Source organism: Pseudopodoces humilis, chromosome 9 (assembly GCF_049639895.1).
Source record: "Pseudopodoces humilis isolate 2021_Gansu_Grassland_sample_001 chromosome 9, ASM4963989v1, whole genome shotgun sequence".
Lineage (NCBI taxonomy): Eukaryota > Metazoa > Chordata > Aves > Passeriformes > Paridae > Pseudopodoces > Pseudopodoces humilis.
The window spans coordinates 20022126-20094214 of NC_142208.1; the positions used below are offsets into that span (position 1 = coordinate 20022126).

Sequence of the window (72089 nt, forward strand, 5' to 3'; positions counted from 1 at the left end):
AGTTTCACAGGGATCAAATTTCATGCAGACATTCACTTCATTTTTAGATTTGCTGGAAAGAATGAAGCTCTTCAATCCAAGTGCTGTAACATCTTTCATCCTGCAATGGAAGGGGAAGTAGTTATGGTCCTGAGTGTAGAAAGATTTGTGGCCTAAATAATATATTTGCAATAAATTGGTTTCTTTGGGTTATTCTTAGATGCTGCTTCCCAGAACACAGATGGTTTATTGTCAAAATGTGCTTGCTCCATATATGTAATAATGCTTACAGAAAGTTTTGCAAGATTTAAAATGGTTTTAATCAGTGAGAATAATCTTGCATGCTTCTCTGGAGAATTGCAGTCACAAAATAGTGGAGATTGCAAGAGGCCTTTAGAGGTCACATAATCCAGTCTCCTCCTTAAAGCAGGAATAGCTTTGAATAGCAAAACAGGAATAGCAAAGTTAGATCTGGCTGCTCAGGTTGCTTGTCCAGCTGAGTTTTTAACACCTTCAAGGACACAGCCTCTCTAGACAACCTCTGCCAGTGCAAACAACTCCATTAATTTTTTTCTATTTATCTCTCTGGAATTACTTTTCTGCAATATGTGACTGCTGCCTCTTTTCTTTTTGCCAGACTTCTCAAGGGAAAGTCTGGCTCAATCTTCTCTCAATTTCCTCTTAGTAGTGGGAAGCTGCACTCTGACCCACTCTAACTTAGCTTTTCCCTTGCAAGTTAAGCAAAGTCAGCTCCCTCAGTCTCACCTTCTGCAGCACATTCCAGGCCACTAACCATGCTGGTGACCTTCCACTGCTTTTAGTGCAAACCTAGTGCTCAAATGCAAACCTAACCCCCACACATCCTTCCCACCTAGCTGTTTTTAACCACTTTGTGTTAACCAGGCAACTGGATGGACTTAGTCCATTGAGTGAAACAAAGCTCATGCCCTAACTTCATCTACCCTTCACTCTGCTGCAAAGGCATGGATCTCACCTTGGTGATGCTGACACGCATTTCCTAGTCATAATGTACACTTTAAGGGTATGAGGAGTTGAGGGCTTTCATCTGAAGAGAAATCACTGAGTGTGTTGGGGGGGAGAAAGGAATTTTGGTTTTATTCCCAGACTAGGTGAAAGTAAAAAACTTCTCTTAACCCAGATGTAGTTAGAAATTTTTCTTTTTAACAAAGTTCTAATTTTAAAGGAATAAATGTCCAACAGTGTGCTTCTTGGAAACATAACATTAGAAAACAAAACTAAACAAAGCCAACCTTTCTCTTTGCCTTCAGCAAAGAGTTCTACCAAGGACTCCTTTGCAGAGAATGAGATGGGACACAAAATAACACATGGCATTGGTGGCATGGCATTCATGTCCTTCTCCTAGGTAAGGGAAAACCCATCATGAAGTACTTGATCATATTTTATATACCCATATATTTCTCTGCAGTATATTTATGTGTGCAAAGATGCATAGCTGTAACAGGAGACTCTCAGAGAGATGGAGTCCAGTCAAAATGGTTTTCAGCCTATTCATAGGACAGGAGCTGGTTGTCAGCAAGCCAGGGCTTGGCCATATCAACTGGCTATTATGGGAGAGGAAGTTGTGGTTCTGTCCTTTGGGAGCAAGTGAGGGAATGGAGGGAAGTAAAATATTTACACAATAAATCTTTTTTCATCCCATTTAAATTACTAACTTTTGATATTTCTCTGTACCCCAAGGGAAGAAAAAGTTGCTCCCTTGGTAGCTTTTTTTCTAAGGGCAGTAATAAAGACAGTAAGCATGAAAATAATAAACTCTATTTCTGTATAAAACAGCATAGAAATTATGCATTCATTTTATTACTGCTGTCATATATTACATATTTGGCTTCTCAAGATAATAGCCATATTCATAATTTATACAGTCTGTGTTTGAATATCCCATGAAGAAGGTATTCAAGAAGAAACTTCTCTGCTAGTCATAGCACAACAATGTTGAAAGCAGGATGGGGTGTTGGTCAATGGAATGTCTCTGTTTTAGAAATTACATCCTATTATCAGGGCTGCTAGTTTCAAAATCAGGATATGCATGCCCTGCAGGTATAATACCAGAAAATGGTATACCTGGCCCTTTTATGTAACACATAAAGTAAGTACAGATAGAGGAAGAGAAGTGATGATTCATTATCTGTTCATCCAAAAACCAAGAATGCTGATTCACATACTACATCCTAAAGCTTCACAAGTCTAAACATATCCTTGACTATTGTCAAATCATCTTTCTAGATGCTGTGCACAGGAGATGAGCTATGCTTTCTGTCACTGATCTTGTTCTAAAATCAAATGGTTTAGATCAGCCTTAGTGTCAGTAGCGTTTAATGTCTCTTCTAGCATACCCTACTTCTTCCATCCCTTTGCAAGTGATTTAGTACTTATTTTGTCCTTTGTGTTTTCAAACAGCGTATGGAACTTTAAAAATACATAATATAGTTGATAGCATACTATAGCTTTTTATTCCAGGCTTATGCTTGTGCCCTGTTTTTTTTTTATGATAGCCATATACAAAAAAGAAGGTAAATTAATCCTTCTTAATCTTTCAAGAAAAAGTCATTCTGTCCAAGACAGGGAGCTTCCTGGACTCAGACATTTATGGTTTTTACTTTTACATCAGTTTTCCAAAGTTAGCAAAATGTTCTTTCTACCATTTTTATCAAAATAAGACATTAATCTCTATTTTGTTTAAACTGTATAAACTATTATAGTTGGATGCAAAGTTGAAAAAAAACAGCTGTTCCTAATGAAACTGCATGAGACCTACTCCAGTGTAAGCACATCAGACTGGTGTGAAGTATGAATAACATCTACCACATAAATATAAAAAGTCTCTGCCATGATTCTCTGGCTGACATTTCTAATGATACCTTCTCAGCTAAGTCAATAGAGATATATATATAGTCTCTTGCTTTTGTGGGTCTTTGAGGTCCTCTGTTCTCAGGATCATTTCCTTTCTTTATCCATATGAATTTGAAAGACTAATGATACTGCTGAAGATCTTTCCCTGAACAATGTTACCACACTTGGCGTGTAACCCTTACAATGCAACTAATAACAAGGGTGAGAACTCCCACTTGAAACTCCTACCAGGCTCTTCTTGATGGGGCAAGATGATGCTTAGAAACACATTCAGTGGGATGTGTTCCGAGTTTAGGGACAATTATACTTTCACTGTGCATCATCCCCACAGCAACAATAGTTTGCAGAAATTTAACAGAGCATGGGGTTCCTTTGAATCCGTGGGTTTCTGTACTTCAGTATGAGTTTACTGTAGTCAGATCAGATGGCAAAAACCAACCCAAATCTGTTGTAATGCTGAAAAGAAAAGCCATAAAAGCTTACAGTTTCATGAAATGTTGCCTAACATTTATTTCATCTGTCTGTATTGTCTGTTTATGGAAGAAGGGCTGGTTAAGCAGACCAGCTGAGCAAACCTACTTTCCCTGCAGATTCATATCCGTGTGAGTTTAACAGTGGAACGAAAATGTTTCCATGCCTTATCAAAATAGTTAGATGGCTAAAGATCTGAATCAGAGCAAGACTTTATAGCCTGAAGGAAGCATGACTTACAGATAAACCAGACTATATACACTCCAGCAACTTGTAGCCAAAGTACCATAGAACTCTTTGAGCTGCTGCTATGTCACACAGTATTTTAACTACTACCAAAATGTATTGTGCCTCCATTGCTGAAATATAGTATCAAATCTAAACCCAGTTTTCTTATTTTCTAAGTCTTCCGAGTAGATGAGTCCAATTACACACTGAGACTTCACTCTTGCAGATAACTGATTCCTCAACCACCTTGAATTTGCCTTTGGTAGCAAGGCTCAGAGGGGTGATGATAGAATGGCTGATGCAAAAAGCATATGCATGGATTTGGAGTGGGTGAGAGAGATACAAGCACACATCTGGAGAAATTGTTTCATTTGCTTGCTCTTTTTTAATCTGAAAAACAGGGCACTGATTTCCTTCCAGGGGACAGTTTTGAATAGGAATGTCTGGAATTGCCTACTAAATTTGGTTTAACTTGTAGTAGGAAGCAGAGAGCAGGAGGAAATCATGGTGGAAAAAAATGGATGTCAGGCTAGGAAAAAAATGGGATAGAGGCTCTGTATCTAGAGGCTTTCTTCTGTATCTGAAGAGATGCTATGACAGAGCCCTATTTTTATGGGGTCATGCATTTTCTTCATAGAGGACCCAGAAGGGAGCACTGCCAGTTCATGTTGGTCCTTTTCTCCTACCACAAGTGTCATAATTTAAATGTAACATGTGCCAAGAAAGAACCAAGAGAAAATAATTTAGATACATTGTCTAAATATGAAGAGAAATTTTAAGTCTTCATAAATTCTGTATTTTCACTGCAGGTAAGTGTTTTATAGCCACATTTGAGTTTATCTAAACATCATTATCTGATGGAAATTCAGTCTTGGGTGTGATTTAAAAAACAAACAAAATCTTTTAGTGTCCTTGAGCAGTGCTAAGCACAGGGCCTCTAATTCAGAGGAGATGCTGGCCACTGCCCTTCCTTTGCTCTGTTTCCTTCGCCTTGTGCCTCAAGTGATGCAGCACAAAATTTCGGAAAAGGTGACAGCTAAAATGACACGTGACATTTTAAGAAGCACGCTTTCCTGACATCCCAGTTCTCCTCCCACCTCTTTTTTTGTCCCTGCAGTTAGAGAAGCTGTGCTAGTCACGGGTGTCTAACAGCTCTGTGAGCCAGTCTTAGGGCTGGGCTCACATGTCTGCAACGAACTCTCCACAGTGGAAAATTCATCCCTGGACTGAGGCAAGGCAGGTTACTGGAGGGACTATAACAGGGACTCCATGTGCCATTCTTGCCCAGAGGATACAAGGGGAAGGGATCAGATTCATCCTTGCCTCCTCTCACTTGTAGCTAACAGAAGACAGTCAAGAATTGATTCAGTGAGCCTTGCTAAAAGATTCAGGGTCAGGTCAGGGGTTTGCTGAAGACAGAGCATGAGCTGAGATGAACTCCCTTGTCTGAAAAATTACTAAGAACAGTCTTGTTCTCAGTTGCAGTTGAGAGGCAGCTTCCAAGGTGAGCAGCCTGTGAGCTCCAAAGTGGTGCCTCTCAGAATCAGTGAATTAGTCTTACCATATGCTAAAACACTAGGTGCAAAAACATGGTTAGCATGTCAGTGGATCTGCTGCAAACACGTGCTGATTTAGTAGCACAAATGCACAGCTATTAGCATATATTTTAAAGGAAAGGTTCTACACCATATTCAGAAGTAACTTAAAAATAGGAGAGTGTTAGTTTCACATAGATAAACTTGGAGGACTGGCATAAGATAATAAAAGGTACATAGCAAAGTAAAAGAACATTCAAATAAATCCCTGCAGGTCACTTTGGCCCTGCTTTGAATTCCTTCCAAATTTAGCCTGGACTGTCCATGCCCATGTCAAGCTGTTTTTATGCACAGCACAACAGAACTGGTCCAAACGAAGCTGCAAACAGAAAAACAAATTCCATTATCTTTTTCATATTTTTCCTTCTTAATCACTTGATAACTTAAAACCTTCCAATAGCTGACAGAAAACTTGCTAGTTAGGAAGTTGTTTAGAGATACCTGAATTGAAAGACAGAATGTAAAGTGAACATCAGTCAAGGTACTAAGAAACTATGGAAGATCTTTCTCTGTGACAAGTCCCCAGAAAGGTTGTTACTGTTTGGGGCTTTTTTTACTTTTTCCTAAAAGAGAAGGAATGTAATTTTTCCTATTAAGTAGCCACAAAGTGCAGGTAATTGTCAGTCACTGGTGAAAATATTTCCCTCCCCACCTCCCAAAATTCAAAAAATTCTTAGACTTTTTCATATGGAGTTTTTTTTATTGTTTGGGATTCTTGGTTAACACTTATGTAAATAGTTCCATTTGTTAATTTTAAGTGCTGTCCTGTTTTGCAAAAGAACAGGGTAAAAAATACCCTGTGTGCAGAATTACAATTTAATTTGTTAGCCATATTTCTAATGCAGTTTTTAGCATAGCAAAAGCACTGTTTTGGCCTAAAAAAATCAAGGTCTTTTACTGATTTTAAATTTCTGGTTTGAAACGTTTTGACACATAATTCACATTATGCTTATGGTGGTTTCTCTTCATTCAACTTCTTTTTCCCTAAACAATGGACAGAAGGCAGGGTTTCTAAATGGCACCATGTTCTAAGATTTATCATGGTGCTTGGCATCAGAATTAAAAAGAACATCAGACTTTGCCATTACTCTCAGTAACCACGTACCCAGCTGCTTTGCACAATTCCTCCCAATATAGACACAGAGGGGTTATATTAAGCCTTGTCACAGTATGAATTTGGAACCCCTGTCCAAATAGTGTAATGTCACCTATGCTTTCACATTTGTGCTGGGAACAGCTAGAGCAGAAGCCGGGGTTTAAAAGAGGACACTGGCAGTTTGCTTGAAAAAAAAAACCACAAAAAAACCTGCCAATAAATCTTCTGTCTGAAGTGTCTGGACAAAGTGTAACTTAGAAATTAAAAAGAATCAATAACCAGGCAATTTCAGAATACAAACACACAATCTTGGATTCTTTGTTTCTTTGTCAAGAAAAAGTGTATTTCCAAAGTAAGTCAGTAGCTAAAGGTTAAATCTGGTTCCTCAGGCTGCCTTCCTAAAGGAGGAGTTTCAGTGTTCAGCCAAGCTGACTTCTGTCCATACATACAGATCTCTGTCTTGAGTAATTCTGAGAGCTTGGCCTTTGTGGGAGCATAGCTTGGATTTTATGGTTTCTGATCAGACTAATAATAATAGCAAGGCTATGACTACTCCATTCTGCCAACAGAACTATTTAGGTGGTTCTAATATCACTTTGCAGAGCATCTGCTTTTACTTCTTTTTCATTCTTGAATTAGCTCTTACCACACATACAGAGAACTCTTCTACTATCCCAACTGGGTTATTACCTCAATAAAAAAACAAGATAGCTGTATAAATGCTGCTTTGCAAGCGTTCACACAGCAGTGTTGTACTCCCTGCTCATCCTCCATCCATCCTGCTGCCTCACAAGTTCCTTCCAGCCTGCAGCCTTAGTGGCCCTGTGCAGTGTAAGACACCAGTTCATACCATGTCTTAACCCAAGCTTCCAAGTCAGCATCTGCTGGACAAGGAAGTTGCTTTAGAGAGTGGTATCAGGGTGGCCATTAATGAATAATTTAGATTTAACCACTATGGTTTCCCATAGCTTTTTTGAACAATGTAAGCAGCATGAATACTTGTTTAATTTCTAACTATACTGAAGCATAATATCTTCTGATTTCTGCTTCTGCTCTTCAGAGACTTATTAAATATTCCTTTTAAGAATGTTAAGAGCTCAGCATCAAAGTACATCATAAATATGTCCAGAAATAAATAACACAGTACTGAGGAATGTTAGCTAAGGGAATCTATAGTAGATTTATTTCTTTCTCTCCCACTCTTCTGCCAGTGCAGAGGCAAAGCCTTCAGATTCTTCTCCTGTCCTAAAGGGACTGGCAGCTGACCAGCTTAATTAGCAAAGCATTAAGGCATGTTACTGAACTTCCCATGAGCAGGTCTCTGTATGTGAGTCAACATCTCTACTCCAAATATTCCAATACTTTTCTAGACAGAGCTAGGCCACGTGTGGAGAAAAGCATAACTACTTCAGCTCTTAGCCAAGGTGGACTACACCTACAGGACTCTGTGAGATCTCTGCTATAAGCAGACCAGTTCTTCCCCAGAAGATGGTGTTGCTGTGCCGTTAGATGAAAAAGACAGTTTCTACTTCATACTCTCTATAAGGTAAATGCAACTTCCCAGAACTCCTGTTACCTGAGTAGATGCCCAGTGAGATGCCCAGAAAAAGTACTATTTTATTTTATTCCAAGTTTGTTTTGCTAAAAGCTCTTTTGGCCAAATTGGAGGATTCCTAATACCTCCTGATTTTTCCTTACTGTGATTGCTCTGTCTTGGATAAAATGAACACAAGCATGTATCAGTTTTTCTGATCTGCACTGTGGCCTCTCAGATCTTTGCTACAGCAAAGACTGCTTTTGGATCACTTGATGTAGCTATAAAAAGGGAAACTGATATTCCTAATAGCATTATTAAATACTGTTACAGTGTAAAGTGCCTGAATGGAGAAGAAAACCCCTAAGCCATTTGTGCATATGCTGTCATCAGTTCTTCACTGCTCTGCCCCCTTCTGAATGCACGGCTGACTTTGTTGGTTGTGTCCAACTGACTCAAGTGATAATTTGTTTGCCTACAATTTAAGTTCCCTAGTAACTAGCATGCATTCCATTTATTTTTTTCCAGGAAAACAATTTATCTTGGATCAAATACAAATTAGGCCAACTTGTATCCAGTGTTTATCTGTTGCAGAGAACTTCTGTTTACAAGCTAAGAGGGCCACAAGAACATCTGGGCCTTGTCATCTAAATTGCAAAGGCTAATCTGGTCACCACTGAATAATTTCCATGCAAGGACAGTATTGAGGAAGACAGCAGTAGCTCTGCTCCGTGAGCTGTCCAGATAGCAAAGGAAGGATCATTAGTGAAAATATTTGTGAAGAAAACCAGTAAGTAACCTAATGTGGAAAAGCTATTTCAGTGTTAAATGCCTACGGTATCTTTACTTGTGTGTACATACACTGTGTGCAGTGATAGCATTTCAAATGTCTGTAAGGTTTTAAGATCTTCATCATGCCCACTTCTCCACACCAGTCTAACCCTCCATTCAGCTGTTCTGTTTCCAGTCTTGAAGTTGTTCAAGTCATGATGCAGATCTGGAAGCAAAACAGGCCACCACTGGGCATTTTCTGGGGAAGTGAGGTAGAAGACTCAGTTAAGTATTTCTCACCTTGAAGAACAAATGGCCTGGTCAGATGAGGCAAAGAATTGAAAAAGGAAGACAGAAGGATGACCATTCCTGCTCCTGGAATGATTCCAGGGAGATAGAACCTGGGATATATTTAGTTCTAACCCCAAGTAACCTTGCTGTTGAAATGACATCTTGTGTAACTTCACCTTAGCAGCAATAGCTAGCATTTATGTAATTATGTAAAGTAAAAATTACCTATTTCTTAATTATAAAGAAATGTATTCGGTAACCTCTTAAATACAAAAAGGAAAACTTTTTAATGTATTTCCCAGATAGCTAAAATCCTCATTACACAGCATTACCCTCTACCTAAACAGTATTGCCATTTAAAGAGGAATTTATCAGGTATTAGGCATCAGTTATACTGGCCAATTACACAGTGCCATGCTAAATAATCACATTCCCAGGTGAAATTTAGCACCATTTACTATTTTTAAGCAGTCAGATTACATCAGTGTTTACCCATGGTCTTGAGAGTGACCATAAGGCAACATTTCAACAATCAAGGTATGTTTGATAAAAGAGGAAAACGAGTATTTTTCTGGACTGAATGGAAAAATTATCTTCCATGGACAAATAAAGACATAAATTACTGCTACAAGGCTTCATATAAACTATATAGAAGAAATCTCAATTGGTTATGATAATTAGAGAATAAAAAAAGTAGATCACAGATATAATCCTAGAAAAAAACTAGAAGGGCTTAAAATTTTCCCTCTCTTGGTAAAAAAACCCAAAATCCAGAGAAAGGCTGTGCATACACATAAATGACTGGTATGTTGACATGAATTTATGTCCCTGACCTGTGATGGAAACCAATAATACTTAATTTGCTAATATTCTCCCATCCTTTAAATGTATAATATTGACAATAAAAAAAGCCAACAAATTTGCTATTCTATTTTAAAATTGCTTTACTAATGGGTTTTGTGTGTGTATGTGTGTGTGAGAGAGAGAGAGAGAGAGAGAGAGAGAATAACGCCAAAGACATTTTACTTTTAAAATGTTTTAATAAATTCCAGTGTAAAATTCAGTAAACCTTTTATAAAGCATCAGTGAAACTGGCGCAAGATTCTTTTTCTTGCAAATATTTAGTCAGGTAATACATACCAAAAAAAAAGACCTATGTAACAGAGTCTTAAAATATTGCCAGGTTAAGGGCATTTAATTTATTTTTGCAGTTTAATTTGCTTTCAACACTGTTAAAGTGCAGTTACTTTAGAACTTTCTGACTACTTGATGTTTTCTAACTTGTTAGACTCAAGTCTTCAATAAATTTAAGGTGTAACCAGAAGTTCTGTTCCTTTTTTTCATCTCAGAGGTCCAATAAAGGGACAAATTAATGAAATAGATATCCCTTAAGTGAGGATTAGCCACTTATTTGCAGTGTGTCTGTCTGCTCTGCATGTAGGGAGGAAGGCAAATATCTTTACCTGGTAAATATCTGAGTATTATGAGGTTCTTCTGTTAAAAATATTTTTGGAAGAAGATTTTAAACCTTGCTTGCAGGAGCATAAGAATTGTCTTAATGGAGCACTTTTTTCCTCAAAGAATATCCATCACAAAATGTGCTCTGCTTTTCTTGAGACATTACTGCTTACAATTAATTTTAAGGTGTGGGAAAAATCCTCCCAAAGGAGAAGTTTCTAGTTGTAATGTTGTTTTAGCACCATGATAACTTATGCTTAGTAGGACATATACATAACTGTGCTCACTTCTCACAATCTTCCTTTTAAAAAGAAAAATTGTATTTATTTTTGTAGGTTTTTACTGAGAATTTCTGACCATTAGAGTGTGACTCCTACAACCATTTAAACGTGGTTCCTACTTTCTGTCACTCAGTTAAATATATATTGCATAAATATATTCTTCACAGTAAGTCTTAGGATTTTAACGGTTTCATGTCTGATTTTAATACCACTGTAATGACATTCCTTCTTCTCATCACAATTCCTCTCTGGATCACTGCCATGGACTACTTTTCAGCAGAAGCCTTCCATTAGAAATACTGAAATTCACTGGATTTGACAATTATTACTTCATGGTGAAACTATAAAAACTTCTTAAACTAAGTAACTTTTTCTTAGGCTGAAGTCAATAATAGCCTGTTCATTTTCCAATTTTCCCCCTGGATTTTGGAACTAGCTGTTCAAAGAAGCCATCATTTGAATTGTTGAGAAATTGCCTCTCAAAGATCTGTCCTGAAATAACAACTTGACAGTCTACGTGCAACTATTTGGAGTGGTACACTACTACTTTCTTAAAAAACACTGTATTTAGTTTCTTCTTTGCTTTCCTTCACACTGCCTGCTCTATATGGTATTTACATACTATAGGCAACCAATTTAGGTATCCAAATTAAAAGTATTGGCTTCTTATGCTATCAGTGGAAAGAGGAACAGTGTTTCAGAGGGGAATTAAAAGTAAAACACTGAGAAACCTGAACACTTTTGTTAAATGCCCAGGACAGATTGTGAAGATGTCTGAACCTTCACAAAGCCTTTTTTAGTTTTTTGCTTTTAATTGGGACAGAAAACAAATACTGAAATTTGTTAATAAAATGTTGCTTGAACTGCAGTTTAAATGCATGGGGAGTTTCTTGCTACTTGTTGGTTGCTTCTCTGAAATATTCTCCCTCAAGATGATTTTTCGAGAGAATTGCTCTTTCCCTATTGCTATCTCACTCAGTTCTACACAGATTATAACCTAACTAGCCCATCATTTTTTTCTTTTGATCGGTTTCAGAAAAAATAATTTCATAGCTGGACAGATATTCTGGTTTGCCTTTAATTGCTTTTAGCATTTTCATATTATTTTACCTATTTGAGGTACAGAGGAATCTGTTTTGCTGGCATCCCCGGTGAATGCTGATCTTTGGCCCTACTGCTCCTCTGCTGCTTGTGGTTTCTTCCCAATAAAAAATAACAACTTCCCAGGCCTCTGCCATGTTCCCATACTGGCATCCTGTGTAATTCTGCTTTGCATGCAAGGAGCCTATGCTTTTAAAAAAGCTCTCTGTCATCCCAGAGTATTCCAGGCACTACAGAGAAGCAAACAAGAGCTCCCTTTAAGCCCTCTAGACATGATTCTGTCTAGCAGTTTTTGACAGAAACTGGAACAATTTTAAACAAATCACAGGCATCCTGGACCGAAAGCTTTTTTATTCTGTGTAGTTTCCATGAACTCTCATGCACTTATCTGTGCTGCTGGTATCTAGATCACAAGCTTCTTCCTGCCACTAAAAAGAATCTTCTCCAACTGCTGTCACTACAGCTGGTCAGGAAGATGCTGAACAATTATCTTGGTTGCTGCATACACAGATACAGTATTTTGATAACTAAATGGCTTACCATTACAGCTTGTTAACAACTCCCAGTGTACTCTCATCTCCTTGAGGGAGATTTTGGCTTTGTTTGCTTCTCTTTGAAAAGCTCAGTCTCTCAACATGCCACCATCTCCATGTCTCTTTTTTTTTTTTTTTTTTTATCCTTTTATTATTCCAGAACAACATTTTATAATTATTATACTTTACCCCCAACTGCTGGTAAAATAAAAGTGGTACATATAAAACACCACTAACTACACATGGGTAACTGGCAGAAAAAAAGAACTCGTTCCTGCTTGTTTAAGAGACATAGCCAAAATACTTGAAAGAAACTACAAAGAAATAAGAAGGAGAAGGGAGAAAGTTTCTTTAAAGATTCAATATTACACATACTCCCTGATGTACAGCCTGTACTGTTTTAATTTTGCAGTGAACCTGTATTCCTTAAATTGAACTTTTCATTTAGAATAAGAAGCTTGCACTGAGAAAGTTTCTATTTATAGTTATAAAAATTTAGTAATAAACAACAGATCACTTCTGTTTCTCTCCAAAATAAACCCTTTTCTTTCTAGGAATGTTTTATTATTTCCTGAGGTACACATTAATTATTCCTGGCTTGGGATCTTTTTCCCAAGTCTCATCTGGAAATGCTTCAAATTGTATAAATTTAAAATCATTCTCTTTTTGGAATAAGCTATGTTTCTGAACTCTTGAAATGTACTACTTATTCTATCATTTTACTTTTCTTCCAAGAACAAGGCAAAGTACTGCAGAGACCAAATAGTAAGAAGTGGAAAATCCTCATAACATGAAGGACTGACAGCTGAAAATCCTAAATCTGATGGACTGCCTTGTAGATTGGCATGAACAATGTCTCTCCCCATAAATAAGCCTTAATCTCCTAAGCAGAAAGGAAAATTATTTATTGTTAAGGCTGCTTTAGTTTTTCTATACCAAACAGTCTCTATTTTTCTTTTTCTATATCTTTCTCTATTTATTTCTATTTTTCGTCTTTTTCTTTTTTCCCCTCATTTTTTTTTATTTTTTTCCCTTTCCTTTTTATCTCCTTTCCTTTCCTGCCCTCTAGTGAACAACCAAGCATGTCTCTAAACAAACTGAGCACATTTCCAAAATACTTCAGGTTTCTGTTTTGTGAGGTTATGCCACCAGAATAAAAACAAATCAAAGGTAGAGGCCATTGGTATATCACAAATTACACTAAAAGGAATAAGAGTGAAATGTTTCTGAGCTGTTCATGGCTGAGCCTCTCAGATTGGGTTAATAACAGGCAGGTTACAAACCCCCTGCTGCCTCCAGAAAAGAGGAAAATATTGCATTTTATAGATTATTTTCTCATAAAATGAATAAACATAAATAACATTTTAAAAGGGGGTGTATGAATGGTGAATCTCAAAAGTCACTGTGAAGGCTATTAACATACCAGTCCTAAAAGGTGCTGAGAGCCTTTTCCTCCTTGAATTCAAGGCTAATTGAATCCTGCTTTTACAGTATAATATTTTTTTAATTGTTTCCATTCATATAGATCTGCTGTAGTTTCACATTCGAGCTATCACAAAGACATGATGACAAAGGAAACCAGGCTACTGGTAATTTAGAATAATAGTACCTTTTGTGTATAGTGATGTGGAGAGAATATTTAGTTTATTTCAGGCCATGCTCTTTACAATTGTGTTCCAGCATAACAGTGAAATATTTTTCTGGATTTAAAATTACTTAGAAGACCTGAGGAGCAGGATGTGTTTGTATTTACACAGATATTTGCACTTCCACAGATTTCTAGATACAAAGTCCCTTTAATTTTGAAATGAAGTTAGTCAAGGTAGTGCATTTGCTACTTCTGCTGCAGGCTCAGAGAAGGTTTATGAACTCAAAAGTTTGTATAGTTTTTCCAGCTATGCTAATGATGATAATAAAAGATACAAACAGCAGCATTGCAGGTCTTGTTTTGTCTGTGACACCTGCATGCAGAAAGGGAAGCTCTCATCATGCATGCTTTGGGGAAGTTGGGAAGGTCTGAGAGGGCTGCAGGCCTATGAGTCACATTTGATGACAGTTTATGTGGGAACATTATGGCCCCATGCAAAGCAGTGGATGAATTATGTAAGTTTGGGACTCTGGCCATAGCCCGGCTATTCCCTGCCTGCTGAGCACAGCTTGAATTTAAATGGAGACACAGAACGAAGCCAATGGGATTATAGAAAACACACATGACCGAGGCATCACGTTTGTCAAAGCATGTGGTTTCTGCCCCATGCTGGCTGCCTTCTTCTGTCATGCTGCTGCTGTGCCTGTGTGTAAATTACTAAGTTGAACAGGCCACAAGCATCAGACCTTGATCTGTCACTAGAGCCTGGTGACAGCCTGGTACAGCTTGTAGTCTCCCCCCACAAAAAAATCATGGTTGCGCTTTAGGCATTAGCATGGACCAGGGAGAGAAAATTTGGATGGAACTGCCTTGTTTCAGGGACAGGGAGTTTTACAGAATCAAAGTGACTAGACTGTACAAATGTGCTAGATCTTTTTCCTTCTGATTTAATTTCCTAATATAACAGTAGTCTGCAAGATGAATTGAGTTTGGAGGTACTCATCTCTGCATTCGCAACAGGAAGGTACTGACCCCATTCAACTACCTTTTCCAAAGCGTTTGAATATGGTATGAGTGAAAAAAACACATTTCAAAATTACCAACTGAATCCTCTTCTAGTTGGTCCCATCTGGGCCCAGGCTTCCCCATCAAGCTGATGAGGCTTACTAGAGGTGGGGGTGGGATAACACTTTTCCTTTTCTTCCAACATTTGATTTGGCAAAGTCAGCTAATGGGGTTTTTGGATATCTGTTCTTCGAGATTAATACAGAGAACTATGTCATTTATGTCATATAATTTCCATTTCATAGTTATTATGCAAGCACTCAGTTTCTACGGAGTCACAGTATTTTGCTATGTAAGGAACTGTGCAAGGATCACGAAGCCATTGGCACCAAAATGCAGTCTTACACATTTTGTATGGGAGAAAAAAAGTCCCCGAACAGAAAAATCCCAACATTTAACTACTGAAAGCAGAAAAAGCATATTTGTTCTTCCGGCACAAAGTGCTATTGCAGTATTTTTCCTGCTCCTCATCATTCCTTATAACGGAGCAGGGGCAGGTTACGGACAGGGTCCCTCATGTCCCGCGCTGAGGCGCTGAGGCGCTGTACCAGTCCCAGCGCCGGCTGGGCCAGCTCCCGCCATGGAGCCGCAGCACCGCGGCCCGGCGCCGGGAGGCTCCCGCCGCACGCGCCTGCGCACGAGGCCGGCGCTGCCCGGATCCCTCCGCTGGGCGCAGCGCCCGCCCCGCAGCGCGTGCGGAGCCCCGCGGGCCGTGAGGGGCGGCGGGGGCTGCGCGGGGCCCGGCCCGGCCCGGCCCCGCCATGGCGGGCCGAAGGTGTGCGGGCGGCGCGGCCGCTCTGGCCGAAGCGCCGGGCTGCGGCGCGGCGGCGGCCGAGCCGGCCCGGGAGCTGTTCGAGGCCTGCAGGAACGGAGACGTGGAGCGGGTCAAGCGGCTGGTGCGGCCCGAGGACGTGAACAGCCGGGACACGGCGGGCAGGAAGTCCAGCCCGCTGCACTTCGCCGCAGGTACCGGGGCAGGGGGAGCCGGGGGGCAGCGCCGCCTCCCCGGGCGCCGGGCAGGGCCGCGGGGTAGAGCCGGGCCGCCCGGGCCTCGCCGCTCGGGCCATGCGCAGCGCGGGGGTCCGAGCGCTCCGCGGGCCCCGAGCATCGCCCGCAGTCCGGCCCGGCCCGGCCCCGGGACCGAGTCGGTGTCACACATGCGGTGGGGGTCGCCAAGCGGTACAGCTGTGTCCTCTCGCTTATTCCCTTTTTCTCTTTTTTTTTGTTTTTTTTTTTTCTCCTTTTTTTTTTTTTAAGAAAAAAGGCATCTGCTTTTGAGGACACATCTGGAGTGGGGTTTATACTGTTCGTGTTGTTACACGTGAGCTCTGACGGAGACACATGTACCACGTACAGTTCTTATGGATTTCAGCAGGCCTGTGCGTTTTTAGAATTGAACTCGTGAAGGTGCTTGTCAGATAACAGCATTTCTAAGCTTTTTGCTTCTTATCTTTGACAAATGGACTTTGTTAATTCAGGACGTAAGTAAGCAAACAACTGACGTCACAGGACAACTGCTTTCACTGGCAACAGGCTAGAAGATTGTATGCCACCTTTTCAGACTGTGACTGTTGTTTTAATGTTGGTTGTTTTGGTTTAATTACAGCCTTAGATGTAGGACCCCAAGACTGACAGGCAGAAAAAAACAGCAGCTTTTTTTTCAGCTAAATAGTATGAATAGTAACAAAGATGCTTGTTACTTTATTAGATTGTCTTGGTAAAGGTTTCTGCTTCAGGTGTCCTTTCCTCATGTTAAGAGAGCTTGACTCAGACTTAAGAGGTCTGGGTTCTTGAAAGCCTCCTCAGGCCAGCAGTATTTCATAAATTCAAGAAGCTTGATCAGCAAGAGAGCTCAGGAGACAAAATATTCTGTCAGAGGAAAACAATTTTTGTAGCGTTTTTTTTATATGCAGCAATCCTGCCTGTCCCCTTATAAACTCCAAACTTCTAAACAGCTCTGTATGTTTCAGAGCATTTTGTAGAAGGGAGGGATTGTTTTTATTTATTTGGTTTTTTTTAGTTTGAGGGTTTTTTGCCTAAGATGTTTCTCATTCACTACATTGATCTAGTTTATCTCTCTGAACAGAGGTGCTCTGTCTTGACTTTAAATTACTCCTGATCTGTAGAAAGACTTCTCTTTAAAAAGTTCATGTAGCCCTTAGATTTCCAATGTTAAACAGGTTGGTGTGTAAATGGGAGACATTTGTCATGCCCAAGTCTTCTTCAGACTTGGTAAAGAGAAATTAATTGCTCCTCCCACCGGCCTGTAGAAGATGCTGAGAGTTTCTGGTTAACATGTGATAGAATACACTTGTGTGATTTCTCAGTGGAGCTCTCTTTACCACCTCAGATCGAACTCTGGTGTTTTCAGCCCACCTGCAATAGGCTCTGTGTGAAAGGTGAATGTAAGTAGCTCTTGGACTTGTGCCTGACTGGTTTTGCATTTCCCCTATTATTCACAGTTGGAGTAATACTCATTTCTTTTGTCTTTGCCTCTAAAGGAGTCACATTCCAGGAAGTAAAAGCAAAAAATCTGTTGTATTCCTGCTTTGTTTATCCTACTTGTCTGTGTGTTCTTAGAAAATACATTACAAAACTTCTCTGACTAGTTTCATTCAGTTTCAATACTTCTTTTATAGAAGAGTTGAAGCTGAAATATACCATGTTTTGTATTGCCCTTTTTTCCTTTTTCAATGACATTGTGTGTCTGAACCTGGGTTTTATTTTTTAAGTTTTTTCCCAGATCTTATCTAACATTATTTTTAAAAAATAAACCAAATTTCTCTTTTTCCATGAGTCAGTTTGTAAAGGTGGATTTTCAAATAAAAGATGTAAAAAGTAAAAAAGCTTCAAGCTCTCCCTAGAAATGTGTCATTATCAGAAGTAATATATATTGGAGTTTTGGTGGAGGTCACTCTTTGGATTTTGTAATACACAGCTGTGTGTGATAGTTAAAGTTATCCTGAAGGTTTAATCAAGAGCCCACCACCCTTCACAGTAAAAGAGGCTTCATCCTCTCCCATTATAAGCTGCATATACTTCCTCAAGTCAGTCTTTTTCATCACAGTGTGTGTCAAAGTTCAAAGTATCACAAGGTTTTAAGGACTTGGCAAGTGCCAAAATGCCCTTCCTACAATCTAAAATTCATAAAAAATAGAAACACTCAGGGTAGAGGAGAAGAATTTGAGCTAAGTTCTTTCTGTTAGTTTTTTATCCCATCAAAAGTAGCTGAATGTCAATTATGACACACAGTGACTGTAAAGAAATACATTTTTTTAATTGCACACAGTTGTACATTTCTACTATGATTAATAATTGGAAATTGTCAGCTTTTTTTTCAGGGGACAAGTGCAGTGAGCTGCCTGAGTGTCACCGGTGGTAGAAGAGTGTCAGCTCGAGGTCCAGAGTAGCCAGCCTTTCTTACTGGCAATAAAAAACAAAGAGTTCATGACGATTAAGATGATACCTTGCACAGTTGAAAGCTGTGATCCCATTTACGTGGTCTCTTGATAAAAGCTTAAGAGCTAAATAAAACCCCTACTTCTTAAAAATTACAATGTTTGAATTTTTTTAAGTGTTGAAATAGTTTTACTGCAGCCAGGTAATGGTAAAGAGCAACTGTAAAGAGCAGGCAGTGACTGCCTTCCAGTGATAGCAGAGACTGCCCCCTGCTTTCCACTCTCAGGGAAAAAGCAGAGGCAGAGACCATTGTGAAGTTTGGCCACTTCCTCTGTACTAGAAAGTTATGGGAAAATAATTCCCCTTCCATATATGGTGCCCTGTTGTACAGATGCTTCACCAAGGAACTAAAGAATCCCTGCTGTGCACTCAGTGCTGGAGAGAATTTACAAAAATTGGTGTGATACAAATGAGTTAATTTCATCGACTTTAGCTGCAGGTAGCTGAGGGGTGTTGCTGTATGTACCTCAGATACTTTCTGAATAGATGCAGGCTTTGCTGAGAGAGAAGCTATGGACTGCTCATGAATTGTATCTGATGGAAGGGAATTCTCTATGCCTATAATAAGGTTTACTACAGCTGATTTGCAATTATGATGTTGATTCCTGCTGAGGAATTTTACCTGTAAAAGCATGGCTTTGCATCAATACTTTGACGGGTAAGAATACCTTCTGTACAAGAATGAGTGGTTTATCTACCAGATAACTTCTGGACAAAGAATTTGATCACAGTCTTCTCTAACATAATTGCAGCAGTCCTGGAGAGCATTTTTTGGTACTCAGAAAAGAAAATACCAAGCAGTCTGTCATCAAATAACAGTTTTGATAATGTGTCTGCAGGAACTCTGGTACATGTGAAGGTCTCTTTTGAGTAGTTTCTCAAAATAATTTATTATGATTTGAGTATATATTCAAACTATAAACAGACATTTTTGAAAGCTTGAAGAAGCGAGAAAAGTATCAGGATACATTTAAGCAAAATAACAGTATTTATAATACTTAGAATAGCTAAGCATGTTTAAGAATGAGAAACATGATGCATATAATGTAATATAGACAATGAGGCTGCATGGGTGTAGCTACTAATATTTTTTTTTGGCAGCAGAAATATGCATGCATGTGCAGTGAATGACTTACTGTGCCTGTGCAGATAAATTGGTTTTGCATGGACCATGTGTCTGATCCAGTTCCCATCCCAAGTATGCTGAGCTCCTGTTCTCTGTTAGGACAGGCAAGGTGGGTAAGTGTCATGGTGAGACTCAAAAGTGAATTTGCTATAGGGTCTGTGGTTCTATCAAAGGGGCAAGGTGCTAGTAAGCTAAGATTTGTATTGTTAGTATTGTATTTTGAAGAAATACATCACCAGTATTATATTTTGAAGAAGCGCATCACCAGTATAGCCTTGTGACTGTTACTGGAAAACACCTTTAAGTTCATGCTGTGATTCAAAAGTTTGACATAAAATGATTGTTACAATAATGATGGATCTGTGGTGAACATGGTTCCTTACGAGACTTTTGAGGGAAGAAGAGTAAAGTGAGAATTTAACTAAATTATTTCTGAATACCTGTCCAGGCCTCTCCATCTGACATACTCAGCTTGTCTACATGATCTTCCCCTAGCAAGTGGGATCCAGAAGTTGCTCAGTAGTGGCATTGGGGTTTTTTGGGAGTTCCAGGTGGTAAAAGTGCTTCTTGCTCCAGAGAAGGGATTTACTGAAGTCAAGTTTTTGTGAAGAACATGCTATGAAAAGTTTTAGTCACAACTAAACTACGGCTGAAAGTTCAGTTATAACTGAAATGCTGACGCTTGTGTGCTTTGGTGACTTTGCCCCTGAAATGCTGTGTTGTTATCAGGAATATACACCATTTCTAGGTTATGGTTGCAAGGACTTAAACCTACCATGGATATTCTATGGGTGATCTGTAGCAAAATTTAAATTTGCTGCAAGCTGGGTATCAGTGGTGTTGACAACTTTGTGGTTATTCCCTCTGAAGGGGAAGCTCAAGACTTCATCCAGATCCTGATCTGTTCAGGAAAAGTTTATAATTCAGATATTTAAAGCAAGGAAGGCCAAGTCCTGCACACATGAGTTATTTCCCAGAAGGTACTTTGCAGAAGACTGATACATACTAAAATACGGCTCTTACCTGCCCTAATAATTGCTGAGACCCACAGAGACATTCATGGAACATTCAGAGACAATTCATGGCCATTGAGGTGGCCTTTGGAACATAACCAGGTATAATGGCTACAAACAGAAATCCTAAAGCGTTCTGGCCTCATGTGGAGATAGTGGAGCAAATATAGATACAGTTTGATGTCCTAGTTCATTTGCCATTATATAAGCATGCAAGATACAGCTGAAATTTGAGGGAGTCCTATGCAGATATTGTTTCTGTAATCTTTAATATTATTTTTCTACTGAGTTCAATCTGATTTTTAAGAGTTTCAGAAACATCCTTAGTGTGTAAATACTTCTTTAGTAAAACATGCTGCTTGTGATTGTCTTTAGGAGTATTATTGAAGTTAGTTGGTTTAACCTGCACATCTGGGGCAGGAATTTCTCCTACCCCACCCTGAAGCCTTTTCTCCCTTTTCCAGGTTTTGGTCGGAAGGATGTAGTTGAATATTTACTTCAAAGTGGTGCCAACGTCCACGCACGAGATGATGGAGGCCTTATTCCTCTTCACAACGCTTGCTCTTTTGGCCATGCTGAAGTTGTCAATTTGCTCTTGCGGCACGGCGCAGATCCTAATGCTCGAGATAATTGGAATTACACTCCCCTTCATGAAGCTGCCATTAAGGGGAAGACAGATGTCTGCATTGGTAATTTTCTCCCACTCTTCCTGTGACTGACTCACTTGTTTTTACTGTGAAAAATCAAGAACCCTTTACAGACCATTTTCACTCTATGGAGCTATGGCTAATAAAAGGGTTAAAAGTAAACATCTTTTGTAAACTACCATTCATATCTCACTGTTAAAAGATAAAAGTTTTTGGTTCTATTTTTTATAACTGTCTACCTATAAAGGTTCACATTGACATCATGGGAAAAGTGGTTTAAAGTGACATGATGGAGCTAAATTCTTTTCTATTTCAGCCTAGATTCATACTACCTTTTGCTTCTGATCACTGTGCAGTGGAAAGAACAAAAGTGATCTTAATAAAGGATTCATTCTGTGTTATGTGTAGCAACTGTGTTAAATTAATTAAGGATGGGAAAACTTCAATTATATTGACTACCTGTTTTGCATACACAGTTCTTAAGGGAAGTTCTTTAAGGAAGAGGTAGAAAGTTAGACAAGTAGTCAAGAAACATTTCTTGATAGTGTGGTTTGCTGCCACTTACTTTAAGAGAGCTGTAGAGCTCTAGGGAGCTTTACAGATAACATTGCCTGTTTGGTCTGAGTGTGAGTGCAGCATGCACAGACTGCCACTGCTGTCTGCAGACTAGGACAGCAGAGGTTATGGAGCTGATGGAAAATAGTTGCTGAGTTTTTCTGGTGGGTCAGTCACAAGCTTTCAGCTGAGATTGTCTCAGTCTGTGGTTGTTCTCTTTCTGATCTTTTTTCTCTTAAAATGTGTCTAGACATGTTTCATCAGATACGCTAGTCACAGATGACATTGCAGAATGCTGACATTAAAAATTTGAGAAAGAAAGTTAGGATGTTTCTTTTGTTGCTTGCAGATTACAGTAATGATATGTCTCATAAACCTTGTCTTGTAGAATTGTTTTCTCATGGAATACTTTGGCATTTTTGTAGTACTGTTGCAGCATGGCGCTGAACCAACCATCCGGAACACAGATGGAAGGACAGCTTTGGATTTAGCAGATCCGTCTGCAAAAGCAGTGCTGACTGGTAAGTGATAATCTTCAGATTTCTCTATGCTAGTAACAGTTGAACTGATATAACACAGTAGTTTGGGGGTTGTCTTTTTGGTACTACTTTAACTTGTTTGTGGTTTATGCTTCTGAATAGAATTCCCTTACAGCTTTCATCATCTTAGCCATAGCCTATATTCTGGATAGCTGATCATGCTAGTTCAGTGATGAACTGTCAAATTTTTTGGAATCATAGAGTGGCTTAGGTTGGAAGGGACCTTAAAGAACACATTGTTCCCACCCCCTGTCATGGGCAGGAACATTGACTAAACCAGGTTGCCCAGACCCCATCCAACATGGCCTTAAATCCCAGGGCAGAGAATTTGCAGCTTCTTTGGGCAGCCTGTTCCAATGCCTCACTACCCTCAGAGTATTGAATTTCCTCTTACCATTTAATCTAAATCTCTCCTCTTGTAGTTTAAACACATTTCCCTTTGTCCTATCAATACCTGCATGTGTAAAAACTCACCCTTCCTTTTGTTTAAAAGCTCTCTTTAACAACTGAAAAGAGTATTTGTAAGTACTTCTAGCACTTATATTCTATAAAATATTAGAAGAGGAGGATAAGTAGTGAACTTCACATGTAGATATTTATTTGACAGCTAAAAAAAGCCCTTTTTGTTCTAGGTGAATACAAGAAGGATGAACTCTTAGAAAGTGCCAGGTATGTATGTTTGGAAAATAACTGGAATTAGTTATAGTTTCAGAATTTTGTGTAACTAACATATAGATATGTAGTCTCTCAAGCTTGCATTCCATCTAGATGCTAAGCTTTGGCTGTTTTCTGTCAATGAAGCTATGAAATTAGTTGCATAAATGCATTTTTGTTTTCCCTTTATTGCTGACAATACAGAGGGGGAATGTGTTGTTTCAGATCTGTTGAACATTATCACAGTGAAAAATATATAACCAGGATAAGCTACTAAAAATTGGGATAAGAATATTTTTGCTCATTTCATATCTTGTTTTTCAGGAGTGGAAATGAGGAAAAGATGATGTCTCTTCTTACACCATTAAATGTTAACTGTCATGCAAGTGATGGCAGAAAGGTATTTTTATGTAACACTTGATTTAAAAGTAGTTACCTCTTCTATGGTCCAGTTATTGTTTGACCAGATTTCAAAAATGTTAAACATAGAATTTGTTTTCTTCTCTGTATGTGGGAAAATAAGATTCCACCTTTCCAGCAGACAGCTGAGGGTTTTTTGTTTGCTTTTTAATCTTAAAAGGACTATGCAAATAATTCTATATAGGAGCAATAAACAAACAGCTTTTCAGTTGAAACTTCTGCTTGACCTTCATATCTCCAGTGACAAAGAAGGGAGGCCTTTTCATAGATTTTTGATCTTAGCAGGGAAAAAACACACAGGTGCTATTGTTTCACAGGCACCCTTAGGCAAATTGCTGCTCCTCTTTCAGGAACAAGCTGTTCAATGGTAAAGAAAAAAATGTTCAGATGTTCCAAATCTGCATTCTGAAAAATCCTGAGTATTCTATGTTCAGCCCCTAGCCTATGGAAGGTCCAGGTTATTGAGTATCACTTTTTGGCATCCTTATTCTCATTAAATATTGGTACTCATTCACCCAACTTTTGATCTAGTTACTTCCTCTTTGTGAGGCTTTGTGGTGTGTATATATATATATATGTATGTATGTATACATATATATATGTATAAATATATATACATATATATGTATGTATATATGTGTGTGTGTATATATACACACACACACACACATATATATATACATATTTATGTATGTGTGTGTATGTATACATATATATGTGTAATACCGGGATCTCCAAAACACTGATGCATCTCTATTTTCTCATCTGATTACGAGGTTCATCCTCTAGGAACTGTAGAAATCTGGTTCAGTGGATGGGTTTGTAAATGCAGGGAATAAGATTTCTCCTCACTAATTTGTAGCTCTGCCCCTAGTGCTGCTGATGCTTGAATGCATTTGCTAGAAAAGATCATAGAGCTGTCTGCTCTGTGGAGGATGAGAGTTGGGAAGACAAGAAATTTCCCCTACACTCTGCTCACTTACTACACTCACAGATGTGGATAACAATTCCTCTTCATAATTTTTAAATTTACTTCACTGATAGGCAGAGAGACTTCTTCATAGTTTAGCAGTCATTTGTTGCTAATGGTCTTCCTATTTCTCCTTTCACAAGGACATAATTTGTGCCAGCAAAGTATTTACAACTATGGTAGGCTAAAAACCCCAGAATGGCCTTTGTATTAGTGATGAAGTAAATTTGAAATTCATGTTTATGTTGACATCAAGAGTAGTCAGTGAACAAAGAACATAGTTACCAAATGTCTGATTCAAGCACACTGGGATGTTTTTTTTTAAACTTGTAAGTCTTGAAAGACTTGGGCATTTAGTACTGTTAACAAGTTGTGAAAAAAGAAATACAAAATTAACCATGATTTTGTTGTGTTGTTGTTGTTTATTTGATGTTTGTTGTTTGTGTTACTGATTTATTCTACATTCTGTTGTTTCAGTCTACTCCATTACATTTAGCAGCTGGGTATAACCGTGTAAAGATAGTCCAGCTCTTACTGCAGCATGGAGCTGATGTACACGCTAAGGATAAAGGGTAGGTACCTGCTTCCCTTTGTTCAGAATACACAGAATTTGTTAAAAATTGATGTGAAGTAACGAGCAGTAATACTGTTTAACCACAAAGAATTTCCAGCTTGAGACTGTTTGTCACCTTTAACCTTTCTGTTGTGACAGAAATGCAAGTTTTCACAGGTGAAGATATTACAGCATTGTTCTTGTGAAAAAGGATATAATTAGGGTCACTCCTGAACATCCCCTGCACATAGTTCTTCCTGCTTGGGGTTCCAAGTCTGAGTGGAACCACTTCATCTGCAGCAGGACAATGCAATTCACTTGTCATCTGATTATTTTAGATGCTTACTGTTCTGATAAAGCTGATGGGATTTTCTGGTTTCTACAGCTTCTTATTTCCCCATAGTTTCATTTGAACATTTATCATATTCCTTTTGTAAAATGTTCAACGTAAAGCATAGTACCAGCTGCAGTGTGTTAGATGCATTTGAAATTTATGTGTACTAAAATAATCATCCTTCTTCTTTTTCTTCTATGTAGAGATCTGGTGCCACTTCACAATGCCTGTTCCTATGGTCATTACGAAGTAACAGAGCTTCTAGTGAAGGTTGGTCTTTGAAGAGATGAAATTGCACATTATTAGATAAGAGGAGTTTATAATAGACTAATAGAAGTCGCGTATTTTTTTATTTTGTACGTAGATTTACAAAACTTAATGATAAATTGCTTTTGCTCTACATGTTAGTGATTATTAAGCTGGAGTTACAGAATCTTCTGATTGCAAAGAAGCTTTTTCTTTATAAATGTGCTTTCTGTTTTTAACTTGCTCTGCTCCAAAGTTGAATATTTTCATATCACCAAGTAAGTACTGCTTGCCTCGATCTTTCTACACTCACCCAAAAAAACCCAACAAACCCCACTGAAAAAAACCCTACAAGCTGAGTGATATTTTGAGTTTGACAGTAGAAGAATATTTTAGAAGACAAAGCAATAAGAAGTGTTTAGAAAGAGTACTGGGAAAAATAGCAAATGCTTTAAAATTAAAGAGCAATCAGTCTTTTGAGGAAATTAATTTTACAATATCAGTTCTGGCTCTGAATTGTAGCCTTCGCCCCAAAGGAAGAGAAGCCTGTCAGTTTTCCTAACAAAAGGGAGCTCTTGGAACTGAAGTGGTTTGTCTGGATTACGTTAGTCTTGAAGATAAGTATGATGCACGTGAAACTAATGGCTTGAAGATGTGTGCTGCAGCATAATAGGTGTACTCCACCAAAGGAGTTTTGAGCTGTGTGTATTCTCAGCTGCCACAGCAAATCAATATCATTGTAACAGCTGAGAGTGTTCTGCTATCTAACTCCAGACATTTGGCTGCTCAGGGAACAGCTATTGTTTTCTTTTTGTGTTTCAGCCCCCCACTAATTCCATGTATCTTTCTATTTGTTTAGCAAAAAATTAAGTAAAAAAACCTATTAAAATAATCTTACATTGTACTAAGTATGAAGAGTCATGATGTTTTTTACTTCAGGGGCCAGTTGTAAAGTGAATTTTTACAATGGTGGTACCAGACACAACCCCACAAATGAACTTTTGCCTGTGCACTACTTTGTGTTTTAACTGTTTATCTAGAGTTATATTCCATGTTGGATTTCTGCTCCAGAGAATTCTGAATTACTTTTTGCAAAGCCATTCAGCTTTAAGAGAAGTAATGGGAAAGAGTATGTACTTGCTTTACAGACTGAACTTGAAGTGCAGTCAAAATAATACTGTACATATTACACATATGTTGCTCATCCAAGAGCATTACTTGTAGAATCTTGTACTTAAATGTTTTGAATTTGAATTAACTTTGAGTGCCCATCTCATTTTGGATACCATGGCTCTCATATCTCGGGGTATTCATATACATATTCACAGAACATGTATTTATCTTAGTGCAGCTGGTCGTTCTAGACATTTTCTAGATTTGCAGAGAATCAGAGCTTGATCACAGGTGACTTGGAGAATATGAATATTTCTCTTTCTCTGATTTCACCTGTAGCAGATCTCCCTTCCTTTCTGAAAAAAGCCTGAAAAGACTAGCTAGTCTTTGGCTTCTTTGAATGTACCTGTGGGACACCAGGTGATTAAAAACCACAATGTGCTGAAATGTTGTGTTAGATTGAAAATGAGTGTCTTGGAACGGTTTGCATATAAACATTTATTTTTATTATTACAGTCTACTGTATTAAAACTAATAACATAGTCTTTTTCTAACGACCTGGTTTTGATTGCATCTTTTTTACCCCTTTCCATTTCAAGCATGGAGCATGTGTGAATGCAATGGATCTGTGGCAATTCACCCCTCTGCATGAAGCAGCTTCTAAGAACAGGGTGGAAGTATGTTCTCTTTTGTTAAGTTATGGTGCTGACCCAACACTGTTGAACTGTCACAACAAAAGCACCATTGATTTGGCGCCAACACCCCAATTAAAAGAACGATTAGCATGTGAGTATAAAGTGGGATCAGTTCTACAGTTACAGCTTGTAATATGTAATTAGATTCCCTAGACAGTGACCTGGCGGAAACCAGATTTGGAAAATGCTTACACTTTAAAACTAATTGTGCAATGTTCCGCAGTATATTCCACTGTTTATAATTTGAAAGTGCTAGATTTTCTGAATGTAGGCATTTAAAATAGTTTTACTGTCAGTTTTATAGTCAAGTTGTTGTGATTGGTTTTGTAGCTTTTCCCCTATTACATGCTTTCCTTCATGACCTTGTCAATACACTTTCATTTCCTGTACTTGTTTCTGTCATTGCCTCAAGATTGTTGAAATACTAATTTTTATTCCACAGGTTTTTATTTGAAGAAAAGAAAAAATAACTTTTTAAAGTGCTGAATATGTTTGAGTGTCCCACAATCACTGAAAGTTCAAAGAAGTAGATGAAGGGCATTGATTTTTGTCCAGCAAACTTTAGGAGTTGAAAAGAGTGACCTCCAATTCCATCCTTGAGTGATCAAACAATAACTTTCTGGGATGTTTACAAAACTTGTCTAGGCTTCATGCTAGCATCTAGAAATGGTTCTCCAAGAACAGATCAGAAGTAGGGATTTTTGTATGCTTGAGTTAGCATCCATGTGAACAGTAGAACTTAGAGTTGTGAGTGAAATAGATCTTGTGCAGCAAGTTTGGATGTGTTTGGCTTTGGTTTAGAAACAAAGCAAAATTTGTGTAGTGTTTGGACTTAACTAACAAGTTCTGTAAAGTGATGTAATAGCTTGAGTCAGACTTGGAAATGTGTGCTCCATGGTCTGCTGAATAAAATTAATTTTTTTTTTTTTTAACTAAAAGAAGCAATTCTCTTGATCCTTCTTGAGCCAAGGAGTGTAACCCTCTGCTATGTATTTCTTTGTTTTTAAAGATGAATTCAAAGGTCACTCATTGCTACAGGCCGCAAGAGAATCAGATGTAGCTCGTATAAAGAAACATCTTTCTTTGGAAACAGTGAACTTCAAGCATCCTCAGACACATGAGACAGCATTGGTAATGTATCAGGATTTATTAATGGTTTTCTATATAATGTGGCTAACCTAAGCATACTAGGTAATAGTTTAGCAATAAATACTGCAGTGTCAAGTGTTGTAATTGAGACCACTCTGGAATATCTAGTGTCTAGTTAAGCAAAGACCACTGATTAATACTTGGTTCTTAATGATAAGACTTATATAAATCATTTAGGCCTGTTTAGAATGTCTAAATGACTGGGTTTCATAAAACAGTCTCATTTTAAGCAATACCAAGCTATGTATGTTAGCTTTGTTTTATGGTTTCCAGCAGTTATTAGAAAGGGGAGTTCTTGAAAATACCAAAGTAAATTCAAAAGCTTATGTGAAATCTTCCAAATTAATCAGCTTCTATGTGTTTTGCTGGGGGGGGGTTGTTGTCTTTGTACACCACCAGCTTTTAACTGCCAGCTGATCAGCAAGTAGTAAAACCTGGATATTGATAGCTGGTCATTAATTATAAACTTTTTTATGTTTACAGCACTGTGCTGCTGCATCTCCATATCCTAAGAGGAAACAAGTATGTGAATTGCTGCTGAGGAAAGGGGCCAATATCAATGAAAAAACAAAAGAGTGAGTGGTAACAAATGAATACTCTTAACTCTTTGTTTAGAAGATTTTGCAAAATACATTTTGAATTTTTCCTTTTTTTTTTTAAAGCTTCTTGACACCTCTGCATGTGGCATCAGAAAAGGCTCATAATGATGTTGTTGAAGTAGTTGTGAAACATGAAGCTAAGGTATGAGTATCATACTTTCCTTGACATTCATGTACTATACAAGTTTTTGTACCATGAGAATGGACAGCTTTTGTAAAATAATTCATTTTGGAAGGTTCTAAATTTATAGACTTCAGCTATAGGCCATCAATCCATCAGTACGGACCTATACATTATAGAATCATTGTTGGTTTGGTCCTGTTTTTAAGAAATGCAGATACAGTTCTCTCTCTCTGTGAGCGGAAAACTTTCAAAGTGTCTTACTCAGTGCTTCATTGTCCAGCAGGATTAATAGAATACATAAAGAAAAAAAGTGGGAGGTGTATATGAACTGCAAGAAGCTAAACTGAACTGTGTGACAGATAGACTTTACATGATGTTGTATGCAGTAAAAAGTAAAATGAAGGCAAAATGTTGTCATAACACAATGATTAGTTCGAACTTCCACAAAAAGAAAATGTGGAAAGGAGAGACTCTCTGCGGTGCTTGAGCCCTCCAAGACTGGGAGTTGAATCTCTCTCATGGAAATTTGATTATAGCCTGACTGCTGTGAAGTTTCCGAAACTTCACAGGAAGAGTATGAAATAAAACTAAGGTTTGGGTTCAGAGTTTTAAATTGTTGAATACACTTTGACTGAGCCAACACATAGGAAGTCCTCAGTCTGAGAAACCACAATAAGCTAATGCAAGGTGAAAACTGTTCTACATGTTAGCACTGAAGATCTGTACTGCGAGGAGCAAAATAATGAATTACTCCTGTTTGTGGTAAAAGTGCACTGGATTATTCCCATGCCTTTAAAAGGGGGCTACTTTTTGAATTGTTTTTGTTTGAAATGTCATAATCTTTGGAAGTATACTAAATACGTTATTTTTATTTAAGTAATGATACTACCTGTGAAATGTTCCCAGTCAGCAATATAAACATCTTTAATACTAACTTGATGGTGGTATTTCTTGTCTGTGTTATTTTTAGGTTAATGCATTAGATAATCTTGGCCAGACCTCTCTTCACAGAGCAGCACATTGCGGTCATCTTCAGACGTGCAGGTTGCTGCTGAGTTCTGGATGTGATCCCTCCATCGTGTCTCTGCAGGGCTTTACAGCCTTACAAATGGGGACTGAAAGTGTGCAACAGCTACTACAAGGTATGATGAGTTATTCAAGATCCACTGTGGTGCTTCATTTTACTTGTCCAAGTGCTGTCAAATAATAGTGAAGACTAGTTAACAAAAAAAATGTTCTGCAGAAGACACTGTTAGGTGATGTTTGTAGGGTGGGGAGTATCTTAAAGGTAGAAAATAAGTTTCCAAAACAAAAAATGCTTGCTTTGCATTTGTATGTGGAAGCAACAGTATACATGGATATTCAAGAGTAAGGTTTGGACATTATAATACATACATAAACTTGATCTGGTCTAATTCTGAAACTGAAATAAGAATGCTTTTTTAGTTCCACAATATTCCAAAACATACAGGAAGCACGTTGCTGAAGTCAACTTCCAAATACTATTAGCTCTAGCAGCTATACTTGTAGATAGTAAACAGAGACAAAACTTGTCATTAATTGGTTAACTTTATTTCAGGGATTTCCCTTTAAAAAAACTCAAGTTTTTCCTGTCTTAACAAATTTCTTCAACTGCCTACACTTACCTGTCATGCAATTTCATTTATTTTGCAGAAGGTATCCCGTTAGGTAATTCTGATGCAGATCGACAGTTGCTGGAGGCTGCAAAGGCTGGAGATGTGGATACCGTAAAAGTAAGCTTAAACTTCTCCTTAAAAATAAGAGGGAATTTGTCATAGTTTAACCTCAGCCAGCAATCAAGCCCCACAAAGCTGCTTGGTCAATTTCCCCCCAGCAGGTTGAGATAAAAGCAGTTTAATAGACAAAGCAAATGCCACACTTGCAGGCGAAGTAGAATAAGGAATTAATTCACTACTTCCTGTGGGGGGGCAGGTGTTCAGCCATCCCCAGGAGAGCAAGGCCTCCATCTCAGTTAACAGTGACTTGGGAAAACAAACTCCATCACCAGAAATGTTCCCCCCTTCCTCCTTGTTCCCCCACTTTATGTGCTGAGCATGATGCCATCGGGTCTGGAATAGCCCTTTGGTCACTTGGGGTCACCTGTCCTGGCTGTGTCTCCCCCCAGCCTCCTCACCAGCGTGGCAGCACGAAAAGGCCTTGGTTCTGTGTGAGCCCTGCTCAGCAATGACAACATCTCTGTATTATCAGCCCTGTGTGCAGCACAAATCCAAAACTCAGCCCCATACCAGCCACTGTGAAGAAAATTAACTCCACCTCAGCCAAAATAGCACAGAATTATATGTCAGTGTGTAATTTCTCAAAGCAAGCAATCAAACAGCTCTTCACTGACTGCTTTAGAATTATGAGCTGTCCTAAAACCTTTGTATTGTACAATTGTTACGGATTACAGAATACAGCATTCATCACCTCCAGATGTTTGCCTTATATAAAAAGTATTAATAAGTCAGAGGTATGGCTTTGGGAGCAGGTGGATTTTTTTTCTTAGGGCACAATCTGTAAAAAGTAGAAAACAGTTATGCAAAGTTAGATGTGTATAACAATATTCTATGACTAAATTAGAGGTGTCAACACTATGTAGTGACATGTTTTGTTTGGGTTAACTCATAGAAGCTGTGTACAGTCCAGAGTGTGAACTGCAGAGATATTGAAGGACGTCAGTCTACACCACTTCATTTTGCAGCTGGATATAACAGAGTATCCGTTGTGGAGTATCTTCTTCAGCATGGAGCTGATGTACATGCAAAAGATAAGGGGTAAATGCTTGAATATGTATTTTCTTGGCAGTTGTAATTGGTCATCTCTATCAGCTTTTGAATATTGTTAGCTGGTAAGCATCCCATTTCTCTTCAGACTTTTTTTATTTTCATGGAAACTTTGTTACAATGAAGGTGTTAAGAATATCCAAAAGCTTTTTCTCTGGCCCTGTGCTTTTACTTCTCTTTAGTGCCCTGCTGATTAAGTTTTTACTGCAATGGTTATTCCTACTATATTAGACTGTTGGGGGTGGGGAGGAAGGTTTTGTTATGCTTTGGTATGGTCAGAGATGCATTATGTTTTAAGTTTATATTGCTTGTTGAAAAAAATACCCTATTTTTAAAGAGAGTTTTTTTTCTTCTTTTAATTGTTTCCAGAGGACTTGTCCCTTTACATAACGCCTGCTCATATGGTCACTATGAAGTTGCAGAACTGTTGGTTAAACATGGTGCAGTTGTCAACGTAGCTGACTTGTGGAAATTCACTCCCTTGCATGAAGCTGCAGCAAAAGGAAAATACGAGATTTGCAAACTCCTGTTACAGGTATTACATATGCTGGAGGGAGATAACTTTCTTTTCTTTCTTGTTTGCTTTGAAACTTAAATGGACTTCTTTGAGAAATTGATTCGTGATTTCTAAATTATTGTATGTATTGTATTATTGAATGTTTTCAGTAAAAGAGATACTGTTAGCACCTGTATTGTCCTCTCTCACACAATAAATGGAAGGCTCTCTGCAGGATTCCAGTATTTGTTAGAATATTTGCTCAACAAGGCATTAGATGCCTAAGATGCAGCACGTTTATTCTACTGACATACTTATCATCTGTTTTTGGTGTGCACAGCATGGGGCTGACCCTACTAAGAAAAACAGGGATGGGAATACTCCTCTGGACCTTGTTAAAGATGGTGATACTGATATTCAAGACCTACTTAGAGGAGATGCAGCTCTCCTCGATGCTGCAAAGAAAGGTTGTTTGGCCCGAGTAAAAAAGCTCTGTTCACCTGACAATGTCAACTGTCGGGACACACAAGGACGGCATTCAACACCACTACATTTAGCAGGTCAGTGTCCTAATTAACTGGTTTGATCAGTTATTAATTACTGTGCCTGAGCTTCCTATGTCTGTACAAGTTTAGAGTGTAGCCTCAAGCTGGACGATTTAGTAAGTTTTCTTTAAAAAAAATTAATATCTTATGCATATTAATCTTATGTTGCTTTTCAAACTGTTTAAGTATTTTCCTGTTCTGTCTAGCCAGACAGATCTTTTATTGTTTATTGACAGGTTTTAAAACCAAATACTCGTAAGGTAATGCTGTCCTTTGTAGTAGGTATTACACTGTCTTCACTGGGATTGACAATTTAATTTACTTTCAAGTAATTTAAGTGAATTACTACTTCTCCACAGCCTGTTGGGGGTGGTATTTTAATTCTGTTTATTCTGTCTTTCTGCATTCCAGCTGGTTACAATAATTTGGAGGTTGCAGAATACCTGTTGCAGCATGGAGCAGATGTGAATGCACAGGATAAAGGAGGCTTGATTCCGCTGCATAATGCAGCATCTTATGGGGTAAATATGTCAAACCTTGAGACTTTATTTATTAAAAAAAAAAAAAGAAGATACATTGACAGCACTTTGAGCCTCTGTAGAATGCTTTTGGTATTGAGTTATAATGTAATCTTATTTGTAAGACAGAATGAATAATTAGATCACAGCTTATGTTATAGGTAAAGACTTCTATGAGTTTATGAAATAATCACAAATGTAGTTTTCTGACCATGAACAACACCTAAAAAGCCGTCAGGCTGAAAGGTGTTCTATAAAATGCCTTTTCTTACCTATGCCAGTCAGGTTTTATCAGGAAGATCTAACTTTCACTTACATGACTGCTCTTGAGACAGCAATTCTTTTTGTAAACTTCCTGAATCTTTATCCTTGAATCAAGTCTTTAACCAAAATAGTTGGAGAACTTTCCAAACTGGAAGTTCAAAATCAGGCTTTTTTCCTTTCAGATTCCTCTGGATTTGGACTTTTGTTTTACTCTGTCCCTTTTTCACAAGAGAACAAACTTACTTAACTTTTTGCTGGTATGTCATGGGTGAGGAAGAAAGCACCTTGCTTTAGTACTTTTTAAAATCATGATTAAATGCTTTGTAAGAAAATTGAAAATTACTCTGATTACAGAGAAATAGCAGTAATAGTTCTGAAATATTTTAGGACACTGGTACCTTGGAATTTAATAGTTGTCTTTACTTTTCCAGCATGTTGATGTAGCAGCTTTACTTATAAAGTATAATGCATGTGTGAACGCTACAGACAAGTGGGCTTTCACACCACTTCATGAAGCAGCACAGAAAGGAAGGACTCAGCTTTGTGCCTTGTTGCTGGCACATGGGGCTGATCCTACTCTGAAAAACCAAGAAGGACAAACACCATTGGACCTGGTCACTGTAAGTGATGGGGCTCCTCTTGGGAAATCTGTACTTATCTTTGTGTGACACCTCGTTCTGAAGTAATACAACCACTTCTGCAAAGTTTAAAATACTGTGGTTTCTGTGGGGTTTGTATGTGCCTGGCAAGGGAAGTCAATAGAGCTTTCTAAACCTTCTTTAAATAATTTCTTGCTTCAGGCATCTTATTTCAGTATGGAGTTGGGGGGAAAAAACCTCAGAACGCTAACAAAATGAATTAATGATTTGTAATTTGATGCTTTGAATTCACTGCTTATAGTTTGACTAATACAAAAATTATGAGAATAAAGTATAAGCAAATGTTGTAGCAGCATAAATTGAAGAAACTGTCTGGTTAAGTTTTTTTGGGTGTTTTTTCTAAGTATTATGATGTAATCCAAAACTACACTCAGAGTAACTGTTTTGTTTCATAAATTCTGTTTGCCAATAGATGCTTCTGTTAATTTTTTGTAGCAAATTAATTCTGTTTAACTGCCCCTAACTTTTTTTCGAAATATTGAAGATCTTACTTTTTACCTTTTTACAGCTTTTATGTATAAACATTTTACAGTTTCGTGTATGCTGTTGGTAGAAAAGATCATTTGTAAGCTGCATTGTAAAATGCATGTTTTCCCAATACTATTTTGCAGTGTACTTAAGAAATCTGATATAATGATATAATTCTAAGAAAAAAAAGAAAAATTGTGTAAAAGTGTTCCTCCGTTTTGATGAGTTGTTTTCTGTTCTTTAGGCAGACGATGTCAGTGCATTATTGACAGCAGCAATGCCTCCTTCTGCCTTACCAACTTGCTACAAACCTCAGGTTATAAGTGTGTCCCAGACTACAGGTTCTGCAGCTGATTCCCTCTCTTCTGTTCCATCCAGTCCATCCAGTCTGTCTGCTGCAAGTAGTCTTGACAACTTATCTGGTAGTTTTTCTGAACTTCCTTCTGTTGTTGGCACAAACTGTGCAGAGGGAGCTACTGTTCTGGAGAAAAAAGAAGGTGAGGCTTTCTTAGGGGTGAATGACATTTCTTAACAAATGGTATAAAGAACACGAAGGTGTGAAGTTTCCCTTCGTAGAGATATTATGACATATGCAATATTTACATTCCTTATGTTGTCATTAATGAGGAACAAAAGTCTGAAAGTCTTGTAATATAAGATTTTACTGTCTTCCCCTTACAGAGCCTTTAAAATGTTTCTTGCTGAACAGAACCAATATGGTGAATTGTGTTTTAAAAGAGAAGTCAAATTTGGCTGCATACCAAGCAGTATTTTACTGCAAATTTTACCTGATTTTTAAGAGGCTGTTCTTAGATCAGGTGTCGTAAAAGGTTACTTCTATGACATTTTACTTGTCAATATATTTTCTGTAGTAACTTGCATTTCTGGTAGCTGGTTGGCTTGTTCTGTGGAAGCACAAAGACTGCTCTTAGGGAGGTAGAAGAGCAGATTAAGTTGCTGCTGGTTAGCGATACATATATTTAATCCACATCTGCAAAAGACTAAGAATTTCTTTCTCTCTCATTATTGCCACAGACAGGGGGAGATGTGTATGCCTTATTTTACAGTACAGGTATGAATGTACATTGTGAGTTTTTCTTCTTATCCAGTTTCAGGTGTAGATTTTAGCATTAATCAGTTTGTGCGGAACCTTGGCCTTGATCATCTAATTGACATATTTGAGAGAGAACAGGTAAGTGGTTATATTTATTTCCAAATACTCTGGACCAGAAAGCAATGGAATAAATAGCAACTAGTTATTATAATGCAGTAAGGTAGATTTTAAGTGAATGACTGTCAAAATGAGTGGAATGAAGGAAAGGCCTGTAACTGGATTTTTAACTGATACATAAAAAAATGTATGTGAAAATGTATTTTTTACAGATTAACAGATGGGGGCAGTACTGTTCATATCAGTTTAACTGTTGTAGCAGTGTTTCCTTTCAGTGGTATAAATGGTAGTGGGAATTAGTAGTCTGTGTTAATTAGTAATTTCAGTGTTTGTTTGAATACATCTAGAAGAATATTTCTTGATCAGAAACATGATCCTTGCAAGCAATGCAAGTTACAGTTTTTAGTTTGTAGCATGTTCATTTAACACAAAAAGTTAGAATAAAGTAGTTGAGTAAAATACAGAAGTAATACACTGAAGCCTATTATGTTCCTGTTCTTTTCACACTTGCTTTTTCTCACAGCTATTGTGAGATAGTTGGCATTTGTTTCAGTGTAAAAAACATGGTCTTGCTTTCATTATAGATAACATTGGATGTATTGGTTGAAATGGGACACAAAGAATTGAAGGAAATTGGCATTAACGCTTATGGCCATAGGCATAAAATCATCAAAGGAGTCGAAAGACTTATTTCTGGACAACAAGGTATATGGTTATTTTAAATTGTCACATAATACTGCCTTTACATAATCAATTTTTATAAATTACTTATGTTATTCCAAATTGTAACTCATTAAAAAGAATATAAATAACATATTTATCAGGTAATAAAACCTGACCTAGAAAATGGCACTTCAAATGGTAAGAGTGTCTTCTGACTTGAAACTTGAGTATTTGTTATTTATGCTGTGAATTACTGTGAGTGTTGCCTTTCAGTTCTCTGATTTATATTTTTTCTCTATGGTCATTCTTTTGTTTTTACTTAGGTAAAATGTTGATCTTGTGCAAAATGCTCATAATAAGCTCCTTCTTGAGAGAGTATTTATCTTCATGAAAGCACTCTGAAGAGCAGAGCACATTCTGTTGATGAGTTCAGGCCTATTTTGTACTCTTTGTTGGGTCCTGCCACAGAATGCCGTCTGCTCACTCAGAAAGGCAGCTGAAATTCCTACACTTTTCTTTAAAAACAGAGTTGGTGTGCTTTCAGTGAACCAAAATTAACGTAATTGCTTTGTTCAACAGCTTTAGCTTACATTGAAATTACTGCTAAAGCCTCTTTATTTATGTGGGACTGTTAATACCAGCACAGTCCCAGCAGTCCTGAATTCACTGTTGATGATGCCATTGCCACTAGTTTTGGCCTCTGTATAGGGACTGTTTTTTCACTGTTTCACTGCCTGGAGTTGGAATGAATTCTGAAGTAAGCAAGTGCTTAAAAGTATTTCCCTTGTTGTGTGTATTAGTATACTGAGCTAAGCATGGACAAATGGGTTAGTGCATCTGAAATGATGATTCTTGCTGAGAGAAGGACCAATCAGTGTCCACAGATCAGAGAAAACAACTGCAATTTCTGAAACTGTGTTTTATTACATTCACATACATTTTGCTGTGTTTTATTAAATCCACAGGACTTAACCCATACTTAACTCTAAATACTTCTGCTAGTGGAACTATTCTCATAGACCTTTCCACCGAAGACAAGGAATTTCAGTCAGTAGAAGAAGAGGTAAATGCCATTCTTTCTAGTCCCTCAGTATTTTTGCTATTGCTACTAAAGAAGTAAATAAAGAAGTATTGCTAGACAATTTAACAGTGCAGTGAACATTGCTAAGTTTAAGAATTCGCATGACAATACTTCAGATTCCTGACTTTGACTGCACCACTTCTAATCTGTGCTCATGATGTCTGTAACTTTTTACTTTATGTTATTATTGGTTGTACTATTTTTAAAACCTCTACTATATATCAAATCTCTTCAGTGTAACATAAATTCTATGCAACCAGTGGACTGTCCACTTGGCATACATGGTTTTACATCACTTTCTTTCAAAGTGCTGTAATCACATAAGGCAAAATTCTGAACAAACACAGTTTTGAAGAAATTAGTGACAGTCTTCTCCAGTTCGAACACTAGACTATGGAGCACTCAAAATATGTTGTTTTTTTTTTTTTAGATCATTAAACCTGTTCATGTGTCTTCACAAAATCTGGCATTACTTAACAACCAGTCACCTAAAAATTTCTCTTACGATTGGTAATTGTGTTAACACACAATTAGTTCTTTTCATATTTGACTTGTGTAGTTAAACCTGTGTTGAATGTTTACTGAAAGAATGTCATCCTCTTTAAAAAATTCTCAATTTTCAGATGCAGAGTACTGTCCGAGAGCACAGAGATGGAGGACATGCTGGTGGTGTCTTCAATAGATACAACATCTTAAAGGTGCCTGTTGTTCTTTATGGCCAGTGGTTTTACACCTTTGGAGTTTTGTCTAAAAGGAACATATTAATAAAATGTTCTACACTTGTTTGAGTTCTATAATGTGACAAAATGTGTCATTCTGAGACACGCAACAGGATAAAGATCATCTTCTAGGGGAATTCAAAGACTTAAGTTTATATGGAAAAGGTTCTTACGGGTTAATAGTCAGGAAGAAATTTTATGAGGAATTGACATAGAAGGATCTCACTGAAAACTGGAGAATTTTTGAAGAAAAAGGCAAGGTTTTATAGGAAACAGAAGAGAGGGTGTCTTTTGAGGGAGAATGGCAGGAAAAAAAACAGGAATGAAAAGCAAAACTTGAATTCTTATTTTGGCTTGATTTAACATCAAATGAGTGTAAAAAAAACAAGCAGTAGACAAGTTTAAATAATCCAATGTAATTTTGGTTTGTATTTATGTGGTTTTCCCTCTGAAGTAACTGTAATTTTCATTAATATCATAAATATTTTGATTTTCAAGCAAGTACTATTAAGTTGTAGTCTGAAATGAAGTTACAGTGGAATTGCTATGCTGTATCTATGTGCACAAGACTTTGCAATGCCCAGCATACCTCTGCAGGGAGTTTGTAATTTACTTTCTTTTAGAAGTGCTTCACAAGTGTTCATGGAAGACATTTCTTAATTTACTGCTTGATCTTTTTACTAGTGATTTGGCATAAAAAGAATTATGACTGAGCCTGCTACATTTAAATTAGAGTATTTAATTTAAGGATTATTAACTAGGGGCTCTGTAAAACGAATAGGTTCTTAAGTATATAGCTATTATTTACTTGTCATACTACAACAATCAATGTATGAAGGATAAGTCAATTTTTGTTTCATTGAGTCCCAAGGAAAGTACTCTTCCACTGGCAGTGTAACTGTACTGTAGTGTAGTGCCTATAACTTGGTTATTCAGCTGTCCAGTAAAAACAGTTTTTCAGTGTCATTTTGACTGTTTCAGATTCAGAAAGTGTGCAACAAAAAACTATGGGAAAGATACACTCACAGGAGGAAAGAGGTCTCTGAGGAGAATCATAACCATGCCAATGAAAGGATGCTGTTTCATGGTGAGAATTTGAAATGCACTTTACAAACGTAGTTCACCATCAGCACTCTATTTTTGGAGGGTTTCTGCTGTCTCAAAGTAAATTTCCTCAGTGGAAGTAGGTTCTAGGTTTTAGGTGAGTTTTTATGAACGAGTGTTTGTGTATTTCACAAAGGATGGTGCAATGTACTGTATCATTGTTCTGAAATTTGCATCTCCTTGTCTCCTCCTGGAGGGGTCTTCAAAGGTCTAAGTGAAAACATTTAAGCAATTATGAATGAAGATTAAGTAGTGTGCCTCCTCAAGTCTGTTTTATCAGCTGTATCACTAAAATTGTTGAAGGTCAAACTTTATTCTGTTAAGGATTGTTTTGGGGTGGGATTTTTTTGTTTGTTTTCTTGGATTATAAGTTGATAAGTTAGTTTTGTTCAGCATTCTAGAAAAGATAGCTTATCATTATCAAGGTAAAGCCAACTGAAGTTTTTCCTGCGCACAAATAGAGTTTGTCCCAGTGAGTGAAGTTCACAATGTGTGTTCATAAGGAAGGCTACATAGTTCCCAGCACAATGGGAATGAGTGATTGAATTGTGACATGTACAAAAATCCTTGAACTGTGTTTTCAATATTTTGCTTCCTTTCTCTTAGGCTCCCCGTTTGTGAATGCAATCATTCACAAAGGCTTTGATGAGAGACATGCCTATATAGGCGGCATGTTTGGAGCTGGGATTTATTTTGCTGAGAATTCTTCCAAAAGCAATCAGTATGTGTATGGAATTGGAGGTGGCACTGGATGTCCAATTCACAAAGATAGATCTTGCTATGTTTGCCACAGGTAAGTCCCTTGAAAGACTCTGATTTTGCTTTTGTATATTGTGTCCTAGACTATCAATGCAGCAGTTTCTCTCTGAAGAAAGATTTGCTTGGTAACCAGACCTTCTCAGTGCTCTCTGTATGCTGGGCCTAGTAGAAACTTTCAGAAAACTGAAAGAACTCCTAAAGAACTTTTGATCATCTTCAGTGCATTTAACCATATCTTTACCCTTAACTTACTATAAAAGTCAGACTTAGGGAGACAGAAAATTAAGAGGATCTGCTAGATGCTTATGTGAAAGATGCAGCAATATGAGAGTTTAGTTCATTGCCTTTTACAGAGAAAGGAGAGATTCAGAAATATTCAAATGCCATATTTCTTCAAGGGGGATGTACTTTGTAACAGTCAGCCCTCACATCACTGCTTTTTCACACACTGAAGTAGAGATGTGGGTTTGGGTCTTCTGCCACTGAGTTCTTCAATCCACTTTTCAACAGAAACACATGTTATGTCTTACCAACACCATCAGTACAGAATAAACTCTTAGGTCATGGAGTCAGTTTTGGTGATGACAGTCATTTCAGAAGAATATTCAGTGTTTGTGTGTATCCTGTTTTTACATTGGTATACAAGGATAATCCTAGTATACTTCTTTTGAGTCTCACCTCCTTTTCATGTTGCATATTCTTTTCTGGCATTTAAATAATGAGGATTGTCTTTTGAAGTTACAGAGGATGTCAGGAGTTTTTTCATGCTTTCTAAAGTTTTAAATAAGAAGGAGGTTTTAGTTTGTCTCCTACAAAGAGTGAGAAAAGCAAAAGTTTTGGCAGAATGAAATGGTACATTACCTTGGTCTATAAAAATGCCAGGATTCTATTGTCATTGCAGTTGGCACATGTGTACATAAATAAGAGCCCTTGTTGAGTCTTTTAATAGTGAAAACAGCATAACAAACTGACAAATGCTAGTCTGACGTATTTTGCATTGACCTAGAGTTTGCACTTGGCCTTGATGTTGACTTGGCTGTTGGATACAAATCTAGCATTAGAACACTGGTGAATTATGTTGTCGGGATGAGTAATGCGGGGAGGGGATAAAAAAGTTTCTCCTAAAAAATGCAAAAAAAGAAAATAAATAAGTAACAGATAAAAGGTGGTGACAGTCTCTGAGTACGTTGTTAAGCATGCTGTTTCCAGTAACTGAGATAAACATTTTTCTATGTTACTACCAACTCTTTCCTTGGGCAAGAGTTTTCCAAAGTGAGTGTAACATTTGTTCAGCAAAACAGAACCTGAGAAATTTATGAAGTGTGAAAGCTGCCTAAAGTTGCTTCAAGTCATAAAAGCATTGTGTATTCATGGTCCTTTTTCCCTTTTGACACAGGCAGTTGCTCTTCTGTCGCGTAACACTGGGCAAGTCCTTCCTGCAGTTCAGTGCAATGAAAATGGCTCATTCTCCCCCGGGACATCATTCAGTGACTGGGCGGCCCAGTGTAAATGGATTGGCATTGGCAGAATATGTCATTTACAGAGGAGAGCAGGTAAATAGCTTTTGGGTTGGTTTTACAGACTCTCTTTTGTCTTTTTCAAAGGCATGTAATGCATTGGGGTGCTTGTGGTGCTGTGACTTGCTTTTGTCTTAGAACAAACTCCAGCTGTGCTTGCAGGTGAAAGGAGGATGCATGCTTCCTGAACGATCCAGGGATTTTTATCTTTGACATCTTGCCCTTTTTTCCTTTGGCATTAATAATTTTTTCTCCTCCCTAGCAAACATTCTGAATTTATCCAGAGAATGAAATAATAATAAACAAATGTGTGTGTCACTCTTCCAGGCTTATCCAGAGTACTTGATTACTTACCAGATTATGAAACCTGAAGCCACCACTGATGCTTAAGAAAAGTTACTTGTGGGAAACCATCAGACTTTGGATGCGAAGATATCAATGGCTGCCATCCTAATAATTACAAGTTTTTGTTGAAAACTTCCCATTCCCTGGTGGTGTGGTAGCAAATGTGAACAAAATATACCAGTTTTGACTTGATAAAGCTTTAATAATGTACAGTATGTTTTTCTAAAATTTCAGAAATGTCCTCTTCTTCAGCACTTTAACAGATACCATTCCAGGCATAAACTGGGGTTTGGCTGTACTAAATTATAAACAAAAATTAACTTGAAACAATGGTTTTATACAATACTGCATTCAAATCTAGCAGAAATTGTAATGGTCTATACAGGAACTCATTTTACTAATATCGTGTTCTTTAAAACACTGCATTTACACTGAAAACGTTTTCATTTGTAAAACTGTAAATAAGAGCTTTTGTACTAGCCTGGTATTTATTTACATTGCTTTGTAATATAAGTGTTTTAGAACTGCAATCTTGTACAAAATGTTCTTTCCAGATGTTGGTTTGTTCATCTCTGTTTTCTCATGCAAGATAGATTGTCAATTTTTTTCAGGTTTTATCACTTAATTGTGAGGGAGAAAGCAAATTTTATCTGAAGAGGTTTAGAAATATCCAACTTTAGATTGAATACAAAAATTCTTGTTCTGTATTTTTATTTATGAAATATACATTCCTGAGAATGACGGGCTATGAAAATAGAATGTTCCAGACAAATGCTAAAGTGGTTTTCCACCTACTTCCTAGAGTTGCATATTTTATTTCTGTAAAATGCCTTTTGAAGTTTTTTATTTAACTATAGGTATAGTTAACCTGTATCCTCACTTCAAGGCTAGTAGGCCTTGCAAGTTACAGTTTTAGTAAATTATTTTCTTTGAATGAAAATTAACCTCAAGAAGTTCTTTCTTGAGTATCTTTTGCTTACATTTAAGCCAGGAAGTTAAATACTTTATTCCTAACATGAGGGCAAACAACTTGGCCTTTTTTGAATGCTTATTTTGGTAGATTAATCTACCTGTTGGTGCAAGTAGATTAATGTGAGCATTGCAAGGTGGAAATGTTGAAAGCCACCCTGTCATCCCCTGTGTCTCTCCATGTTAACGTTCAAGCTGTGGTTGAAGCAGGTGTGTAGGAGTGTGTTTGTCTGCTTTCGGCTGAGTGGAACTGGTGGGGCTGCATGTTCTGCTCCCGGCTCAGCCAGCTGGGAGGGGAGGAGCAGCTCTGCCACAGCAGCAGCTGCCTTTGGTAGCCCTGGTGAGGCCCCTTGGACAGAGGAAGAGTGCAAAAGGTACAGCCCCTGTCCAGGTGTCATTGGGGGTTCCTGACTGCACTCATCTGCTCAGTCAGCTCTGTCATAGCTCTCGTGTGTATTCTGCTTTTCTGCCATCTGCAGTTTTTATCTACATATTTCAAAAATATGTAAATACAAATTATAAGTTACTTGGGGTTAAAGTGGGTAGGAGTATACTTTAGTTGTTGAATATTTCTACATACAGAACACTGTCCCAGAAGACAATTTGTTTGCAGGGCATGTTACCTTACCATGGTTTTAAATGTAGTAACTGGTCAAGATAATGAAATCCTCTTGCTGATGTGGTGGTTATGTGATTATGCTCTATGTAAAAATGTATTGAACCTTACTCAGTTATGTGAGGAAACTGAATAAGATTGCAGAATTCTTGCAGAAAGTAATATTGGCTATGAATAAAAAAGGCTTTGATTTTTAGGTACTTATCCCAGCATGTTGCCTGTTCCTTAGGTATAGTAATGCTGGAATTTGTGTTCACGCAAAATCTGTTAATTATGTTTAAAACTTTTTTGTTATTGCTGAAATGCTTCATTCTATATAAATGATCACCTAATGTCTTGTAAAATATTGTGGTATGATAGCATTTTAAGTGGTACCACAATGTTGGTTTTGTCTGTTGGGGATTTTTTGAGCTGTTTTTTTGCATGACATACCTTGCACTCTGAAGACGGAAGCTGTAATGATTTGATAATACTGACTGTTGAGGTGAACCTTTAATCCCTTGTGCAATTAGTTCTGCTTTACTCATCTTGAAGTGTCTTTACATGTACTGTATGACATTCCATATCCATTTAACACTAAATAAATTTAATTCACTGGTTTTCTGGTTGCCTGGGAGTAATTACAGATGTAGTATGTTAACTCATTGTTTTAAATGTAGGCATGCACAATGCTGTAACAAACTGCATCAGTGGAGGCAAAATTAATTACATCAAGTAGGAGAGCTTTTAATGCAGATGAAAACCTGTAAATACTGTGGCAACTTGTAGTTTGATTTATGGCTCACTAACAGCTTTAGCTAGCAGTGAAAAGGTGTTAATAACAAACCCAGAAGTAAGCTTCAATTTGTGCATTTAAAACACGTTTATATGGTCCAAAACTAAGAAAGAAAGAAAACTTGCTTACATTGGCTTTGTAAAATGGAAAAGTAACCTCAAGAGTCTTACCTTTCAGATAACTGCATGGCTGTGGTACATACATGAGCAACAACAGAAGGAACTGTTTAGATCACTGGTAGTATTGCAATAAGTAAGTAATTTTATTTCAGTAGGACCGTTTATGGTGGTATGTTTCCAAAACCAGATTTATAGAAGACTTAAATAGACATGAGCACTAGAGGGCAGGAAAGCAAATGTTTTCTAAGATCAGTAATGAAAATCTTTAAAGGGTCTTGGGAACGTAACTGATAAAATTGCTCCTGAAAATTTCACCTATCTAGGTTGTAAAAACCTAACTTTCCATTCTGCATTAGATTTGTTTTTGTTCAATTAAATAATTAGTATAAAAATAAGTGATACAACTAAACAAATTGAAATATTAGGATCTTAAAAAATTTACTCATAAGTTAGACTTTCGTTTCTAGAAATCAAAAAAACCAATTCAACCATACTCTCTTATAGAATTGAAAAAGTTGATGATCCAGAGGTATGTTGGCATTCATTCTGAGTGCAAATGACTGTGTATAAAGGAGTTACCACTCTGCTTTCTACCCTGAACTTGCTCATTAGCCATGTGTGTATCTGTGAGTACACACACACTTGCTCACTCTCTGGAAAAAAAAAATAAAAGAAGTTTTAAATGTCTCTTTTCCTGCAAAACTTCATTGTCAGTGAGAGTGCTGCAGCCTAGGAGCCATGACCCCTTCTTCAGCCCATCTCCTGAACTTGATGTAATAAAATAATAAAATGGATTTTTTTTTCCATTGGAAACAGCCCCATGGGTGGCTTTCCTTCTGACTTCCAGTTTAAAAAAAGGGCATAGACTTGGTTACTGTTGAGCTGAAGCAACCAAGGCTGCTCTCTTGCCTTCAGTGATCTGGCAGTGAGTCTGACAGAGGCCTGCCCCTCTGTGGTTCTTGGAGCCATGCTGAAGTAGCAGTAGGAGGTGGAGGTGGTGCCATCAAGGGAAGTGCTATAGTGGAGGGCACAAGGGGAGGTATGTCCCTCCTCTTGCCCCTGTGCAGCAAGCATAAGCAGTGGTGCTTCTGAGGGTATTAAGGGGTTTCTTCCCTCTCCCTGTGGCTCACTAGATCAGGAAAAGCTACAGGGAGCCAGAACAGAACATAGAAGAAAAAGCATGTAGATGACTGGTTTGAAGATAACAAGTTCTGCCCTAAAAGGGACAAGGTTGGCAACTGATAGAAGACAGGAGGGAGAGAATAGAAGAAATAATAATCTGCAAAAAAGGCAAATTCTACATGTACTGAAAAGGCATGGTAGTAATAATAAATACAATTGTTAGGAATGGCCGAAGTAATCATAGTACATCAGCTTCCCAATTTATGTTTGACATAAAAAAGCGAACAAAAACTGATGTGTAGACATTATAGGGATTTCAAAAGGGCTCCTCTTGAGAAGAACACACATATTTTAGAAGGGTAAAGTTGCAGCCAATTCAAAATATTAATATTAGACCTGAGGAAAAAGTGTGTGCAAGAAAAGAAATAGGATTTAAATACCAAAGGCAAATGCCCTGCACAATAGATCTTCAAAACTTTGGTTTTGAAGCATTAATTATCAGAGACAAGCTGAAAACCCCCAGCAGACAGCATAAGAGCAAAGTATGTCACATTAAATTATCCACATGGTTCTGTATACTGGTAGGATGTATATGGGGAGGTGGGGATTTTAATGCAGCCAGAAAATTTGAAATGGAGGTGAGATCCATCTCTCCATCTGCAATCTTGATAAAACTGGTGTTCATTTATAAGTGTGTTTCAGCTGGGGTCTTCCTGGGGGGCTCCTGGCATGTGCAGTGACACAGCCAGGGGAACACTTCCTTGCAGAGTTTTTAAGCTAGGACCTTTAGCAGTTTTCAAAAGACCACAGCAGAAGTATTTGCAAACCTTAACATTTAAAACAAATATGAATTGCTTAAGGAGCAGAGGAACATACACCAGTGCCTAAGAATGTGCAATTGAGGTCTTTTATAGTTGGAAAAGCAGCTTCCTTCATGTCAGCTGCTAGTACTGTGTACAGATCTGGGGTGGTACATGTGGGGAAGGATTAATATTGAATAGTGTAGCTAATAGAAGTAGCCTGAGAAATGGACTGGAAAGTAGTTGCTTTTTTCAGGGCCAGAGGGGTCTGGTTTTGTGTTGTCCAGTTGCTCTTAAAGGTAACCTTTGCCAGCAATGCATTTGGAAGCTTATTTCACAAGAAATTTATTCAATTTTGTGGGGCTGTGGACATCATAGATCAGTAGAAGCGTACAGAAATAGAATTTCTTGCTAGCCTGATAAAGAAGCTGGTAAGTAAATTAAGCAGGTAAATAAATTAAGCAAATATGTTGGACTCAGTCTTGGAGGTCTTTTCCAATCATACTGATTCTGTGAAAGGAAAAAACAGATTTTGTTGCAAAAATGAGTAACAGTAAATCAATTAGTCTATATAATATATATATGACCCACTAAGAGGGATATTGTATCTAATAGCTTTCTATTTTTAAATAGGAGGTGACAGCAGTTACATTAAGTATTGCTTTAATTAATGATAGAGTGAGCTACTAAGCAGTCCAAAAGTGTCATCTTTAAATAAGTAAACCTGTATGTGATGACCAATGTCTGATAGTGGTTCCCTATTAGAAAGTATTTGACTGAACCATTATAAACATGAAATTAATTAGATTTAGAATTAAAAAGGTTTACTTTGAATAGTAAGTATTCATTAGAGCACTTGTTTTCATCAAAGTCTAATGCTGTATTTAGGGAAAAAAACCTACTTAGCAGGTGGATGCTAAAATTTAAAGATTTATAAATAATTGAAAAATACACAAGTGCAATTTTACAGACAACATAGTTTCAGTAATAACATGAGGCCCCTGAAATACATTGTGTCAAAGGTTCTAAACCAAATAATCAGACAGTGAAATAAATCTGACTTCAAACTAAATGGACTAAATGTTAGAGCTTATTTCAAAAGATTAGGAATGTGAAAATGCACTAGAAACTAAAAAAGGATAGGTTTTAAGAAAATGTTCTCCTATTGGGAGTAAATCTCTGAATGGAGAACTATTTAGCACATTACTATAGAGATGGATTTCTGAAGGTGCAGAACAGACCTTGAGAAAAAAGTGAAGTTTAAAAAAAAGTGGGGAGCAGGGGTGTGGGTGTAATTGACTGAGCATCTCAGAGTGGTGGCAACTACATTAACAGAGAAAATCAGGTCAGTGGTACACCACAAGGTCTGAAGTAGTCCACACTGAATTAGAGTGAAAGGCACCAAATGTATCGATAAGGAGGAAAAATTAGGGAAACATGCTGGTCTCAAGTGTGTCAGATTGCTGAATTTCTGAAATAAAAAATTATAGTGAACCTTCTATCCAACATCCTATGTATATGTGCAATGTAGGCATTTTGAGTAGCTTTAAAAGCCTCGTGGCATTTGTATAATTAAACTCAAAATTATACAGAAAGGCAGAATGATGAGCTAGCTCATTTCAATTCTCAATAGTAGCACAGAGCAGATAAATCCTGGGGGGAATGCTAATGGGAATCACCCATTATGGATAGGATTGGACAAATACGGAAACCTGCTTTTTTATGTAATTGTGTATTAGACTGTATTCCAAAGCACTTCTGAAATACCACCTGCTATTAAAAGTGTTTGTAGTCAATTATAAATTTGGAAACACTAATAAAAAGAAGATATATTTATAAAATACAGAAAGAAATAATAGTTCTTTTCAGACGTGAAATCCAAACCTGAGTTTTGGATAGTTTTATTCACATAAGTACCATGTGTCTGCTGTAGGGACACAGTCCAGCAGAAATACTGAAATCGCGACAGTACTTTGCAAGAGATACGAGAACCTTTGACATATGGCAAATTTTAAAAGCCAAGGACTCAGTCAAAATAGTCCATAAACTCTTGGGTTTAGGTATGCCTCCTCTATGTCTTCTGAGACTTCCCTCCCCTTTCTCAGAAATACTAGCTTTTCAGTAAAGCGGTTGAACAAAATGTATCAGTTAAATATTTCATATATCAAGTTTCAGTTGTGTTTAGTTATCTGTAAAGAAGAAAAAATAATGGGGTGACTTTGTACAATGAAATATTTAGTTACAATATTATTGTGTAATAGGGTACATTGTTATGTATTACATATGTTTCATTGCAATATCAATAAATAACATATTTTCCTTTAAAAAAAACAAACTACAAAATAGTGGTTAATATGTCTCTTTCATTGGGCTGAATTTACAGTACATATTTAGTGGAGTTTGTGGTTCAGCATCTTTAACCTACTAAAAATACTGTTAAAATACGGGTTTGAACTCACTGACCTACTAGTTTTAGCATAATGAATTATATCTGTAAACACATATTTGCCTCACAATTCTGTTAGTCTCAACAAAATTAATCAGAATTATATTTATACCATAATTTAGCAATACAGTGTTTTATGGTTATTGAGTGAAATAGTTATCATCTCATAGTCAGACACAATGCATTCTCCCCTGTCATATCTGATTCTAACAGCAAAATGCAACCAGGATTTCCCAAGCAAATTCATTGTGTCCTTTAGTTTTAAAATTGACTTTATTCAGGTTTCTCCTTTGTTGCAGCATTTTGTCTCTTTAGACCCATCAGAATTATTGAAGTGTGATGGCCTTTTGCACCTTCTCCCTTGTTGCAGAGAGCAGGGATGTGCCAGCATTAAGCACCTCAGCCTCTCAGTTCAGAGCCTGCCCCTCTCTGGACCCTCTGTCTGATCTGAACAAGCATGAGAAATCTGTTCTGTGGGGCTTTATGATCTAAAATGAAGTGATGTGGGTGGCTTATGACAGGAATGCACACATCCTAAGTGAACAGCAGTTTCCATGGAGATGTCTGTACCTGTAATAGCAGACAGTCACGTGTCATTTTTATTGCTGGAAATTCCTGTTTCTCTACAGCATTCTTTATAATTTTGTCTCGTTTCTTTTTTCAGCCCAACTCTGTAATAAAGTGATTTGACGTGGAGTTCTGTGATAGTCACGATATCCACTGAGAAGCTGAAAGACATTTCAGTTCAGAAAAGTGAGGTTCATCCACCTTGCTCCCAGGTAACTTCACACAAAATATCTGCTTGGTGCTTTCAATATACACCTTTTAAAAGCAAATTATCATAGAATCCTGGAATGGTCTAGGTAGGAAAGGACCCTTGAAACTCATCTAGTCCAAACCTCTTTAAAGAGCAGTGACATCTTCAACTACATCAGCTTGCTTGGAGCCCTGTCCAGCTTGAATGTTTCCAGGGATGGGTGATCTGAGAAATCTGTATCACCATTTTACCACCCTCATTGTAAAAATTGGATTAATTCTGGCTGGTATTAGAGAAGCTATATTGCAACTGGTAATTCTGAGGGTTGTATTTGAGAAGGATAAAATGTGTGTATTGTTCTAGAGGTATCTTATTTACAGACCTTTACTTGCTTTGGAATAGAATATTTCTATTCTAGGTGTTAAGCCTTAGCAGTAAGATCACATCATAATAAAGCTGTTTGCTCTTTTAAGTAGTTTGAAGTAAATAAGGAGTATCTGCCTGAGAGAAAAGGAACTATGTTCAGCTTGTATTTATAGTTTAGGCTTCAAAAACTTACATCATACATACATCACTAACTGTTAAGAACAAGGTAGACTAATCTGCTTTCTGCTGCTGAAAATTGCATGTGAAATCTGTAGCTCCGCGTGGAAAGCAGGACAACCGAGACCACCAGTTCTGCCAATCAGTCATTCACATTTCCCACTGTTTTCCTCTATTGTAGCAAAATGTGAGAAGCTGCCCTCAGGCCACACAAACAATGCTCTTTATTGGTCTTTACTGAGGCATGATCGGGCATGTATGAAGGGACTGCCAGCCTCAAAGAAGTGCTGGTGGATGACATCTGGCAGCCTGGCTTTGCTACAGATAGATTTATGAGCTGTGAAAGATGGCCAAATTAACATCTTCTGCATTCTCGATAGGATTAGGGTTTCTGGGACATGCAGCCATTTGCATATTGCCCTGACTTACCACGTCAGTATTGTGTCCACGGCTCATTTTAATAGATTGGGAGGCACGGGGGGCTTTCTCTCTTTACATCCTACACTTTTCCAGTCAGTCTTGGCATGGCTGCATTGGTTTAACAGAGCTAACAGAAATCATGCTTCTTGTTCTGACTTCTTCCTGCTACAACCTTAATGCAACTTAAGAGCAGCAACAGCTGTAAAAGCCATTTTGCTCAGGGAAGGATGCTCTTCACTGGGGTGAGCTCACGCAGACACACACATGAAGTTGAATGATAATGCATTTCCACGAGTGTCCACAAAAGTTGTCCCTAGGAGTTAAAGAGAGAAGATCTGACAAATGCTACTTTTCTACAGCCTCGAGCAATTATTGAAGCTCTTGGAAAGGTTAATTTACCAATAGAAACGTAGCTGAAAACTGTTAGCCTTAAATCTCTGTCCCTTCACCCCCTCGCCACACAAGACTTAGACCACATATTTATTTTTATTTTATATTTATTTATAAATGGGGATTATCCAGTGTTGGTAAAATATAGTTTGTGCTGGTCACTAGACTGGAGATGGCTTCAGTTTGCTGTGTGTGTTGAGTGACAATGGCCACACACCCCTCACAATGCTCCCCAGCCTTGGGGTGCCTGTGTGGGATAACTGGGTTAACAACACGAGCCTGTGCTGGACAGGATTCTTAAGGTGCCTAGAAAAGAGAGGGTATCCAACAAACCACTGCTTTAAATTTACAAAGAACATTTATATGTACTTATTCCTTACCTAGACTGTAATAATAAAAAAGTAAATGAGCTATCATTTTTCAGGAAATTGACTTTTCCAGCCTTATCTTCCAAGTTACCCATGCCAACTTTTTGCTCTCACTTTCACTGATTTAAAATTAGCTGGTACTTCCTCTCAAGTGCAAATGACTTCTACTGCAACTGATGTGTGATGAAAATATTTTCATTAACCTCATTCAGGGGTTAGCTCCAAATTTCCCACAAGAAGTCTACTCCACACTGGCACCTTAATTTGAATAATTTGAAAGGAGCTGTTGAGAGTCCCAGCAAACCATCAGGTTGTGGGCAGAGGAACCACAGAGGTGGAAACATAGATGAGCATCAGAGTGATCTCTTGGGGCAGCAAAGAGCGTGAAGAAGGCAATGAAACATCTGCACAACCATTGCAGGTGAGGAGGACCTATGTCAAAGGCAGACCAAGCTGTGACTGGTGTTATCATTAGGCATATACGCCTTATTTTGTGATGTTGTTTTATTACTAAGCCATGTTTACCACATGGGCACATTAAAAGGAAGAAGTCAACCAGTGCCAGGTGATCTGGGCTCTCCCCACCAGGTGCTGGCAGAAAGGGCCAGATGGCTTCGCTTGGTGTCCCAGTCGTGTTTTCCCCATAGGTGCCCCCTGCACATGGCTGACCCCCACCCCAGGGCTACCTCATCTCCCAGAAATGAAAACAGAAGCTTTATCTCCTGTGAGTCTATAATAACTTCCTTCTTAAACCAAACTACTTTTTGTTTTCTGCTGCTGTTTTCCTACACGACCATGGCACCGTGGCGTTCCTGGCTCAGAGATGCCCACTGAAAGAAGCCGTCCCGTTCCAGCTGCCATTTGCCGTGGCCTGATGGAGCTCTGGAGAGCCCCCAAAGCCATTGAGATGCTGTCGGTGTGTCCGTGTGTTGCGGGGCGGGGGCTGCAGGCGTTCATTGGCCCCGTGCTGGGTGGGATGACATCAGGCCCCGCTTTCCATAGGGCCTCCAGCTTGCCCCGACGTCTGCTGAGGGCTGCGAGAGAATAGAGCCGAGGGGAGAAAACCGTCACTACACCCTCTCGGCTCCAATGAGAAGGCAGGCAGCTTCAGCCAGGGATAAAAGAACTTAAAAAAAAAGAAACTGTAGTCTTGGAGCTGCTATTAATGGGAGATGAATTGCAAGAGAGCATTTCATGCCAAAGGACTTCAGAGAGCAGCATCCCCAAGAGCCATTAGCTCCCAGCAAGAGTCGTGCTGAAGCCCTTTGCTGTCAGGACAGAAGCATGCATATAAATTTTATACCATTTGTCTTTGAGCAGAAACAAAAGATCAGCTCTAAATCCTCAACATCTTGTCTCGACTAACACGAAATAATACTGTCTTGTGTGGCTGTCTCGTTACTCTTTTCCCATCAAAAGAATATCAGTGATAAATTTATTCATAATTTTGGAAGGTTTTGCTCTTAAAATTAAAAAAGAAGCAGTAAACACATGGAGTTAAGGCTATATTTATTCCTGTTACTGCAAATTTTGCTGCTGCTGAGGATGCTGACTTTGGGAAGTGCACTGTATTTTTTAAATTGAAAAGAAACAGCTTTAAAAGGTTAGCCACTACACTTTCTTCTCCTGCTTTTCACCAAACTAACTCTAAGGATGATACATTTCATTTATTTTCATGCTACAACAGCAGTCTGAAAAAAAATAATTTACTGTAGGATTTTTTTTGTTGTTTTTCAACCAAGAATTCAAGCCCTATAGACATTTTGGGACCTAAGACTTTAATTTACTCATGAGAGAATATCTGCTGGGTCCAGTAGTCAGATTAAATGTGGGATCTGTAAATAATCTGGAGAATAAAATACCTTAAAACATTCTTTAATAAATTAAGAATGTCTGCTGAAGACATTTTTTAATAAATTAAGACTGTCTGCTGAAGTAGGTATTACATACAATTTTGTATTTTAGGATTTGGATCTCTATAATTGGACCAGATTTTGTCCTATGGATTTCTTTTGTTAAATAGATATCTTAGTACATTGTGAACGTGTAATAAGAAATTAGTTCTGTGTTTTACCATGATGCTTCCATCAAACATTTTCTCATTTTATGCCAGTCTAAACAGAAAATAATGTCATGTTAGAGCCCTAAAATTAGCTACAACTTAGTCCTGAGCAGTCTTATTTTACATGGAGCAATTATTCCTAGGTTTCCTTTAAGAGATTAACACGAAAGTTTCTCGAGCTCATCCAACAGCTGTAGCGTGTGTGTAAAACGTGTGTGAGCTGCACGCCGAGGTGCTGCTGTGGGGTGGTGCTGTGTGCCCCAGCAGAGCCCTTGTTAATCAATGCATGTGCCTGTCCAGGGTGCAAGCACCAGCAGCAGGGACAGAGCTCTGAAATGTGTCTATAAAGAGATCCTGTTTGTTTGTGTGTTTGTTTGTGTCAGTGAAGCAGCTGCTGTGTCCCAGGGCTGCTGAGACGCCGGGGGCCAGCAGCCCTGTGCTGGTCCCGGCTGGCCGGGGCTGGGAGAGCCGGGGGAGGCGGCGCTGCCCGGGGGGATCTCCCCTGGAAGGGCTGGAGCCGAGTTCCAGCAGAGCCCGGGGCTCGGGCCCCGCCGCTATTCAGCCATCAGAGCTCGGGCTGCGCCTGCCGCCCCTCCAAGAAACGTGCATCATTTACCTGCTGAGGGCTTGAAATAAATTGGGCTAAGTACCTGCTTTCTGAGAGGCAGGGCAGCCCGTCCACGCTTCACGAGGCACAGACTGGATGAAGCTAAGCCCTAAAATTATTTCTAAAGCTGTAGATATTTTATTCATACTTAATAGATCCCTTCTACACAGGGAAGGAGTGTGAGGGCTGGGAGAGTTCATCTAAACTCTGTAATACTGTACGGTTAAAAGTCTCTTTCATGTAGCTGTGTTCATGAACTGAGTTTGGAATTCTTAAAAATCCAGATTATCACAGAGGAGGGGATTTGTTGTTTGGCAAATTGACAAAGCCTGCCATTCACTCACCTCGTGTGCTGCTTGGCTTTACAGTAAGTCTTAGGGCTCACAGCACAAGGGAGGCCTGAAATATGTCAGGGCCAATTAAAGAGAGATTCCCAAAGATTTCAGGTTCTGTTATTCAACGAGCTCCAGCTTGAGTAGTTGTTTTTTTTAATTTTCCATGTTTTTAAAATTTTTTTCTGTGCCTCCTCCTTATTCTTATTTGTTAATAGTCTGATGGCTTTTAAATTGCCACAAACCTCCAAAACCATTGCATCCCTTTGCAGGCTCCCCCAGCCAAGGCTGGTCATAAACTCAAGTAGGAAACAACAGTGTCAAAATTACATGTGGAAACATTAATATGCAAATAAAGGCAAGTACAGCTGGTAGAGCTGAGGGCTGAACTATGACTGCCTGAACAGATTTCACTTGTTGAACCTCTGAATTCAGAGGAATGATGAGATGGGAAAATCAGCATTTTCCAGAAGGAAGTGCCTAGTACAGAACCCAGGAAAGAGTAATTTCTGTTGTGGATTGGGACAAAAGACTGAACTGCTCAAAGTCTGAGGTCTGCAACTCCAGACCCATTGTGGGAGAAGCTCTGCTCAGACAGTAATGAAAAAGTTATTCCATTCCATTTATTAATTTTTTATATCACTTTACAGGAAAGGATTGCTACACACAGCAAGACAGCTTAATGCCTTCTTTAACCTTGCAAATTAGAGTAACATCTTTGAATTGTTCCTTCAAAATCAGAAGGTGGTGAGGGATGAGTGCTATTTAATAGGATCGAGGGCTTTCTATGTATGAAAAGAGTAATTAAAGACAGATACACTAATTGCATGCCCAGATCAGCATCACTGATTTTTCTCCAAAGGAAAATCAAGAAATGCTATTGCCAGCTTTCAAGATTCTGTTGGAACCTCCAGATACCAAGATTAGCTCAGCAGCAAGAGGAAAGAAAACAATACTGTGTGCAATATGGCACAAAGATGATTTATTTTTTTCTTTTTTTTTTTTGCCTCTGAAAACTTCCTGAGTTAGAGCTCCCAGAATTCAATTCCAGAAGCTAAAATGTCAATCATTCGGTTTTGTTTTAAGATAGCTTATGCTTTTCCTTGAAAAACACACCAAGTGTCCTGATATGTCAACTGGCAGCACCTTTGTGATGACAACCTAAGCAAGCATGTGGGAAAAGTTAATTATGCCCAGTAGCAGCTTCCTCTGGAAGGGAAGAGTTTATCAGGCCAGCGGGATAAACAGTCAGGGTTTGGGCCTTGCAGGGTGGCCATGCTGGCTCTTCTTGCTGAGGACAGTAAGGAGGTGCTGAGGAGGGAAGGATGGATGACAGGAGCCAGCCAAGCCAGGAACCAGAGCAGTGACGAAGGGCTGCCACAGCTGCAGTGGGAGAGCAGAGGTAAAGGGTGGCTGCAGAGCGGGTGCATGGGCAGATCTGGGGGTCTGAACTAAATCCAGGGGTGGGCAGTGTAACAAGTACATCTTATGGAGCTGCCACAGGACTAAAGGGAATAATTTCTGTTGGAAGTTAAGATCTTGGCTACAAAGTGTTTCTGGTTTGGCTGCCTTAGCTGATGGTGGCAGCTGTTATCCAATCATGGGAGAGGATGAAAATGTTGAGATAGGAAGCAAAAAGCCATGGTCTTCCTCCTTAAAAACAAATCTGAGGATCTCACTATGGTTTTCCAGCCTTTGGGATCTGGAGATCAGTTCTTCAGTAGAAAAACTGATTGTTTACTATTCAGCACTAGTACACTTTGGTTTTATTAACCACAGTAAATGCAATTAATACAGTCTCTTGGGTTGTTGTATTTTGTTAGTGGTGCTAAAAGGAAGGCTTTGAGCTGTTTTGGAGAATCAAGGAAATATTGTGGTTGAACATAGAGATCCTCTTCTTTCTTCTCCTTCTCGGGTAAACAATGAATTTGTTCAGAGTTCCTAGCAGGGTTTTTAAATGCAGAGTGATGTGGGTAATCAGCTTGGTTGCCATGGTGTTCCACCTTTGCATCTGATGGTGAGAAATACAAGCTCTAGCAGCCCTGCATAAAGCTGCTGTTCCAGGGCCATGGAAGTAAAACAAAGCTGAGCATTTTTGCAAGGTACTGTGCAATGCTCTGGCCAGCAGCCTGCTCTGTGGCTGCTTGGGTGACAGGCACATGAAGGAAAAGTGAGCAGTCATTAAAAAAAAAGTAGTCATCCAAGTCACATTCAGTGATTATGAAGCTTTTGCATTGTGCTGCTGAGCATTATCCAGATATTTGCTGGAAAGGAAATAGTCTTGGCACTAAGAGCTGCGTGCAACAGTCCAGATCCTGGTGAGAGCCACTGGACAGATCCTGATTACTTCTTAGTGGCCTTTTCGCAGCCGTCCTTAAAACTGTACAGAAAGAGTCTGCAGCTGCTCCTGGTCATAGGCAGGAGTCTAGGGCTGTATAGGACCCCAGACAGCTGAGGAAAACTTTAGCTTTCCTTACCAAAATGTGCCACATTTTGTGTGTATAAAGCATCCCTCAAACCTCTCCTTCCCCCCTGGTAAAACAATTTGCCTGCTTCAACACTGTGCCATTAGCTGGCTGAAATATCATCCATCTTCTAAATCCAGTTTTTGTATCTAGATGCTTCTGAGTTTCTCATCCAGCCTTGTTCAAGCTCTTGTTTGGAGATAGTTGACCAGCTCTCCTGTGGGAATCAGGACAGGACTGGTTCACATAGCTCATGAAATCTCTGTCACCAAGGAAAGTTTTCTAGGTCTTAATGTTCAGTGAGGTCTCTGTCGTTTCTCATTCTGGTATAAATGTATGGTTATATACTTGGGTGATTTCAGTGTAACTTTAAACTTTAGTCTCATAGAAATTTATTTTGGGGAGGGAACGGCTGTCTCTTCATATTTATGTCGTTTAAGGTACTTGAATGCAGCTGTGGCGCGGTGTTCTCACCCGGGTTAGTCACACACTCTAACAGTGCTGCAGGTGTTACAGGGCTTTGACGAGACAAAGAATTACGCGAGCTTCTTGTCACAAAATAGTTACCGCTTTATTGGGGACTAAAAGAGGAGAGCGGACAGAGTCGGGGGGCATTGGCGGCGGTGGCTGAGGCCAGGCGAGGCCGGGAACGTCCGGGTGCGGGGGCCGGACGGCCGCGCTCCCTCCCGCGGGCCGGAGCGGCTCAGCCCTCCCAGAAGCCGACGAAGAAGCTGCACAGCGAGTGCCAGCGCTCGGCGCAGTAGGTCTGAGCCGGGTCCTCGGTGGGCTCCGGGCCGGGGGCCGGCGTGGCCGGGCCGGGGTGGGGCAGCAGGCGCAGCTGCGCCTCGGGCGGGGCTCGGCCGGGGCCGCAGAGGCGGGCGCTGAGCGGCGCTCCCGGGGCGCACGGGTGGTGCCGCCGCCGCAGCCGGGACAGGGGCTGGCGCCAGGACTGGCCGGTGCGGGCGCCGAAGGCCGGGCAGCGCCGGGGCTCCCCGCGGTAGGCGCAGCTCCGCGCCGGCCCTCCGCCCGCAGCCCGGCAGCTCAGCCGCAGCTCGCTGGCCCCCGCCGCCGACCGCAGCTCCCCGCGGCCCCGGTGCTGCTCCGGCGTGGAGAACCGTCCCGCCCGCGCCTCCTCCCGGTCCGCGCCGCCGCCGGCGGCCCCCAGGGCGGCCAGGGCCAGCAGCGCCAGGGGCAGCCTCATCCTCGGCGTGCCTCAGCGACGGGGCGTCCCGGCGCGGCCGCCGCGCTCCCGCCGCATCCTTCGCGCCCTGCGGACACACGGAGCGTGGCTGGCGGTGCCCCGGCGGGAGCGCAGCCCCCGGCATCGCGCCAGCCCCAGCCGGGCGCGGAGCGGGCTGATCCCGCCGAGCTCGTAACCCCCGGGGCTTTTAGTTCGAGTCCGTCCGTCCTTCAGCTCCGTCCCGGGACCACCCCGGCCAGGAAGCCGTAACTGGACAGCAGCAGCCGGAGCCCGCGCTCACCGGCTGCGGCATCACAGCTGCGAGCGGCATCAGACCCGGCTAGGGGCAACCCCCTCCTTTCCCCCTCACCCGGTTTTCCCCAGGCACCCCGGTGTTTTCCGCCCTGTCCCGAGGCACTCACGGTACGCTGTGCGGTGCGTGGCGGTGCGGGGACAGGCGCGCTCCCCGGCTGCCCGCGGCGGGCCCGACACGGGGTTATCAATGCTCGGGGGCTGCCCCCGCCGATGCCCCTCCCCGGCCGCCCGCGGGGGGACAGCGCGGGGACACGCCGGGAGCCCGACGGCACCGACTCGCAGGAAATCGCCCGGCACACCCGCGCTTTGTTCGAGGATGCCGCACCCCGGTACCACAGAGCCATCCCGCAACCCCGGCCCCCATCCGGGCTGGGCTGCGGCAGCTCGGCTGTGCGGGGATCCTCGGGGGCCCGGGGACAATGGGTGTGCGCCTGCTGCATAATAATAAATAAAATAAATGTATTTATTTTCCTTTGCAATTGATGGAGTTAAAAGAGATTCTCGTTTCGGAAGCAGACTATCAGTGTGGATTATTTAGGATGATATTTTCTTTTTTTAAATGTGGTAAAAACTTCTCTATAGGGTGTGTTTAAAAAAATGCCAGAAGTTTCAAGAGAGCGTAGACATAACCTTTGTTACTGCATGTTTGGGGATGGGATATCAGACAGCAGTTTCAGAAATCTCTTTTCAGAATTAGGATCTCTAAACACATGTGTATTTCTGTTTCATGAATGGTGATGTACTTTGCACATCTGTTTCAAACACCTTGCTGTTCTGACCCTGTCACTCAATGACAAGCCTCCAAGTTTCTAGAAGCTCCCTGCTACCTTCACAGTATTGCATGAACAGATCAAGAACAGCCCTGCCCAGAAGGACTTGTGAGTGCTGATGGATGAGAGGCTGGATATGACCTAGCAATATGCACTGACAGCCCAGAATGTCAAATGTGTCCTGGGCTGCATCCAAACCAGCCTGGCCAGCAGGGTAAGGGAGGGGATTCTGCCACTCTGCTCTGCTTGACCCCAGCTGGAACCCTGCATCCATCTCTGGGGTCCCAGCACAGGACAGAAATTGACCTGTTGGAGTGGGTCATTAAAATAGTTGGAGGGCTGGAAGACTTCTCCTGTGACAAAAAGATGGGGACAAACTTTTAGCAGGGCCTGCTGTGATAGAACAAGGGATAATTAGTTTAAACTAAAAGAGAGCAGATTTAGATAGATATAAAGAAACAATTTTTTACAATAAGTGTAGGGAGGCACTGGAACAGGTTTCCCTGGGAGTCTGTAGATGCCCCATCCCTCAAAAGATTAGAGACCAGGCTGGCCAGGGCTCTGAGTAATCTGATCTGGTTGAAGATGTCCCAGCTCATTGAAGGGGGGTGAACTAGGAGACCTTTAAAAATCTCTCACAGCCAAAACCATTCTATGATATGACTCAATGGATGAGAGCAGTTGATATTGACACATTGATCTTTCTGTGCTGTAAGTCCTAAAAATGAAAGACTTCTGCAGAGTCTGGGAGAATGACTGCTGGGGAAGAGGTGGGATGCAGAGTCCTTTTTCTATTTCAGAGGAGGGGGAACATATTCAGTTAGCTCTCCCACTTCCTAACTGCGTTGCATAGTTGGTTGTTTGGAGTGGGAGAGAAACAGCAGAGGAGAGAGGACCATGAGAAGGAAATAAAATATCTTAGACAACAAACCATAGGAGAGGGTTTACAACCAAGAATCTCAAGAGGAAGCTGCCTGGAGCTACATACTTAAGTACCTCTGAAGGATAAGGCTGATCTGACTGTTAGCTGTGTGGCTCCTTTCTCAGCATGCCACATTGTGTATTTCACTTTCCTGGGTGCTTAGGACCCCCCATGGGCTGTAGGAGGAGTCTTGGCATCTGACTGAGGGCTGTGGGTACCGTGAGGCATCGTAAAGGATTGCATTGTGACTTTTAAAATCTTCTATGGCTCCAGTGAGCACAAGGCACATCATGTGCCTTAGCTTATTATTGCACCAAACGTTGGAGTTGCTTTCAAATTAAGTTCTGACCACCTGTAATTGTTATATATTATTACACTGAGATCTCTGTGCATTTTTCACATTCTTGCTGCCATTTATGCAGTGTGAAATGGAGTTGTTTAATATGTTTGAAATAATTTTTATAGTAGATTATCCTAAGTGTATCAGCTTTGGAGGAAAATATTACTATGTGTTTTAATGAGCACATTGCTGTTATATTTTTTGGACAATTTACTTTAAGTCTCATACAAGTCATTAAACTTCAGGAACTGAGGAGAGAAAATAAATCAGAATGAGAATTCTCTAGCCTACCGATACAATAACTAATCTTCCTTAATATTCTTTGCCATGTTCTCCTGCTCCTGGTACCTATATTTTCACACACATTTCCCTCCAAGATTGTGACTTCTCTTTTGCAATAAAGCAGGCGTTAGTCTTTGTTGCTCATTGCTTTAGTATGAATTTTCCTGCACAAGCTACAATTTTCTGTCTTGGATTTGAGGGGGTTACAGTGTGGTGAAGATCTTTCTTACATTATTAAAATCACTTCATCCTTTTGTTCTGTGTTTGCAGTTTAAATCTAGTGTGTCTGTGTTACTGTTGTAGCTGGGTTTTGACTGCTCTTTCCTTACTGTCCCCCTATGTTAGAATAACCTTTGTAGCCCCAGAAGTAGCTGGTTTATGGAGTTATCTTTGAAAACATGATTAGTGTGCACTGTGGCAGATACTTCCCTTGCCTCTGCAGAGAGCCTGAAACAAATCCCTGGGGAGTTAATGGGCCTGTCCATCTGAGCAAATGAAATAATGAGTGTGCTTTTCCATGTGAGTTCTGCAATGAGACTAAGCTGGGAGGAGTTACAGATGTACCATGTTGGATGTAATCTGGACTTCAGATTCTAAACCAAAGTTAATGTGAACTCTCACAGGACCAACCTAAAGTATGGGACTCAGTTTTGTGGAGACAAGTGCAAGATTCTGGTCTGGAACACCTGCACAAAGCCAAGATGATGGATGCTGATGGAGTAATATGTCTGCAGGAAAGCATAAATGGCTACAGGAGCCACAAGCTGAATGTGAGACAACAGCTGTCATACAATTGCAAAAAAGACAAATGGATAAATAAAGATATCAGCCATATGACACAGGAAGTAAGGCATGGGCTGAAGCCAGGCTTTGAGTGGGGCATTGTATCCACTTTAAGCACTACTCTACAAAAAAAAATAAAGGTCAACTGAACTGAGTCTGTAAAAGAGCAATGAGAGTATCACAGACCTAGAAAACTTGATTTATGATGAGGTGATTTAAACAAGGGGCTTGTTAACCTAACAAAGAAAATAACTGAGAGGGCAAATGGTAAAAATTGAATCACCGATTAAAGCTATCTCCTTATGCATCTTTTTATTTTAGAAGCTCAGATTACAGCCTTAATCACACTTTTCATTGGTCAATGAATAAAAGATCCTGTTAGGTTTTAACTCTGAACTGAAAAAACCTATATTCTGTTTATAGGCCAGTTTGTGGGCTTTGAAGATACTGCACAGGCAACTGTGTTAGGGCTTTAACTTCAGGGTTTTGAGCTTTAAAAATTCAGTTGAATTAACTATTTGTATTTTATAAAAACTCCAGTGACTATGAAGATTAATATCCATTTCTCTTATTTGAGCCTCTAGGATTGGAACAACATTTGTAAATGATTGTGAAAGAGTTTTGCTTTACAAGTAGAAATTAGTCACAGTTTCCAACCCTGTCATTATAAGTTCCTTTTCAGAGAAGTGGGTAGTGTAAACAATGTTTATGATTCATAAACTGAAATTGTTTTAAATACACAAGACCATATCTGTGTTTAACCTTCTTGTCTGAGCTATCAATCTTCCAATTTCTTGGAACTGGCTTGGTACTGGCTCAAGAGAATAACATCATATTTAATGTGTCTACAGGGAGATAGACTGATCTTCTCAATTACCTTCTAGATCCTGTTTAAGCACTTATCTACGGTCAGACTGATGCCTTTGTCCAGGTGTTTGACGTGTTCGTGTGTTGTTTCTTTCTTTCCCTGACAATCAAGTGCCACTTCACTGAAGAAATTGCAGTTGAAGAAGTTCAGCCCAACCTTTTGTTTAAGAGGTAGCTTTTTGCAAAATGATAGAAAAGTTAAAGAAACTGCATAGGATTGATCAAGACATTTACAAATTAATTTCTTATGATGCAGAATTGGTTTGAAATTGTCCATATACCCATCCTCAGTCAACAGATCGTGCTGCTACTGAATGCTCCCTTGGAAGCCAGGACATTGCAGTTCTTCAGAGTCATCCCAGAATACATTTTCTCCTCAGTTCATTTGCTTTAAGAGAAAATGTTCTGCATATGATTCCACCATCTTTTCCATCTTGCATTCCCTGCAGGCTTTTCCACAAGCTGGTCTGAGTCATTTGCCTTGTGCTCCCCAAGGCTGTGTTTCCACCCAGGTCAGGAAATCTTAGAGAATTGAGTTTTTGGTAGTGGTTCCTTTGTACATACACACCATGTATGTACTCCTTTCTTTAGCTGGCTTGTATATTCTCAGCTCAGATTGTGTTTCTGATTAGAGATGCATAACTACATGCTATTTTTTTAAAGCATGTTATTTTTCCTATTTAAGAGGCCACCTCTTAAATGTTCTCTTCTGCAATCTGCTTTCCACTGTGAGGATGCTGCGTTATCAGCCATGTAAAAGTTGCCGTGCTTATTCTTCACCTTCATAAACAAACTTAGACAGCTTTTTCGTTTCTGCTTCTCAAATGTTTGTCAAAGAGTCATTGTTGTCTCCATTAGCAGAGAGCCCACATGACCATAATTTCCTACCTTCCTTCTTCACTGTGCAATGAATGGACTGACCTGAGTGTTGACAATGCCCCTTGTTGAGCTGGGTATGGGAGCTGCAAGAACACCCCTACAGCTCCAGGCTTTTCTATCAGCTGATCAAAACTAAGTCTTGTGAAAGGCTGAACTTCAGCTTTGCCTTTTCCAATCTTTAAGGTAATTCAAAATAATAGTGAAGAAAATCACAGGAGGAATTTATTTCATCTCATACTACACAGAGGACTCCATTAGAATGTCAAAAAGACCATTTCCTTTCGTAGAACTTATAGCTGGTCGTCCTATGGTCAGTTTGAAGAAGTGGGAAATGCATTACTCTTTGTTGCAGCAGCATGCATACAGACCTAAATGTAAGTGAAACCCCATGCTAGTATTGCAGAAGGAAAATGAGCTCCCTTTTGAATTGCTCTTGTCCCCTTATTTTAGGCACAGACAGAAAGATTGGAGGAATCCATTTAATCTGAACATTTGTAGAAATATAAAGTGTTATAATTAGCTCAACAAATGCATCTTGACGCTATTTCTTGGCTGCAGTGTGGTGGAGGTGACCAACACGCCAGGAAAGGCTTATTTCATAATTTAAGTGACAAGAAGAGCTAAAGAGCAGAAGGGTGCGGGGAGCTAGGGTGGTGCAGGAGATTAGCTATTAAAATGTTATCAGAGAATGCTTGTATCAGATGGTGTGAGAGCACGCTGTTACTGCAGAAGCAGCAGGCACAGCTGAGGAGAGCAGACGGCTGGGGATGGAAAACCTGGTACCAGGCATGAACTGAGCCTCCCACCCACCACACAGGGGAGGAAATGTTGTAAAATCACTGAGGTAACTCACAGGGGTGGGACTGCTTCTTTCTTTTCTTCTTTTCGTGAAATGCAAGGAAACTTCACATTCTGAAAATGTAAGTTCTGAGGGTTTCATTAAGAAAGTGTAAATATAGAGCTTTTTAATGAGGAAACAAAGCATAATTATTTGACAACAGAACTGTAAACAGAAGACTGGGTTCTTTTAAATGTCTTATGAATATTGGAATACAAGTTAAAAAAAAAATTCTGGAACAGAAGGTCTGAACTACCACATTCTAGTTAAAACTCCAGAAAACCTAAATGGCAAATTTATTTATAAAACTTATAACAATAAACTGTCCTGGTATGTTTAATTTTATTTCATAAAAAATAGTAGAAATAGTCCATTTCTTGTAATTGATAAAAAGGCAATATGCAGAGTGCTTTCTGTGTATCTACACAGTAAAACACCTCCCCTGAAACTGGAGGAGGTTCAGACATTTAGCTTGCCCAGACAATCAGTTTATTTGGACTGAATTCTTTTGTCACCTGCTGAAGGCTGGAGATTGGTTTTCCATGGTGGGAGCTGATAGTAAACTATTACAGCAAAAAGTAAATGTCAAAAGGGATAATTGTGAAAGATGTCATTTACCTGGATGTTTTTCTAAGAGAACTCCATTTTATATGGATTATGTTTATTTTTGCATTGTGGTTTTATCTAAAGTTCCAAAATAGTGGGGAGAATGCTGGTGTATTATGATTAATATTATCATAAATGAAGTTGGCCCTGTCTTATAAATTATAGTGATTTTTATGGGGCAGAAATACACAGGTTATACAAGCCCTTGTATACTCTGTCAGCATACAAGTGTTGGCTCTTGTATTACAAAATTCAGGTAAGCTTGATGTTGTGTTTCTTAAGTAGAACTATATTCTACATAAATATCAAATAAATAAAAAAAAACATACACCATAACAAAAAGCATCAAAGAAAAACAACTGAAAAAAGAATTTTTTTCTTTTAAAGTCAGTAATATTACTTAAGTTTAATTAATATTACTTAAGGCAGTTGACTATCTTGCTCTTTTGTGTTTGCCTTGTCACTACAAATGTCACTGAGTTTCCACATCCAACACAGTCAGATTTGTGTCTTGTGTTAGGCAGTTAAAGTTGGTTTCTCCTTTCTGCAACCTGGTCTCTCTGGGCCTAAAAGGCTCAATTAGAAATGGCAAATAGTTTTTCTACGCCCTGGCTGATTAGAAGAGCATAATGATGAGACCTTTAGAATTACTGGGTCAGGCAGAAACAGAACCATAGCAAATACCAGCGTCTGGCAGGGAAGGAGCTGCTTGGAAGATGCATGGTAGCAGGCACTACAGAGCAGTGGGATTGCATGCAGGCAGACTGAAAGGTGGGGAAAATCTGTTTTGTGGTACAAGATTGGATGATGTTAGATGCTCAGCCCAAGGGCTATCATAATCACAGTGACACCTTCTGCTGAACACATCCCCAGTTCTCCCCAGTTAACCCCTTGGGGGTGCTGCAGTTCTTTGTGTTTTCTGTGGTAACCTGTCTCACTAGGCTGATGTTATAATGTTCGTCGTGGAGCAACATGCCATGCAGGGCTTTTCTCGGTGATGGGTCTTCTGCCTCTAAAATCCTATAGTGTAAGTCAGCATATAATGCCAAAAAAATCCTGTTTCATTGGAAACATTCTTATAGCTGAGGCTCAGAGACAGCAATGAGCATTTCTTGAAAGGAAATTATGATTTTTCTAAGTAATGCAGAAACATTAGTGTCAATAATCGATGGCATTAAATTATGTGAAAATTTTCCCCGTACTACTATTCTACATCCAAGGTTATTATTTTTATTTTTTTCCTTCATCTTTGGTCAGTGTGTTTCCCAGGACTCTCATGATTGGGAACAGGAATGTTGTAGCAACACTTAAAGAAAAAATATATATTTGGAAGCATATAACTTGAGGCATTGTCTGAGCTCAGTTTGTGCCACCCCAATATTACACATTTCAGCTTTATAAAGTAATGCATACTGAACCACAGTTGAAGCTCAACAAAGCATTTACAATTCAAATTTTGTGCCTGTCTAGCTTGCCTGTCACTGAAAATTAGGCTTAAATTCACAAAGGGGGATATTCAGAAGCAAAATAAAATGCTGCTTCTATAAAAAAAAATAAATAAAATGTATTACATATTCAGATAACCGACAGTTGTGCATTATCTGGAACCAGAAGTGATGGTAGTACTGAGTGCAGTGACCTGTGTGGCAAATAAAATCAGTTTGGACTGTCAGATATCAGATCAGCGCAAAAGGCATTCTGTTTTATTTCTATTCCCCTGTCCCTGGACTCACCCCATGTGTGAGGAGGTGATGCCTCTAAGGATCATCATAGTAGCACACTTCAAGGAAACAATTTCCACTACAAACATCATTCAAACTACTTTGTACCTTTTCAGTAGCACAACCTGTCGGCAATAAAGTGAAAATCTAACTCCTTTTTGAAAGAAGCCTGCAGTGAACTGCTGGGTCCCCAAAGCCCTCTTGTTCCCAGTAATAGCTGCTCTATGTTACCTGTGATGTAACAGGTGTTTGGGGTTTTTAAACTCTTTTAAACCCTTGAAGAGCTTAAAAACTGTAGGCTGGTAGCACACTAAGTATCAGTCTTGTTCATAGCTTGGATGCATGGTACTACAGGATAAACATTCTTAAGAGTGGAAATTAGGGTTATTAACCACCACTATCTGTTAATTTATTGTCACAATGTGTTTTGGAAGTACTGATATTCTGCTATAATCCAAAACATAAGAGGCAATGTCTAATTACCAGTTTCATCTTTTGAAACTCAGCTCTTCTATGTATTTCTCTCCTTCCATTAGCAAATATGCATCAAGGACATTTGTCGTGATGTTATCTCTGATGATTATGTTAATGACTTGGGCTTTAGTAAATATTCTATACTCAGTGTTGTTTTATGCATTCTTTTATTTAAAATCTCTAGCTGGTTAGGCTGTTACCTACAGCAAAAAAATTGCAATTAGTTTGTTTGAGCACTGGATCTTGTTATTCCCATTATTCCCTTACTATCCCGCATCACTGGCTTTTTTCCCCATCAGCTAGTCAGCCTAGCCAGTTTTTCCTCTTACCCTGAAGAAAGTTGAATCACTTGATTTAGTAAATTGCTCTAGACATGTTTGACTCTTTGGCCTAGATTTCCCCTGACTGTAATAAATGCTCAGAGAACTTGCTCACATGTTTCATGCAAAAGTCATCTCAAGATGTGAGCCCATGAAATAGTGTATATAGACTCCATTCAGCCAGTTCAGATTTAAATATGAAAAGAGTAAAATTAAGTGATGTGCTCTCACTGAGGGTCAGAGCAAAGATGAATTTAATTAATTAAAAATCTATTAAAATGTTGAACTGCAGAAAACTCTATGAAAATTTTCTTTAACAAAAAAAAGGGAATCTAGCAACACTTTCTGCAAATTTTACAAATGTCTTTTCACTACCTAAAGTTAACTAAAACTGTCTCAAGATGAAATTCTCCTCTTGTTGATGAAGATAAACCTACATTTTCCCTAGCATCTTCATTCATTTGCTATGCACATGTGAAAAATCTTGGCTATAGGTCCTAACATCATTCATTGCTGTCAGTAGTTCCCCTGATTAGCAGTTTTCCTACCGTGTAGCTACCTAACTTCAGAAAAATGTGAAATTCATTCATAAGCCCTATTTTTTTAAAATGTCTTCAATTATTAGGGACAAGTAGGGGCTGGGAAGGAATAAAAAGGTCAGATCAGGACTACAGTAAGTTTTCTCAAGCCAAATATGCAAAAAACCCCAAACAAACAGGTGTTTAACACCTTTGTGCCTTTCTTTGGTGTAAATACAAATTGGTTCTTAAGAGAACTAGAAATCTGAGGAGAGACGGTGCCCAGGAGGTTCATCCTACTGTGTCTCTTTACAGAGAGAAGGGCATGAGGTTTCAGGAAAGCGAGTCAAACTATTTTTCAGTGAGATAAAGTTATATGGTGGGAGTGTGTAACCATGGTGATGAAACCACTTAGGTACACCAGAGTCCAGGGAGATGGGACTGATAACAGTTCATACCCAGAAAGCCACTTCAACCTCCATAAAAACAGTTTATGAAGAATAAAGACTTTTCCACAAAACAATTTTTACTGATATTCAAGTGATTGAAGCATGCTTAACATGGTGTGTGTAGGTGCCTCATCTGAAATCCAACACAAGAGGCATGATTTTGGCAAAAGCAGAGCAGCAACAGATGACTCTGACAACTGAGTTGTGTAACAGGTTTCTCTTTCTGCAGCCTAGGTCAGCTGTTTCTCACTGAAAGTTTAACTGAAATGTTAAGGCATCTGGCACTAACCAGAGGGACAAGAAAAAAATGGAAGTGTGATACATACAATTAAGGTGTGATCTTCTTTTCCTACATTGATATTTCCACTGGATCCTTCATTTGCTCATAACCTCAGCTACTTGAGCTTTTCTATGACCACAAGAATTTTGTATTTACCTCAAGTATATAATAAAGAAATAAGACCTGCATCTGGTTGAGAACTTTATAGACTGACAGAAAGAAAGAGAGCAGGAATTATTTGAACAGAAGAGGCATTTGCTATACATTGTAAACCCCACCACTCGTTCTTTGCTGCACTGAACTGTGTTTTGATTCAGACATTTAGGCACTGGCTAATAAGAGTGTTTCGATAAAGTATCTGTGACTTACACTGTTTTGACACCAGGGCTATTTAGAAGCTATTTTTAGGTCACTGTGATGTTAATGGTATTGTAAATGTGGTACTCTGATGTGGTATTATTATGGAAATGAACTGCTTTTAGTCAGTGAAATACCTCACATATACTGTGGTGAATCCACAAGGAGATAATGTGGATTTGGTGACCTGAGTTATAAAAACTTCGTTCGAGGAATAGCCACACATCTTCCTAAAAAAATAACTTTACTGTTTGTGATTTATTTTGCCCTGCCAAGCCAAGTTGTGACCCAGAAATAGATAACAAAGCCCTGCCAAGTTTTGCTTTGAAAGATACTTCTTTTGAGTGGCTGCAATAGTGTAAATAGGAAATAATTTTGCTTTATTTCTGCTGAAGTAAACATTGCCTTATTGTAATAATTTTAATATCTCTTATCACACTTGAATTTAACGCTATTAATCTTGTGTAATCTAACACAGCAGCTTGCCCTGTCATGAGAAAAATGTCAGTCAGAAGTCACAGTTAATCATTGCAAAAAAATTATTAGGAAAAATAAGTCTTGCTCATTTACTCTTCACAGAAGTGTGCGATCTATACAATGCTTCCCATTCTAAGAAAATAAAACTACATAGAGTATCAATATTTATGTTATTAAATCAGCAACAGCAGATGTAGTCTGAATAGCTATGTGGTGTAGTTTCATATGAAGTACCTCCAGTAATATGCTACTGAAAATGAGAAAAAGTTTATAATATGCAATTTCTGAGATTTATTGCAGTCTTGATCATTGCACTGCACTTATTGCAGCAGACCTTACAACTGTAAACTACTGTAATGTGTATCGTCTGCACATCAGTAATAACCATTAGCAACTAGCTACAAACAATTATTTCCAACATCACTTACAAAAACCAATTTCAAGTTGTCACTTTAAAAAGCTGCAGTAAAGACAAGGAGTTTTTCTTCAGGAAAATGTACATTTATTTTCATGCACAATCTGACCTGTTAATGAAGCATATTTAAACTATAGCCACAAGCACTGACACAAATAGCTTTTTCCATTCTTAACACAAATATAGTTTCATAGATTGAAGCTACCATGCATTTTTGTTTGTTCTCAAGAGAAAACATTATTCAAATATATCCATTGCTTAATTTCTGCTACCCACTCCGCCATTCACCATTTTCATCATCACTCTAAATAGTAAGTGCAGCCTAATTCCTGGGCAAGACAGCCCCCATAGCAAGGCAAACCTCATGAGAAGGTAAATCTTTCTCTTCCATTAATTAACATCTTTTATCACTAATGAGACTCTACACATACTGAAAAAAAAAAATATCTTCTGTGCATAATCATTTCATGTGTGGCCTTGACTGCCAGAAGGGTGCCTGCCCATGAGCTGGAAGATGTGTGTGGGCAGGGACAGTTCACTCCTTGAGGGATGGAGCCAGCTGAAGCTCATGCAACAGAAACAGAAAGGAAGCAGGCAATGGGGGAGTCACACTTCAGGGTAGTATCTTGTCAGGTTTATCAGTATCTCTCCAGGATGGGTTTTAGTGTGGAGAGGGTGAAATAAGATGTCTCTTAGAGCTTGAAGATATAATTTTTGAGGGTTTGTTTTTTTTTTTAAGGATTTAGATTTTGACATTCTTTCGTGTTTCTGTTCTGAGTAAGAAGAAAGAAATGTATTGAGGAAAATACTCTCACAAATCGAATCTTTAACACCTGAATCCATGTACAGTTCATATATGATCACCTAGAAACTAAACAATGGGAATCAAAACAAAAAAAACCTTACCTTAAATCTTTTTTAAGGCAACACCAGGATTATTTCAGGGTTGCGCTCCAGAGGAGGCGCTAGGCATGCTGAATCATAGTTGTTAAAAGCTCAGAAAAAATGAATAATCACTAAAAGAAAGGAAGTATACCAATGGCATCTCAAATTCTTATCTGCACCTTTTTTGCTTTCAAGAAAATATCTCAGGATAGTTGCATGCAAAAACCCCCACAACCGAACATCTTAAACTCAATGCTTCTTAAGGAGACATTGTCATAATAAAGCAAGACTAGAGATTATCTCAAGAGACCATTGCTTTGTGCCTCTGCCCCAAGGCAGGATCAACATTGTCACTGTCATATCTGACAGAAGCTTACAGTCATTTTACTGAGAGAGATGTCATAATTTACCTAGGGAATGTAGTCCAGTGCTTAATTATCCTTATTCTTAGAAAATTTTTCCAAATTCTTGCCTTGGTCTTCCTTACAGCCCATTACTTCTTGTCCTGCCAGTGTAGCCCATGAAGAACAGATTGCAGTCACACCCAAGTATTCCCCAAGGACACAATCCTGAAAAGAGCAGGATAGCAAGAGCATATTTTCCCATAAGAATTAATGATGGGGAAAATGCACACAGGAAGTTAAGAACTACACATGTTTCAAAATCACAGGGAGGAGGATCGCTGGGAGGAGAGTCTCTTCTGCTGCTGTCCTTTCATCACTATTCTGAAAAATATCATCTGTGCCATCTATGAGACAATGCCCAAAAAACTCTTGCAGTGTAAGCATTCTTGCTGTCTCTTCTGGACAGTTGCATCTTCATCTTCCTCCTGAGATAAATCAGAGCAAATCCATCATAGATGAGAGACAGAAAAGACGGGGTAAGGATGGTGGTAAGTGGCACATATTAAATGGTCAGCAGCAGAACCTTTAAGTAGTGGACAGAGAAATAGAGGACAGTGAGGTGCCACTGTATTGCCTTAATGTCTGCTGAACCCTTCTACACAAATAGAAATGATCATAGTTTTCCCAGTAGTTTCTCTCCTGCAAGCCATCCAACACCTATTTGCTTTGCCTTTCATTGCTCTTCATATTTACAAGTAGTGAAATGGGTTGACAGAGATGACCTGGTCACTCTTTATTTTGTGGATCATATTATATTTCTACTTTCTGGAGGGACTGGCTGCCTGAACTATGAGTTGTTTTTGCTTTGATCTAATTATCTCACTATTCTTAATACATACCTCAAATTTGACTGCAGAATGGGGGTGAACAAATGCATGGGAGATGTCTAATGACTGTGAGAATGGGGTGAAGGAGGCCATGGGAAGAGGTTAGCGTGTGGCTGCTATGTGCCTTTGGAATGGACGCCATATGCCTATCACCCCTCTGTGCTAAGAGCAGTGTTTTCCCCTCCCTCTGGCATGAG

The 72089-nt window shown here is 39.1% G+C and overlaps 2 protein-coding genes across 4 annotated transcripts; one reads left to right on the forward strand and one right to left on the reverse strand.

Annotated features, from left to right (window-relative positions):
• The first annotated feature begins 15644 nt into the window (after positions 1 to 15644).
• On the forward strand, positions 15645 to 44376 carry TNKS2 (tankyrase 2). Of its 3 annotated transcripts, none has more exons than XM_088059338.1 (28): positions 15645 to 15849; positions 20946 to 21170; positions 22109 to 22204; positions 22855 to 22891; positions 23201 to 23276; positions 24744 to 24838; positions 25357 to 25423; positions 27112 to 27298; positions 28217 to 28338; positions 28840 to 28931; positions 29019 to 29097; positions 30050 to 30221; positions 30754 to 30833; positions 31729 to 31874; positions 32253 to 32418; positions 32720 to 32939; positions 33336 to 33445; positions 33889 to 33963; positions 34138 to 34326; positions 35078 to 35330; positions 35943 to 36025; positions 36589 to 36709; positions 37633 to 37730; positions 38372 to 38446; positions 39449 to 39554; positions 40178 to 40364; positions 41727 to 41883; positions 42175 to 44376. In XM_088059338.1, the coding sequence occupies exons 1-28, from the start codon at positions 15645 to 15647 to the stop codon at positions 42235 to 42237; spliced, it is 3582 nt and encodes a 1193-aa protein (XP_087915464.1). In that variant the 3' UTR covers positions 42238 to 44376. The 3 variants fall into 3 exon arrangements, with proteins under 3 accessions (XP_087915464.1, XP_005520671.2, XP_087915465.1); XM_088059339.1 differs by lacking the exon at positions 15645 to 15849 and adding an exon at positions 16328 to 16364; XM_005520614.3 differs by lacking the exon at positions 33889 to 33963.
• A 13310-nt stretch (positions 44377 to 57686) lies between these two features.
• Positions 57687 to 58184, reverse strand: FGFBP3 (fibroblast growth factor binding protein 3). Its single transcript, XM_014250092.2, has one exon. The coding sequence runs from the start codon at positions 58182 to 58184 to the stop codon at positions 57687 to 57689; it is 498 nt and encodes a 165-aa protein (XP_014105567.2).
• Positions 58185 to 72089: the final 13905 nt, after the last annotated feature.

Excerpts from the sequence above, each read along its gene's own strand:
- TNKS2 (XM_088059338.1), top strand. The coding sequence starts at position 15,645 with ATGGCGGGCCGAAGGTGTGCGGGCGGCGCGGCCGCTCTGGCCGAAGCG. Across the intron at positions 23,277-24,743 it reads ATGCAAGTGATGGCAGAAAG|TCTACTCCATTACATTTAGC; the intron begins GTATTTTTATGT and ends CTGTTGTTTCAG. Across the intron at positions 36,026-36,588 it reads ACATATTTGAGAGAGAACAG|ATAACATTGGATGTATTGGT; the intron begins GTAAGTGGTTAT and ends CTTTCATTATAG.
- FGFBP3 (XM_014250092.2), bottom strand. The coding sequence starts at position 58,184 with ATGAGGCTGCCCCTGGCGCTGCTGGCCCTGGCCGCCCTGGGGGCCGCC.